This window comes from Hyalella azteca, unplaced genomic scaffold, assembly GCF_000764305.2.
Source record: "Hyalella azteca isolate HAZT.00-mixed unplaced genomic scaffold, Hazt_2.0.2 contig3532, whole genome shotgun sequence".
Taxonomy (NCBI): Eukaryota; Metazoa; Arthropoda; class Malacostraca; order Amphipoda; family Hyalellidae; genus Hyalella; species Hyalella azteca.
Genome location: NW_025933780.1, coordinates 58293 through 130381, shown reverse-complemented (window position 1 = coordinate 130381; position 72089 = coordinate 58293). Strand labels below are relative to the sequence as shown.

General features: G+C 35.7%; 4 protein-coding genes across 5 annotated transcripts; 2 read left to right on the top strand and 2 right to left on the bottom strand.

The window, feature by feature from the left end:
- Positions 1-15035: 15035 nt before the first annotated feature.
- Positions 15036-25790, top strand: LOC108682809 (transmembrane protein 145). The gene is made up of 13 exons (XM_018172049.2): positions 15036-15703; positions 16155-16307; positions 16773-16912; positions 17476-17539; positions 17961-18039; positions 18690-18761; positions 21586-21735; positions 22878-23050; positions 23360-23532; positions 24082-24202; positions 24551-24754; positions 25000-25409; positions 25641-25790. The coding sequence occupies exons 1-13, from the start codon at positions 15284-15286 to the stop codon at positions 25729-25731; spliced, it is 2250 nt and encodes a 749-aa protein (XP_018027538.2). The 5' UTR covers positions 15036-15283; the 3' UTR covers positions 25732-25790.
- A 256-nt stretch (positions 25791-26046) lies between these two features.
- Positions 26047-35986, bottom strand: LOC108682811. The gene is made up of 10 exons (XM_018172052.2): positions 35523-35986; positions 34972-35118; positions 34682-34860; positions 33595-34015; positions 33072-33310; positions 29887-29950; positions 29335-29481; positions 28818-28996; positions 28251-28674; positions 26047-28105 (listed from the first exon to the last, which is right to left on the bottom strand). The coding sequence occupies exons 1-10, from the start codon at positions 35811-35813 to the stop codon at positions 27869-27871; spliced, it is 2328 nt and encodes a 775-aa protein (XP_018027541.1). The 5' UTR covers positions 35814-35986; the 3' UTR covers positions 26047-27868.
- Positions 35987-40522: 4536 nt separating this feature from the next.
- LOC108682810 (V-type proton ATPase 116 kDa subunit a 1) lies at positions 40523-54941 on the top strand. 2 transcript variants are annotated; one of them, XM_018172051.2, is made up of 16 exons: positions 40523-40661; positions 42363-42511; positions 43223-43399; positions 44269-44397; positions 45762-45838; positions 46687-46813; positions 47567-47743; positions 48184-48396; positions 49351-49641; positions 49982-50230; positions 51137-51246; positions 51537-51744; positions 52298-52492; positions 52822-53109; positions 53692-53813; positions 54342-54941. In XM_018172051.2, the coding sequence occupies exons 2-16, from the start codon at positions 42392-42394 to the stop codon at positions 54433-54435; spliced, it is 2577 nt and encodes an 858-aa protein (XP_018027540.1). In that variant the 5' UTR covers positions 40523-40661; positions 42363-42391; the 3' UTR covers positions 54436-54941. The 2 variants fall into 2 exon arrangements, with proteins under 2 accessions (XP_018027540.1, XP_018027539.1); XM_018172050.2 differs by having other exon boundaries at positions 42360-42511.
- Positions 54942-58987: 4046 nt separating this feature from the next.
- Positions 58988-60997, bottom strand: LOC125177610. Its single transcript, XM_047879650.1, has 2 exons — positions 60538-60997; positions 58988-59951 (listed from the first exon to the last, which is right to left on the bottom strand). The coding sequence occupies exons 1-2, from the start codon at positions 60984-60986 to the stop codon at positions 59171-59173; spliced, it is 1230 nt and encodes a 409-aa protein (XP_047735606.1). The 5' UTR covers positions 60987-60997; the 3' UTR covers positions 58988-59170.
- Positions 60998-72089: the final 11092 nt, after the last annotated feature.

Genomic DNA, 72089 nt, shown 5'->3' with positions numbered 1-72089 from the left:
AAGTTTGAAAAACCAAAGCAAGAAAACCAGAGACAAGGAAAAAAAATTTGCTTGAAACCGAATGCTTGCAAGCGAACGTTGGTTCAACCGTCATGTCTCGTCCTGAGCTTGCTGGCTTTTATTCTATAGACGAATTCACTTAATCTCAACCGTCGATGAATTATTTTAATAATTATTGTTGTATAGATAAAGAATAAATCGTTCGATTGCAAGACAAAAACAATTCTATATTCTCGTTAAGAAGATCTTTAAATATTATTCTGTACTCATGGGGTAATATATTAAAAAAGTAGGAGAATATATTGAACAATTCAAAAGGTCAGAAAATCGATCCGATAAATTATTCATTTGTGTGGAGTCATCTTACAGTTTTCTGTTAATTTGAACCTGCAGCACCATATGATCAAACTGCACATGTTGTCTATATAATCACGGGTTTTGATTACGTAAAAATAACTAATATCTGACAAAAAGCTTCCCAAGTTTTAAATAACTCGAATCATACTCCCGATTTAATTTAGGAACCAAACCATAAATAATGAATGTGTAGAAGATGCAGTTTGATAATGCAGTTGTCTGAGCGTACGACAACAGAGGTCGAGCGTGTCGGCAGCGTGCACAGACTGCATTGCTTGCAAGAACTTCACCCCGCCCACTGCACCGCCGGCCAGACAACCTAACCCCTGTACCCCCATGCCTCCTTACAAGCAATGCAACCAAAGTGCAACCCATTCCTGCGTGGTGGTCGTAACTTGGGCTCAATATCCCTCACGCACAGCAAGCCATTCCTGCGTGGTGGTCGTAACTTGGGCTCAATATCCCTCACGCACAGCAAGCCATTCCTGCGTGGTGGTCTTAACTTGGGCTCAATATCCCTCACGCACAGCAAGCTATTGTTAGTGGTGGTTATAATCTATTACACTAGCGTTATTAAAAACTAAGAATAAGCTTTTCATCGCGCACAGCATAGTTTATGGGATTTCCTTGCAATCTAACATAGGTACTCGTATCTTCTAACCTTCAAGTACTTGCAAATACTGCAACGACTCGTCCTTGTGCTTGCAGATAATGACATTCAACGGCATCACAAACTACTTGTACATGATGTTCTTCCACCTGTGAATTTCTTGCCTATCTCAAATATAGATAATAATGGATAGATATTCTGATAGCAAACAACAAATCACTGGGAAATTAATGGATGATATTGTACAAATAGTGACATTTTTTGCTCCATGCACTGGTACGCCCTGTTGCCGGGCCAAACTGTGTCTGGATGACCCACAAAAAACAGAAAGATGATCAATATTTGAGCAAAGTCACAGTCATTTTTCTCAGTGTTAACGACATTATAGAAATCTCTTCAAATAACTGGATTAGAAAGATAATTTTTTTTATTCGTGAGATAATATTCGTTAAACGAATATTTCGTCTTCAGATCCAACTTAATCGTGCGTTACTTTCAACGACTAAATGTATGCGATAATAAATAAATCATTTCATCGAGATTTGATCTTTACAAACAAATTACAAACAGAACAAGAACGCTCGCTGCGTAAATAAGTTGCTTACGTATTTCTGACTTTGAATTTTCAGCCGGAGGTTTCGTTTCATTCAGATTGAATAATATTGAAAATTTTAAAACTTTTTTTTTAATATTAAAAAAGTTGTAAGTTTTTATTTTTAATGGTCTCAGCTCAGTGGCAAAAATTGGTCCAAGTTAGAGGAATCAAATAGCTCATTGTGGTATTAATAACCTATAAGCTCTAACCGCCACCACCGTTATGTGTGAGGTCATCACTTCACCACCATGAAGGCTGAGTAAGTCGTGTGATGAAGTTATGTGAATTATTTGTTTAGGATGACATTAAAACTTCACACGTGTTAACATCATTGATCAATTATTCCTTGCCTGATAACGCATAAATTATGGGCAAGGTATTTTGGAGCCTCGACTTGTCAGTCAGAAAAATAATTATTATAAATATTAATTAGAGCCTAAATTTTCGATAGATCTAATAAAGCATTTATTTTTTAGATTTAATAGCTTTGAGAGTTAATTTTCTGGTTAATTGACAGTTAAAGAATTTAGAAGTGGCCTTTATATTTGGACTATATATATAGTCAGAACGTACGTTTCAAAGCGGTGGCAAGTTTAGAGAATTATAGTTTTATACGCTAATAAAATTATAATTGTTGTGCATGGTTAAGTATAGAGCATTAATGTTGGGTTAATTAGAAACTTTTAAACTGGAAGTTTTAATGATTATTATTTTTGTATTTTAAAAGGCATGAATATTTTCAACATTATGATTGTTGATAATGTTTGAATTTCATATGCTGGTGCATCAAAACTTTTTATTGGATCGTAAATGAAGTATCTACATTGTATGTTATCGACTTAACCCTAGCTGAGAGTAAACCATGCAAAGAAATAGCATATTCTTATGTTTGAAGTTTCAGTATGTTACGTGTTTAGGTTCTGATTCAATATCGACTACTATAAAAGAATCTTGTTAATGGTTAACTTTAATTGAAGCTAAAAGCGTAATAAAGAACAGAAAATTCGCCGACGATTTTAAAAACAGCTAAATTCTAAATGGAAATTAAGAATGGAATTGATGAAGAGATGTGTAATTATAAGAGTGTTCACCGAGATTTTATAGTAAATAAATTACTTTAATATTTCCTGTGAAATTGATTTTAAAGTAGTATGCTTACGAAGTTACGAAAATCTGAATCAGAACTGGAGTCGCCAAGTTTGACGACATTTTACTGCAGTTAATACATAAATCAAATCGATTGAATAACATAAGATTTCCCTCGTATATTATCTATTAAAAATTAATCAATAAATTTCGTGTGCTCAACATCCCTCGATTAACTGTTTCATCTTAAAAGAAATTTCTGTTAGAAAAAATAACTTAGAAAAACATTCTAGTCAGAATTATTCACCGGGTTAAAACTGAATTAAAATTTCTCTGGTGTAACAGGAAGAACAACATTCAACACACGATTCAAACGAAATCAAAAATAAATCTCATCGAAAAAAATATAGCGTAAATGCTAGAAACTTTATACGTACATAACCGAAACTCCTATAAGGTGAAATTAGAAGACGTAGCAACATCCGTGGTAACTTCTGAAATATCGAGAACTCGAACCAAACTGAGTTTGTGAAATATTGAACATTAAATTCTGACATTCCAAATCCGCTTAAGAAAAATTATGGCATGTCTGATGACCATCGAACTTCGAAGTCTGTAAGTTAAGGTAACGTGTAAATTTCTCATGTTAAATTTACAAGCCAAGGTCACATCAATCATCTAATTATTGCTTGAGTTAACATAATTACCTCATATTATTGGTAGCTTTATCTTCTCAAATTACGGTTGTAATATTATTTTCTAAGGGCATCAATACCTTTATTTGTAGTAGAACCGAGATGACTTGCCACAATTCTCAGCCGCCGAATGCAGTTGACCTTGCATGTACGTGCATTGTACGTCAGGCAGCTTGTCTCTCTTCAAAGCTCAGACGTTCTGCATGCAATATCGTTCAACCGATACATTGCTAACCATAGCTCGACTGAATAAAAGGCAACTGATCACATAAACTCACATCAACACTCAGCAAGCCTGTGGATTTTTCTACTCTAGAAGTACACAGCTCTAGAGGGTATGCAATATTCTAGAACGCACTGCAAGTGAGAACCACAAGTCATGAAGAATGAGTGACCAAGCTCTTCACATGACCGCGCACGGAACACTAATCTCTTTGGCCAGACCTCATAGTCCTTATACCCTTGCTTCTTATTTCTCAGGACTTCTACCCAGGTTTTCTATCGCCAAAAATGTCCCTTTTATTTATCAGGAAAATATTCGTCTTCATATTTTTTACGTGGAGATCAAAGTTAGGGAGCAGCTGACGCGTGTGTCAGCTTCGCGATCGTCGACGCCGCTCAAGAAAACCTAACCGAGACGGCACGCGCGCGGCCACAATTTCCCAAGGCGCTAGTCACTCCCGGTACGAGGTTCTTAATTAACTGCTGTCAATGTCGCGAGTTAAACGATGACCGAAAATTCAAAAACAGTTTTGTTATTTGTGCGCATGTGTCAAGTTTGTTGATGACTGTAAACACATGATGGTGAAGAAAAAATTTCGCGTCTGAAGTGTGATAAGAATTTTTTGAGACAAAAATTTTCTGACATAGTATTGAACTAACGAAGCTTGCATTTGAATTGCTTCATTAAAATAGCTTTAATTATTACGCATGCTTTTGAGGAAAATGTTTTTAATGAAAGGGTCTACTGCTAAACTTGACCAATCAAACTGAATAAAATCAGTGCAAACGCCTTCACATATCAGAAATTGTAAGGATTTTAGATAATCTCGTTCGTAAGATTATCTCGTATGCATCCCTCGGATTAAGATTACGGTATCTTCTCGTTTAGATTATTATCTGTAAGATTATCTCGTTTGCAGCCCTAGGTATAAATGAGTTTTAATAAACAGTCCACGACGATGTGGTTATAACACAAATTTTCATTGGATGCTTCCTTATAATTTGACGAGCATTAACGAATAAGTTCCATTGATATTATAGTCATTATAGGTATTAAAAATCGCCCAGACGATAACTCGACGGAAAAGGACTTGACTCACATTTTATTGACTGGCTCCCGATTATAGCTCTAATTTGAAAGATTTAGACTTTTGTCGAAACTTAAAATTTCAAACACTGGTACGTACCATGAAAATTTGAATTATTTACCAGCCAATAGACATCATCCATCTTGTAATAGCGCATTAAATTCAAAAAAGAACTCCAATAAAATGCTTCATTTCATTTCACGGCTTTGTATGCATAGAATTCAAAACAGATTACCTTAAATTCTCATTGAAAACTTGACAGCAAATATATTATGAATCGAAACAATGATTCCAGGTACCATAATAATAAATTGTGACTGATATCGGGCAATAAGCTGAATATAAATTTACCACATGGTCTGTTTTACACTTCACAAGGGTAATTTTCAGTAACAACAACATAACATTGTACACTCAAAGAATTAATGAGACAAATTGACCAAATAGTGGCATTTTTCTTTACCTACACCATGCATATGAGCAGTTAGCGGACGTGGCTCTGCATAAACGCTTTTTTGTCGGGATGAACTGAGTCAAATGGCAAAAACAGCCTCAATATCTGGACATAGTCACACTGATTTTTCTGCATGTAGCAGTTGAAAACCAACAAGTTTAGATCCATATTTATTTGCCATCGAGTACATGCATTATATATCCCAATTTCAATTCTAACGCCGCAATACACGAGAAATCGATATAAATGAAAATTTTCCAAATTAGTCTTTTCTAACATAAAGAATAGGTATTCCCTAGCAATTTAGGTTTGAGGGGACTGCGCTAAAAAAAAATGAGTGCCAAATGCCATTTAATTTTGGCGACTTACCGCCATAAGCAGCAAGTGGCAAAATAAATTCCTCATTGTCTGTCTTGTAATTTAAACTCCCAATGATAACTAAACATAGAAAAATCTTAAACGCTACGTTCGAATTTATAGGTAACGTAACCAATTACCGCAGTTGTAAAATGATCACCTCGTTAATCTACGGACGGACAAACTGTCAAAGCTATTCATAGCTTATTGCATGGTATAAGCAAAATTATCGCATTATAGGGTAAATTACACTGATTGCTCCATTCAGTAACAGCTGTGTCTATATTTTCACGCAGTATCAGTTAAGGAATAATATAAAAACTAGGAACTTCACCAATATTAACTGTGGGATGAGAGACTGACGAAGAACAAAATTAGACAGAACGACAGAGTCTCGGTGGGATGACGGTAAAATGAACGCCGGAAAACACTGAAGGTAAAATTTATAGCAATTGAATGAAGAGGCCGTAAAAGTGATAGACAGACAGACGGCAGACAGATCGTGATATGTGACAGCAGTGACGGGCAATAATGTCAACGAAGTATATAGGGAATAAACAGTTGATTGGGTTTATTGGTAGTGGGTAACGGTTTATATGCAGGTTAGACAGGCAAGCAGGCAGACAGGCAAGCAGGCAGACAGGCAAGCAGGCAGACAGGCAAGCAGGCAGACAGGCAAGCANGTTCAATGAGTGGGGGGTGCAGTGGACGGGGTGGCAGTGGGCAGGGGTGGGGCAGTGGATGCAGATTATTCACCGAAATATCCCCAAACATAAGATACATGCTACAGGACAATATTTACGTCTTTTTACGTACTATTATGGAATAATTTTATTTACAAGGTAGCAATGGTTAGTCTTACTACTGCCATGGACAGTTTGACCCCTGACCTCTAGGACTGCCTCACTGACCTCTAGGTCTGCTTCACTGACCTCTAGGACTGCCTCACTGACTTCAGTATATTAATGTTATAAGATTTATCTACTACTGACTTGACAGCTGCAGGAAATGCCAGGAAATTATCAGGTCGAGTCTTGACTGAGACTAAATTACGATGAATGGCAGCGGTCATGTATGCTTTTGCCTCAAGCACACATTTCAAAAATTTAAATTGATACCAAATACGTGGTATCAAAGTAATTTGAATTTGGTAATTTAACTTTATACCAATTGGTGATTGATAATTTAATTTTATATTAATTACATATTGCAAAAGGTGGCAGAATGTCGGCAGTTTTTTAATATTTGTGATTTATTTTAACAGAATAATATAAAATATTGCATAAAATAATGTTATCACATACCTTAATATTCTGTCTAATAAAGTGGTGTTTTCAATAGAAGCGGTTTGACATAATTGTCGTGGTTAATTTGTTATCTAGAATGTATTCCAAATTCTCTTATATTCTTCCTTTTTTTGACTGCCACAACACATTTATTAATTAAAGGCAGAAGGCAGTGAGATCCTGACTACCATATAAGCATTAACAGATGGAATAAATAACAGCTAGTAAAAGGCAAGACACGTCGTCACTAATTCATGATTTTAAGAATGTCGAATACGTGGCTTTAGTAAAACTTCCAAGTTTGTCTTTTCAGAAAAATCCTGTTAATTTTTATTACTATAAAGTGATTGATAGAAGTGCGAATTCAATAAAAACAACGAGTGGAGTCAAAAACATGATGGTGACAATTAATGAGAAATTATTTAGGCACAAGTTTACTGATGAGTTCGGGGAATTAGTTGAGCGGAAACTGCGAAGATTTGAAGTGTAAAGACAGCGGGTCCAGAAGGTCAAAGTAATTCCATTCTTCTGAAAATAGGTTCAAAATTATGGAAAGAATTTACTAAAATCGATGGCCAAAAAATTAGTATTGGGACCAGATTCAATAAAATAAATAACAGGTATCTTTGCATTGAATTTCTAAGTAAGAGACCGTGCCGGAATTTTCAGAGATGTGCTGAATTTGCAAATGTTGTCCAACGTGAAGCATATACATTGATATTTCGGACTTTCCAGTTGACTATATATATATGCAATGGTGAATAGTTGAGCGACACATAAAATAAATAAAAACGTACTGTATTTCATCAGCAAATACAGGGTGCGCCAGAGAAACTTACTTATTTGAAAAAATTCCTGCGCGGCGAGTTTTGCGGGTAGAGGGTCAAGAAAGGGCGCATCTGAAGGGGAAAGTTCCCAAGTTTGTTTCTTAAATAAATTTGCTGTTGTGCAAGAATTACCTAAACGCGATTGTGTTGCTCGTCAAAATGCATGTGTAATGCTGGTTGACAACCGGCCTGAAGACGCGGCCGTTTTTTTCAGTGGCGAGGCTCAATTCCACATTTCCGGCTGCGTTAACAACCTAAACATGCGTTATTGGTGTGGTGTAAATCCACGTGAGTTTCACCAGAAGCCACTTAACTGTGAGCGAGTTACTGTCTGGTGTGCGTCCGACGTGCGTCGACGTGCGTTATTCCCATTACCGACGTCGCACACGTCGGTATAATGGGAATAATTGGTCCTTATTTTTTGAAGAAAACGAACGCGCAGTTACCGTTAATGGAGCTCGTTACAGCAACATGATCGAGGAATTTTTTTCCAAGTACCGAAGAAATGAACGTTAGGAACGTGTGGTTTCAGCAAGATGGAGCCACAACACACACAGCACGAGACTCAATGAATTTGTTGCGTTTGACAACCGGCCTGAAGACGCGGTCGTTTTTTTCAGTGGCGAGGCTCAATTCCACATTTCCGGCTGCGTTAACAAGCTAAACATGCGTTATTGGTGTGGTGTAAATCCACGTGAGTTTCACCAGAAGCCACTTAACTGTGAGCGAGTTACTGTCTGGTATGCGACGTCGGTAATGGGAATAATTGATCCTTATTTTTTTAAGAAAACGAACGCGCAGTTACCGTTAATGGAGTTCGTTACAGCAACATGATCGAGGAATTTTTTTCCAAGTACCGAAGAAATGAACGTTAGGAACGTGTGGTTTCAGCAAGATGGAGCCACAACACATACAGCACGAGACTTGATGAATTTGTTGCGACAACATTTCCCCGACCGCCTCATTTCTCTCAGAGGCGATCTCCAATGGCCATCACGCTCTCCAGATTTGACTCCTTGCGATTTCTTTTTATGGGGTTATTTGAAATCTCTGGTTTATCTCGATCGACCACGGACCATAGCACACCTCAATAACAACATTCGCGACGCCATTGCCAAAATACCGATTGATATGTTGCAAAGAGTGGATACGAATATAAAAAAATCGACTTCATCAGTGTATGCGCAATGGGGGTCGCCATTTATCCGATGTAATTTTCAAGACTGTATGAAAAAAAATTGGGAAATTGTATTTTCAAATAAAAATAAATTTAAAACAATCCTTGGAGTACTTTTGTTATTATTGACATTTCAAATAAGTAAGTTTCTCTGGCGCACCCTGTACAATAAGCTAGAAGGAAGGCCAATATACGCACCTTCATTTAGCAAGAACAAAACAGATGAGATGTAAGGAACTTATTAATACTAATAAAATTGAGAAACAATTGCTTTCTTGGGAAAAGTGTATATAGAAAGATAAAAGCATAGTGTCGTACGAAGTTGACGTGAAAGCTTCAAAATTGTTCTGGTTTAGTAAGCAAGATATTCATCAAAGATATATTCAGGTTCAAGTTGAAAGATCCCATCTTAAGACAGATTTCTCGAATTGATTGATGCGTTAAAATTTATATTTACCATCTTGCTAATAAGTGTTTACAATTATACAAGAATATGTTAACATTCATAAAAAATTTATATATATTGAAGATTAGAATAACTTACAATCGTTATTGATGTTTAAAAACGAATACAGCTCAAAGCATTATTGTGTTCACTGCCGAAAATATTGTTCAGAATCACCGGATCGCTGTCACGCCGTCGCAATTTCACGAAATTTAAGCAGTATAAACCATGATGTTATCACTGTAATCTCGTCCCATTTATTACATAACATGAGGAACTATATATAATCTCCCTGCATTCGAGCCATTCAATATTCGAGCATGGGATGTTTCGAGCCATAACATTGGATCCTTGCGTCCATAAAATTTACATATAAGGTTTCACGCTAGGCCAATCCCTAGCTGAGAGAATTATCTTGCCTTCGCACATGATTTTCCGCCCGAGTTTAGACACATTGCTTTAACAAAATATCGTATAGAACTTGGCGTTCATTAATTTCAAATTGGCGAAGCCATAATTTTAGATTTCGAATGTTAAAAACAGGAAACAACACGTACCGCTGACTCACCATAACTGAGTTCACTTCTTACTAAAACAGTTTGTATGCAAAGTTTCCTTAATTAGTCATCTTACTATAATCATAGTTTACCTTACAATGCTCAGTGATTGTTCACCTGATGAATTCACTTTCGATAAAACACTTAATTACTTTTCAGTAAACTCCTCCGAACTAAAATAAATGCTAAAAATAAATAACTAACTAAAATAAATAAATAAAAACAGGCCATTGGCCTAATTTCTTCAATGCCGACACTTCTATTCTATTCTATTCTAATCTATTCTATCGTGGATATAATATATTTATGCGAGCTGTAATTATCAAAAAATTGTTATGCGCCACTAATTATGAATCACTGTTTTAATTAGGGCTTTGGGTATGGCTCGCCAATATTTCATTTCCAACCATATCTCATGATATTTTGTCTTCTTTATATCAGATAATTTGCTGATCTTTTTTGGTGGTTATATATAGAGTGCAACCTAACTTTAATCGTAAAACGTGTTACCTGCGGCAACCAATAATTATTTGCAATGGATTTCAACGATTTCAAGCCGAATCGTCTAGCCTTGAGCGTCGTTATGTTCAATGAATTCCACCCAACTAAAACCTCGGTTTTTATCTTTTCCGCATATGAGCTTCCGTTCACCACCAAACATATTAAAACAGTCCCTCATTCGAGCCTGACGTGCGAAGTGCGAAAAAATTATGCATTGAAAGTAATAACAGCCGCCTCTGTTTCTTTATTGAGATATCAAGTTCACAAAGCTACAAAACTCGTATCTGAACGATAAACATCCTCAAATATGATGAACTATCATCTAGGCCCATAAAATTAAAACGTGAGCGCTTTTCACAGAAGATTTTGGCAATCGCATCCTTGGCCATGGTATGGAAATTTGAATAAATAGGGGCACAACCTAACAATATGAAGGGAGTAGAAAACAATCGGTATATGCTTGCTAGCAGAAAATATATATTAGAGAAGTATATTAATCCGTTTGCCCAATATTTTCCTTATCATACGAAGATTTGATCTTAAAGTTGGTAGGGTCCCGGGAGAGGAGACATGGAAAGGGAACGGAGAGAATAGACGGCGAAAGGAAACTAGGAAAGGGAACAGGTAGATGAGACGGGGAAAAAGAACGGAGAGAGGGATAAATTCTGACGCATACTTTCATATGAAATTGTCAATAGATGAAATTGAATTATTTTGCATCAGTTTAAACCAGCTCAAAATTGCGTCATTTTGTTAATTACAAAGCCGGTTTTACCGCTTAGTACATTTGGATTAAGCAGCATTATATTGAATGGCTCGAACATGTACCTTTCAATCGTTTTTTTTTCAACTAAAACTGAGCAACGTGAGTGCAGAAGTTGGTAGTAGTTAGCTGCCTAGATCTATCGGAACCTAACTACCGTCAATGACGGTAGTTAGGTCGCCACTTACATGCTATTGCACTTAACTCGCAGCTCGTCAATAAAAACCGTATATGCTGGTCAGAACTAAGATTCGTAGGATTCGATTACGACATGACAGCTATGATGTTTTCGATTGGGCTGTAAAGTTGTGGCTCAGTTTGTTTAAAAAATAGATCGCTTTCACTGCAAGCCGACTCAAGTGCTGTGGCGACGTTAGTATCATTGATGGTACTGTCATTTGGGGCGCTCAACAGAAATGCACTGTAAGAGAAGTTACTTGCGAACTTCGAGTTAGATGAAACACTTGGCTCCTTCATGCTGAGCGTAATTCAAGGCTGCTATTATTAAGTGAACTTTTAGAGGTTAATTTAGGGTGACGAATATCCGACAGATATTCCGAGAATTTATCATTGGAAGTACGTAATATCAGGCTAAAATCTGCAATAGCACGGATGACAATAATGTATATATTTTAGGCATTCTTTTGAACCATAATGAATGCAAATAACAAGCAATTCATTTTTAAAGTAAAGTGAAGCATCGCATTGAAGTTAAACGACAGATAGACACTTGGAAAATCAGTTTTAAACGTGAAAGGTAAAATCAAAATGTCCCACTGAACTTAATTTATAAATAAACTTATAGACTCATCGTAGTCTGCTACATTACCAATTTGGTTTCAATTCCAGAAACTTGACAAGAAATTGATGTTACTTAGTACTTACCAATTCCTTAAACGCGTTAGACATGAAAGCGGTTTCAATTCCATAACTTAGCTGCCACAACAATGTGACAAACTCAAACCTCAGAAGACCAAAAACACTAAAAAAGTTGAGTAAACGCAGTGACTTGAAATGAATTTAACACTTTAAACATTATAATTCGTCGTAATTGTAATTTCATGGGAAGAACTTGACAGCTTGCGGAACGGAAAGTGGCTGGGCACATCACGTAAAATTCTGTCACTGATTGAGGTTTCTCTCGATGCAATTAAGCATGTCTGTGTCTTCTTTTTCAACCCTAATTAAATTCTGGTCGTTGTAATAAAGGTTAGAGACACCGCTTTATTGCATGTTCAGTGGTTTGAACTTTAGCGTTGTCACATCAGAATGTATTATAATCATTCGCCTAAAAAAAAAATAACCGACTGAATAAAAAAGTATCACGATTAAAAATATTTAACATATTTATTGAGCAAATAGTAGAAGTGCTCCGGTTGACTTAGAAGCCTTCATGAAAATGAAATCTTTTAGTTCATATATACGTCAGATAAAATATTCTCGAGAAAATCATTTATAGCGAACATGGCGCCGTGATTGGATGAATACATGAAAATATTTTCGCCATTGTAGTGCCTCAAATCTACCACACAATACATACTCCAACTCGCGAGGCTCGGAAACATAGTCCATTTTTTCGAACATAGATCATGTAAAACCTCGGTAATTTTTCGTAAACTTTTTCTGGAGCTTAAGCGGTTCCTCAGGACTTTACATTTTTAATTCAGTCGTACGGAAAGGAATGGTGCCTTGAATTCACTTGGAAATTTTCGTTCTAAAAAACAGCCTCCCCGATGACATCGTTGGCGCTCCAAGTATGAAGGAGTTCAAGAACAGACTAGATAAAGCTATGGAAAAATATATGTTCAGATTTGAAATGCCTAGCACCATATCGAACCCGGTGGAAGTCGAATAGCTACTTCAAACTTTCGTCAGTCATGAAAAGATCCGGTCAAATGACAAGATTTTAGATCTTCTGTGAACAAGGCACGAAAAGGAAAAGAATCGGCGACAGGCCACATCAGGCCTACACTTCAGCGCCGACATCGCTATGTCATGTTATGTTAAAGATGGCATAGAGGATTTTTTTCAGACCTTTATATAAATTCGTTGCGTTTTCTTCATGTTTTTAGGTCTAGATTCACCGGGGTGATAATTGTTTGCACTCTTATAAATTTCAAAGGTATCGACCTGCCTATTTTAAATGTGTATGAAGAAACACGCAAAAAATGTATGTGACCGGAATATGGATGTACCTCATTGAAAATATCGTGAGAACTGTGGCGGAAAATGCTGAATAGATTTGGATGAATGCATCGAAAACTAAAAGAAGTAGAACCTAAGTACACAAGAAATCGTGACTCATAAAACTAAAAGAAGTAGAACCTAAGTTCACTAGAAATCGTGACTCATTGAAAGCTGTCAATTAATGGGGTGTATCATAATTATAGTACAAGCTTTGTACTAAAACTATTTGCTCTTAAAAGATTCGAACAATTAACGTAGTAACTGTCATTAAGTTAATTCAGCGTTAAATCACTTGAATTACATTTAAGTTTAAATAAAGAAGTGATATTAAATATCATAATTCATTAACATCAACGAAAAACGCATGATTCATAAATACTTGATTATACGCATGAGATGAAAACCCTTAGAAATTTGCGAAAAATTTCGTCGCATTTTGTTTTCTTTGACGGTAATTTTCGCTTCAAAAGTGCGACTCTGACGTCGTTTTCGGTCATGTTTGTTGACGACCTGGTCGTCATGGCAACGCCAGACAAAGCTTGTGCTCCGAATACACCGCACACGAAAATGATTCTTATATACGAAAAAAACTGTGCAGTGGAATTTTCTATAGTTATATCAAACAAAAGTCTCACTGTATTACATGATCAGACGATCAAATTTTTCATACAATTCCGAACAAGATTACGATAACTTTTCTGATTCTATGAACTTAGAAACTCGTCATTGGATTCAGAACTTTTACGTATTGACATAAACGTTGAATTTACTGACTTAAATTTCGAATGAAGGTAACTTTCCACAGACGAAGAGATTTTCCAAAAATTAAGAACAGACATTCAGCTCGAGGACATTCATGCTAATAAGTGAATAATTGAACACGAGACAGAGTACGTGGATCATGTCAGTACGATTGTGACACTCACGAGTGAGGTACGTGAGTGTCGTACGTCATCGGTGGTGTTGAATTGTTCATGTAGAACATAACCCAGAAATTATCAAATAAAAACCAAATTATCAAATAAAACCAAATAAGGAACTTGAGATAAGGAACTTATGATCTCACTATGAACTTTATAAAATTTAGAGAGAGAATTATTCCAAGGAATTTCTAAGAAAGGCCATCAATGAGTGAAGGTCAACTGCGTGATGAAACCTAAAAATGGTGTCACCTCTGAAATTGCAATATAATGCGTGATGAATCAAGTGTTAGTGTGCAGAGTGTAGGAAGTAACAGGCGTTACTGTGCAGAGTGTACAGAGTGTAGCAAGTAACAGGCATTACTGTGCAGAGTGTACAGAGTGTAGCAAGTAACAGGCGTTACTGTGCAGCATGTAGCAAGTTGAATGATCCATATTAACATAAGATGACATAACCTGATGGCTTTAAATTGTAATTCAGCAAGTAAGCTAAAGGAGTTACCGTGCACTGCAAAGCATGCCGCAGGTGCAAGTTTAATGGTAATTCAAAAGATGGTATAAAATTAATTAATCAAAAGATTAATCAAAATTGAGATTAAAAAGATTTAATCGTGTACAGGAGGTAGCAGCTGACGCTTGGACTTCGATGTTATTGCTGGAATGAAGTGGAATATTGCATTTAAAGAGGGTCAAAGAATTAATAGACTCATTTATTTAGTACAATTCTTGTGTCTTCACAAATCTCCTCTCGGTTTTCAGATTACCTGAGAATTTAACAACTAAATTTAATGAATTTAATTATTCAGGAGCTGAATTTTGGATCGTAAATGGTGTACTTTAGAATTTTAATTTCAATTTATTTTTCAAAGTTCATTTCAAATAATCATATCCCTGAACAAATTTAGAGAACGTCCTAGTTAGTATAAAACAACACTTCAAGTTAATCCGTTTACTTGAAACCAACTTTTATCTTGAAACTATTATGACCGTTAACAAATATTTTCCTCGGACCAGTTTGATAGGAATTCATAGAGGCTCATTCTTTTTTTAATAACAAAGAAAAGCACAAGGACGATTCAGGAATGCTTGAAGGTTTGCAAGTCACGCAACATCATCGACATGCATAACGTGCAGCTAGCAGCGCAATCGTCGTTGCATGGCAGTTATGGCCAATTACGAGCAAGCTTTTGCATTAACCTGTATTAGTCATAATCGAAAACATGCAGCGAAATGTGATCATGAATATCAAACTCATGAATATTGTTGTGAATCCAGCCTTCGCAAGAAATGGTTTCGTAAATCTGCCGCTTGGTTGAGAAAAAGAAATTTGTTGGGTATTTCCATCGAATCGCAGACGATCCAAGTGCTCTTTTCATCGGTTTTAAATCATCTCACCGTGTATTTGTGGACTTTATTACGAGCTGAAAGAACGACAAGAACAATTAATAGGTGCAAAACGATGCAAAGTGTGCGAACAATGACGAACCGTAATTTTTGTTTGATTATTTTGGCTCTGAGTCTTTGCGGGTCTGTCGTTGAGGCTAAATACGTTGAAGGATATTTGAAGACACCTAATGTGAGTATTAAACATGAATATACTCTATCCATAAGAAGATAAAGTTTAAAAAATTATATTGTTGACATCGCCCATCATCTATGAATAATGAATAAAGGTGATAGAGTTATGGATCTTGAACAATTTTTAACAAAAGATCCTGATCGAATTTTTCCCATATAATTCTATCTAGTAAGAGGCAGTGTAGGGTTCACCGTGACCAAATGTATTTACAATATTTGCTTCAAGTAGTTTTACATTACAGTTGAAAATTTTGATTATGCTGAATTTTAGCTATATATGAAAACAATAATATACGTAATTAATGCGGAAGGTGTCTGAGTTAATAACAGTTCTCAGTCGCTCTCAATTTGTTGAGCTATTCCAAAAAATTAAGTTTTGGTTAATAATTTAATATTAATGATTGTTGCTTGAATTTCGACTCGTTGTAATGCTTTCACGATCGCTTCAGAACTGGGCTTTCCTTACGCGGTTTTGCTTCCTGTCCAACGAAGGGAAGTTCACCTTCGATGTCGAATACGAAGTTGAACACAACACCCATCAGAAGCTGCTGCTCTACTACGATGAACCTCATCAGTGGCAAGCCGTCTACAAAACTGATAAAGTAATGCCATTAAAGTTCAAATTAATGGAGAATTGGTGCATTTAACATGATATAAATATACGTGACTTGAATGAGATTACCGGTCAAAGTTGATCACTGATACCGTTGTCAGATGACTGATTGAGTCGTGATAATTATCACTAAATTGTTATTCATAAGTATACTCTGCATTATTTCTATCATCCTCAAGCGAAAATTTATTATTTATTCTAGGAGTAAATTGTTACGAATAGCTTCTGCCGGGCCAAAGAGGAGGAAAATTTTGCTCCAACTTCCCAATGACTTGACGTGCTTATCACTTAACATCTTCTCAAACATGTACCACAGATATGTTTTATCATAAACCTTAATCTCTCCTAATTTTATAAAGTATCGCTGAATGAAGATTATATTTATTTTTACATTCAAAAACTTAGATAAGTAGGTGCATATATCTTACTCACAATTATAACTGTTAATGAGCAGACGTGTCATGAGAAGGAAAACGTCATGAAAGTCGCCAGAAATCAGTTCATCAACCTGACGCTCTTCGCTCGCATGTCGGAGTGTGAGCTTATCAGGACTTTGCCAGCCAACCAGAGCTCCATGCACTGCCAGGGCGACAGGTAACAATAGCATGCAGTCATTGTCAGGACTTTGCCAGCCAGCCTGAGCTCCATGCACTGCCAGGGTGACAGGTAACAATAGCATGCAGTCAAAATCCGTGTGATCACAAACAAGTCATGTGAGAAATGGTCCCGAAATTCTAGTTTCTTTTTGAAACTAAAATATCTGGTAATTAAGCAGCATTAACGGTCTTAAGTCGAGAGAGTATGAGATTTTCTAATATTTGCAAATTTATTTTTATTTTTTTTTTATTTTCGACTTAAACTTGTGTATTATTTGATTGTTGCTCTTCATCACATATATTTATTGATTTTATGCAACGACCAAGCAAAATGTGTTAATGATTCATATGAATATTCTGACGACTAAAAAATTACACAAAAACACATCTGCGCAGGAATTTCATTACAATTCACTAATTATATAACTAAATTACTAGGACTTTCATGTACTGGAAATAGAGAGACAATCCAGCCGCTGGAATTCGAATTAAAAAAATCTTAATGCTTCCCTAGATAAATGATAAACAAAAAGTAAAGAGAATGCGGTATATTTTGTGCAGGGTATTCACCAGCTCGAGAGAACGCTGGTGGTTCATCGGCCTGAGTAACTGTGAGGCAACGCAGGCGAGTATTAAATTACTTAGCATTATGCAATAATAACCTTTTCATATATTTAATTAAAATCTAAATAAATTTTGAATACTATTCATATCTTTTATGGAGTCACTGTTTTATGACATAAAATTGGTAATTCCTAAAATTTATATGAATGTTTATATAATTTAGAAATTACAATATTATCTTCTTGCCAGATAGCGGATAGCTTCTTCTTCTTTCCATCAAGCGCGGATTAATTTTTTATTCACTCCGGAATATCTTTTCCCAGCGAAAATTCTAATAATCAAGTTTCTAAATATTTTTTTTTGTATATAACTTCAACCTATTTACGTAAATGATATTAAATTATTGAGCCCATTTTATGTCATGACCTAGTGCATTGATTCTCAATATTCTAAAGCGAAAAAAATTCTTTTCAATTCTTCAGGGCCTTAACCTGAAATACAGATTTGTGCTCACCAATGGCTACAGTTACTGGTACAAGCACTTCTCTGCCGACGAATTTTGTACGTATTGTTCGCATGAGACACTTATAAGAATAGAAATATTCCAAATAAACAAATTAAACCTGATTACTAGTGTCGAAATAGGTAAATGTTGTTTGGTATTTAATTCACATTGGTATTGAAAGCTCAAAATATTCCTGTCCATTTTCATGAATGCAATTAAAAATTGTTAAATTATGCACGCAGCAATTTTAGATTTTTTCATGTCCTGTTTTAGTTGAGAAAAATATTATTAAGACTGCGAAATTAAATACCATTAGCTTCAATATGAATTTATTCATTATTATCTCAACATATTCAATTAAAATAGGTTTTGGAAGAAGAGAATCTCATGGTTGTATAATGAACAATTTAATTGTAACTACATGGTTTGAATGTGATAAACGTTCGAATTATTACTTTTTCATCACACAAACCCGTTGAATTGTTTTTTTTTTGGGGGGGAAAAGGAGGGTTATTTTAGCAATTCTTATGACTGAAATTTGTGCTTTCTTTCTAACAGTACTGAAAGCTGTTACTTCATGCAGTTATTGTTATTGAAAGCTGTTATTGAAATTTATATTGAAATGAATTTAAATTTATATTAAAATTATTTATTGAAAGCTGTTATTTCATGTTATTTAATGCATCCGTATTTATTTTTCATGCAGTTATCTTGCAAACAAATATGAGCGCAATCACCATCGAGATGGCCATCTTCTTCTTGAGTCTTATGAGCGCCTGTGAGTTATCCCTTCATGAAAAGCTAATTTATTGAATTATTATTAATTGAATTATTATATTATTTAATTTTAATTATCTATTAATTATTTTTATTTTTACATTGAATATTATTTATTGAATTATTATATTACTACTATAAAAACTAATTTATTGAATTATTGAACTAGTTTCAAGACCTTCACTAGAGTTCAAATTAAACTTTCGAATTGTACCTACATTGGAAGCTACAAATATTGATTGAATAATTTATTTATAAGATATTTTGGTCTCCGGAACTATTTAAGACCATAATGTTATTTAGAAATATTAAATTCCTGGATTTTGAACAATTGCTTCCATTTTGAACACACGTTTTTCAACTCTTTCTCAATTATTTTTGTATCAGTTTTCATTACATTATAGTGCCAAATTTCCTGCTTTCCACATAATTAGCGCTCAATAATGTCATAGTTCGAGCCAATTTTTCTCTCAATACATAAAATATTGCTAGCCACATTTGAATCGATCCGACGAATTTTGTACGTATTGTTCCAATGAGACATTCATACGCATTTAAATGCTTCAAATAAACAAATTAAACCTGATTACTAGTGTCGAAATATGTAAATGTGTGTTTTTTTAATTCACGTTGGTATTTAAAGCTAGAAATAATCCTGACAATTTTGACGAATACAATGCAAAATTTGTTAAATTATGCTTGCAGAAATTTTTGATTTATTCGTCTCCCAGTTTTATTTGAGGGAAATATTATTATTAAAACTATGAAATTAATACTGCTAGCTTCAATACGAATTTATTCAGAATTATGTCAAGAAATTTATTTAAAATAAGTTTTAGATGAAGAGAATCTCATAGATTTATAATGAACAATCTGATTGTGACACGACGGGTTGAATGTGATAAACGTTTCAATTATTGTTTGTTCAGCACACAAACCCATTGAATTTTTTGGTGGGGGAAAGGGAGGTGCGGTGGGAAGGTTATTTTTAGCGATTCTTATAACAGAAGTTTTTGTGCTTTCTTTCTTACAGAACATAATTTATTTTTCATGCAGATATCTTGCGAACAAACTTGAGCGCAATCACCATCGAGATGGCCATCTTCTTCCTGAGTCTTATGAGCGCTTGTGAGTTATTTCAGCAGTGAAAAACTAATTTATTAAATTATTTTTGAATAATTTCGAGACCGTCACCAGCGTTCAAATTAAGCTTTCAATTTGTACATACATCGGGATCTAGAAATGTTTATTTAATACTCATGATATATAATACATTTTGGTCTCATTGCTTCCACTTTGAGACCAAAATTGCTTCTATTTTGAACACTTGTTTTTTCAACTCTTTCTAAATTATTTAATATTAATTTATATTACATTGAACTGCCGAATTTCCTGCTTTCCACATAATTAGCGCTCAATACTGCAGTTGTATCTTATTTCGAGCCAACTTTTCTCTCTATACATAAAATATTGCTAGCCACATTTGAATCGAAGAGCTCTTATTTCTTTGTCAAAATTGACTTTGAATATTATGAATCCTTTAGTTTATTCGTTTTATTGAGATTTTTTACAAATATAATTTTATGATAAAATAGTGATGCACTTTTCACCTTCGTGTGGATCTTCCTGATCCACTTTTAAATGGCAAATGGGCGTATCATTGCTACGTACAGAAAGCATGTCACTATTTGGACATTATTACCCATGAATTGTTATTAGTGCAGTTCACATATCAGCTGTCCATAATGTAGCCACAGCTGAGGCTCGACCATGGCTTATTGCTGGTCAGCTGTGGCTTAGAATATCTGGGTAATATAACCCAAAGTTTCAATTACCAAGAAACTACTTAAATTATACAGGTATTTGTGTTTCAAGTCAAGTTCACGTTTTACGTAACTTATTAGTGTAATTAGGCAGAAGTTCTTCATTTATTCAGGTTTGATTGAAGACCAGAGCGTACTTTTTATTAAAAATTTTCTTATTTTTTTTCAATAAGCCGAACGAAATTTCTTGCTGCTGTTTGGAGATCAAAAAGCAGATTACCAAATGACATTTTGCTGGAGTATGACGTTTCGAATATATCAATATTCATTATCAAGCAGGTGAAGAGTTATTAAAACGATTAAAATTGAAATTTGGACATGACGCAACGCATAGGACACTTTGACTTCATTAATAAAGTGTCTCAGTCGCGCTCCTATATACGATCTATTTTTTTGGGCATGTTTAATGTTTATTTTTATATAAGACGACAAAAAAAAAAGAAAATAGTTACTGATCATTCCATATAATTTGAAATTATTTAAGTGAACGGTGATAGAGCCTTTAAACAAGCGTTTTTTGTGGTATCAGAAAGTAATTCAAATGTTGGATGTAGATTCCCGGGACTTTTGTGAGATATCTGTTTTAAATGTTTATTATATTGGCTGCGCTTTTTCACTTAATTGAAGATATACTAATAAATTTTACCTAAAGATGAAGCGTTATTTATGTAAAGATATCTTATTTACGACCAAGATATGTGCAATCACAGGACAAATAACGCCCTTTCCTAAATGCAGTTATGGCTTAATCATGATATGCATGGGTTAATTGAGCGGTTTGAGTCATTAGTATTTAGTTATTAAATTTAACATTCTATATTTATAGGTCTACTAAATTATACTAGGTTAACAATTAAAACATGATAATGATTTTCTGATATATTTAATTTTGAATGTTATTTGATTTAAATCTGCTTTGTACTCTACTTCAGTAGCCAGTTCGATATTTAGATAATAATTCTTATTTGCCCAAGAAACACAAATCATAACATTACATTTCAGCTGAACTGAAGCGGCGACAGATGTTACACTCGACGTACCGTCTCTACATCTACGCGGTGGTGCTGCACATCTGTGGACTGGTGCTGTTATCGGCGCACTATGGCCGATATGGCGTCGATGGCATAGGCTATCCGTACGTCAAAGTTTTCGGTAAGATATAAACTAGCGATGTATATAAATCACAGAAATTTACAATAAATTTAATGTAGCTGAATTTAACTGCCGGAAATCTGATATTTGTTTCTTGATTTGGAAAATTGAAGTGGGGTTAACTCATGAAGGCAGAGCGGCCATACACAACAAAGGCTATATTATTATTATTCTACTACGAAGTCGTTAGCGTTGATTCTGGTTCAAACGAACTTCGAGGGCTCATTACACATATGTTTAATTGCAAGCAACTATTAAATAGACACGTGAAAGAAACCTAATTCTATGGCATATATAACACCTATAAAATTTATGCAGCCAGTTTGCAGTTGAATCGTGCATTACTTCCACGATTCAGATGAAATTTTGTGCAAAATCATGGAAATTCTTAGCGTAAACCCGATTTCGAAATTGTTTAACTGCTTCACATAAAGTTCGTAGGCCCTTTGAGCAGTTGAAAAGTGAATAATTTTCTTGAGTTAGAGGAATGTTGCTAGCTAATCTATTAAGCACTGAATATGACACCCAGACGAGCAATCCGACGTCACCCTAAAATGCCTTGCTCTAATTGTTTTAAAAAAGTAACGTGTCGACTATTATTAGCCCCCGTCGACTATTAAATGAATAAAAGAAACCTTATCAGCAGAAACAATTTTACTCCATATGTTTTTTCGACATTGTCATTAAAATCTAGATCACACCGGTCTACATAATTACCTTACATATTTCACCTTCAAATGCGTTGAAAATAATTCATAATTTTGATCGTTCAAAGTTAAAAGGAAATAAACAGTTAAATTTCACTTTTCAAATCTAGTCTTTTCTCAATTAATCGAAATAATAACAAATCTATCCTAGCCGCAGCTTACTTTACACTGCCGCTCGGGCAATTAAATAACTAAGTTGTAGTAAAGTACATTTCCCGTTTCATTACCATTGACCTTCAAAATCCGAACATTGTTACCAATTTTGCTTTAGACTATCATTTGTATTAATTGTCTAATCATCCTTGTCGATATGTTAATTGCAATACAATCCATGGCAGGTCGCGTTTTTTCGAGCATAAGCACGATCATCACGGTGCTGTTTATTAATAGTCTAATCATCCTCGTCGATGTTAATTGCATTACAATCCATGGCAGGTCGTGTTTTTTCGAGCATAAGCACGATCATCACGGTGCTGTTCGTGCTGCTCATGGCCAAAGGCTACAACATCACCAGAGGCAGGCTCAGGTCGCGCACTACGGTCCGACTCACCGCCTTCATGAGCATATACACCGTCACTTATGCTATGCTGTTCGTATACGAGCAACAGGTATGCATGATTAATTAAAAACATTCTTTGTACATCAGTTTTGAAATAATTGTTCTTAGTGGAGTTTTGGGTTCGATATATACGAAATAAATTGTTAAATTTCCTGAAAGGAGCAAAAATCTTCCGAATTCTGGTGTTAGCTAAATTTGTATTTTTATTTTTCTGAAATGCTAAAGCTGTGCTTACATTTTAGGCTGTCATTTATTTATTTAATACGTGAAAAACGAAGTTATCTTTTCGGGTCGATTTAAGAAATTGTCTATAAAAATATTCAATGTATATTTGAAGCTGAAATTATTCTGTTTTCAGTTTTTCGACCCGGGCGAAGTGCTGTACCTGTACGAGAGTGCTGCAGGGTACGGTCTGGTCACGCTCAGGCTGCTGGGCTGGCTCATGCTGCTCTACAGTTGCTTCTTCACGCTCAAGCATTATCCTGACAAGGGAAGATTCTATACTCCATTCCTCATATTCTACACTCTTTGGTAAATGATAGTTGGAAATTTTATTTCAGATTACAACATATTGTATATCCATATGTTTAAATATTATGATATGACTACTTTATAATAATGATATTTTGTATAGTAATATATTATTTTTACATATTTAAATCAGAGGCTATCACCTCTGAAACCTCATATTAAACACAATTAAAAAAGGATTATGTGTTTGTTAAGTCTCGTTTTAAGCAGCAAGTTTATTCAAATCTTCATTCGACAAAAAATCGTTAGTTAAACTTCGTTGATCGACCACCCGATCACAATATGGTTCTATTAATACCACGAAGAACCTTTAGTGGATGGCGGTCGTTTGACGATGAATCTTCATATTAATCCTAGTTTACCTGACTCCTATATTTCAGACCTTGTCTCCGATGTTCTGCCTAACATTTATAAGTTCTTGATTAAATACTTCTGTCATTATTATCCCCAAAACGTAGCTATTTATCCACTATGTTACGATCAATTTTTAATACCAATTCATCCAGCACTGGTGATTTTATGTTCAAGAACTTATGATATTATGATTAGGTTCATCGCTGGTCCTGTGGTGATATTGATCAGCAATCTTGTCATCGACAAATGGGTGAGAGAAAAAGTTGTCAATGGAGTGGAACAAGCCATCGTCATCTGCGGCCACATCTTCTTTCTGGTGAGTTAATGCGGGGGAAATGATTCTTTACTTCATGATTTTGTGTCAATTCGAGAACGTCAGAACAAACTTTATTTTTACAGCGTAAATTGTCTCATACTGCCTCACTGATTATAATATTCAATGATGTCTTACCACTTCTCGCTAATTGAGTTAATTCAATCTTTCGAAAAGCAGTTCACAAAGCCAAATCACTCCACCAATATAATCAGCTTAAAATTACTCAATTTGTTTGGTGATATCACATTTGCACTTTCAGTAACATGTGTTTTTTTCTGTACTAACTATATATTTTGCTTTCGTACAGTGCTATCAAACATGCTTATCATTGTTATCGTTAATTTGCAGTTCATAACGCGTCCGAATGCTGCGAATTTCCCATACCACGTACGCACGACGCAAATCATGGCGATGGAGAAGACAGAGAACGGTAAGCTCGGTAACAACTCCCTGGACAAGTTCTCTACCCACGTGTACGCACCGGACGTTCCTGAAGGGCCTAAGAATTACACTTCTCCTGACCTCTTCATCGTCTCTGGCTCCGTTCATATGGTGAGTAAAGAAGTTTAGATTTGGGCGTCAATTAATAATCGTGCATATATATTAGGGTGATAAATTTTAGGTTATTCAGTCTACAAACAAATTCAGTCCACAAACAATTCAGTCCACAAACATTTTTTGCTTTTTTATATGAGAGTCATTACCGGAGATTTTAATATAATCTCTAACTTTACTGAAAAGCCTCGAGAAAATATTTTCTTCAATGTAAAGTGATGACCCATGCTTCTCCTCCACAGAGACCTGTTATGAATATGTCAACCTTAGGCAGAATCGACGAGCAACAAAATCACTGGAAGGAAACTCCTCCTTTCCCTATAGCATCGGAACGAAATTACTCCGCGGACAACAGTTCCTTGTCGAACAGCAGCAGAGCTTTGCTCTCCTCTGACCTCAAGAACTTCCCGTCAAGTAACGTCAAGTTTCAGGTCGAGACTCGTCGTAGTTCTGTTCCTACAACCAATTCCGTCCCTCCTGTGTGCGATTCAAGCTCTAACGGATCTGTAGCTCATCTAAGTGAACTGGAGGAGCGGTCGAAGCAGGACCAAAACAAGTCAAAACGCGGACGGCGTACGAGTGTTGCTGGAGGGGAGAAGGATGGAGGTTTCAAAGGACGCCTCAAGCCGCTTTCTGCTTTGCCTCCATTAAGGTAAAAATGCTATTGCGTTCAGAGTTTTCAGTAAATATTTTAGTGGTATCATTCTCCATAACACTAACTGTAAGGTTTTTAATTCTCTCATTGAAGACTGTAATATTATTCACTATTTCTTTCCATATTGTAATATGTGAAATCATTGAATTCAGAAAAGTGAGATGAAATACCAGTATATCCACTCGTTTTTTATATTTTTGCGGAACCATGAAAATAATTTATTTTCAGATCAAAGGCCGCTACCACGACCTCGTCCACCGTGTATAAAGTGATCAACCCTTCAGCGCCCCCGCTCTCAGAGGCGCCACCCGATGCCTGAAGCGCATTGCTAGATTATACTTTAAAAAAAAGGTAAGAGATCGCAAGTTCATCAGCCAATCATTGACGGCCTTTCGAGCAAAATCCACCAATCATAGACAAGAAAATAGAGCGTAAGTACTTACGTTCACTTAGCGAGTTTACTTAGCGCTAAGTGAACGTAGTACTTACGCTCTATTTTCTTGTCTATGATTGGTGGATTTTGCTCAAAGGGCCGTCAATGATTGGCTGATGAACTTACGATCTCTTAACTTCTGGGTTCTACGCCAATTACTAAAATATACGGCATTTTCTGCTGGTGTAAATAAGAGATCGCTGATCTGCAAAGTTATTCTATGAGGGCATACAATGATAATTTTTGTGTGGGTGATATACCAACATAGAATTTGTCGTTGGTTGTAATATTTTGTGTAATTATAATAGGATAGCCTTGTTAGAAACGGATACATAGATTTGAAAATTTGCCTTACTCTACGAAAGCAGTTCATTTTTTAATTTTTAGCGTAAACTGAAACTAAAAAGAAGAATTTAATCAAATGCATACATGTTTTTAGATTAGATTGAGAACTGAAGATAACTTAAAATGTCCATTATTAATAAGAGAAATAAAATCTGAATTTTCAATTGAAATATTAATTGAAAATAAAATTGACCTAGCCTGGCCTCAAATTGAAATAGAAATTGCACTGCTGAATTTTCTACCTACAGGACACCAGCAAATAGGAGAAGACTAACAAGCCCAGTAATTATGCTGTGATTATCAACGAAAACTCTAGGAATTTGTCGTAATCTAGTGTGTTAATAATAGCGTTTCTAGAATATATTATTTTTTGATCCACGAACAACGTTGTACTGAGATGACTATGTGCCTTTATCATAAATTATGAGATCGAATTGAAAAATGTATTGAAGAATTTTGCAACGAATTTTGACAGATTATAAATGCATTGCATTGACTTACCACTGAGAATAATTTTGGTAGTATGAAATATCAACACTCATAAGTTAATTAAATTGCGGCCTGATTTTTGTCAGAGAACTGTTAATAATGTAATTTCTGTACATTTTGTACATTAGTTTTGTAATTTTATATGCAAATAAGTTCGCTAATTAGTTTTCGGAGATGTCGAAGAGTGTTAGGAGTGTTCGTAGTTGAAGATTAGTAAATTAGTCGTTTGGAATCAGTTTTTTTGGTTAGCATTACTCAATTTCTAATTAACCTTAACATTAGAGAAATAGACATGACAAAAATGAAAATTTTCTATATAAACTGAAGTAGAATAAAATGGTAAGAATAGAGCTGTGAACAAAGATTATTCTTATTTTACCATTTGTCTTAAATTTTTAATTTATTTTGAAGTAGGGCTTCGCAAATTATGGAATTTGTGCGCCACTCGTGCTAAATTTCCTAGTGCATTAACCGACAAGGATAAGACATTTTAAAACCAAACGACAAGAAAGCATTTTTAAAACAATAAAAAAAGAATTATGTTCATATGCCAGAAGTCGTTAGCATATGATACCTACTAATGGCTTGATACTTATAGAGAATGATAGGTACAGCGGACACCGTGTTATAAGAGGCTAACCTATAGTTATTGTGATGGATGATGCACTCAGTTTACTTTTAAGTATGACAATAAACTACGTTACCGAATACGAGTTATATATGAAAATTAATCTAAATATTTCAAGATAGTTGTTTGATTGCTTCTAACGTTACTTATGTGTTATTTTTTGATGAGAAACACACGAAAGCTTGAATTCATGAGTGTCATTTTTTCAAATAAGTGAGTTTCCTTAAGTTTTTTCAAAATTTATCTCATTTAACTTTAATTAAAAAATTATGTTGCATTGAATTGAGAGTGCTCTAATTAGGCAGAATTTTACCCTAAAATTGTTTAAAAATTGAATTAAACATTAATAATTTTGAGGCTAACTAAATTTCACGATTCACTGTAATCCTTTGTTCATGAGGTTTTCCAGCGCAAAAGAATCATTCAATTTTTATTTTTTTTAATCCCAATTATTTCCAACGTGCAGGATTTTTTGCCTAATACATAGAAGTCTTCACGGTCGCTAGATTGGAGAAGATTCTGATAATTGAGAACTTTTAGTTGTTTTGCGCCAGTTTTCGGCTAAACTTTGAGTGGTTCGTACCCAAAGACCTCAAAGTCCTCATTGTAGGCGGTGTAGATCAGGTCCAATTCTTCACCGGAGAGCTGGTGCATGTATTCCTCAAAAGATCTGCACGCTGGATTGCTTGATTGGCCGTCATTTTCTTCGTGAGAACTCCTTCTGCTCGGACCAGTCTCTGGTCCATCGTATCCCACCAGCTTCCGGAGTAACGCGAAGTCCTTGTCGATTGTCTCTGACTTTAAATAAAAAAATTAAATGCTCTGGGTTACGCTCATTGTAATTATATAAAAAGATATTTCACTCACTCACAGTACATCAGTAAATAAATATAACTAGTGTTTCAATTATGAACAATATAGTCAAGAGAATGAAGTAGCTCACTTTCATAATGAGATGGAAGTTCCATGAGCATGGGTCGCATTTATCAATTTGCGGGACGTAGTCTGCGTTGATCAAACTCTTACAATCAGGGTTGTCACCACATTTCAGTATCTGGTAAGCAACCTCCATAACGAATTCGCGGAAACTTGGCATACTATCGTCGATTTTTTTATCAACGTCGTTTTGTGGCTGCTCCTCCAACTCTTCTCTTCCAGGAGCCGGGAATATTTTTAAATAAAATTTAAACTTCCATTGTTCACTTCTGGTTCCCAAATTGGCATGCACCAAGAAGCGGTAGTGTGGCAGCTGATTACGGACCATGTCGAACGCGCTTTGGTTTCGATGTCGCGTGAAGATATCGAACTTTTTATTGGACGCTTCATTCCTTTCCTCCAGAATCTCTCGGCAGTAGTACGACACTAACCTGGTGGATCAAGCATTTTTCGGATAACATATCATAAAAAATTCAATTTGGTAATTGGTTACAGTGATTAGTATAGTTCATAATAGGCAGCATGAACAGACAGAGTATAGGACTGGGGGTAACCATAATATATAAATAATCACCTTGTAAGTGGATGTTGCACTAGTGTTACGTCGAGGTAATCCACCGCCAATTTAACAGCTTTTCGGCTCTCCGTCTTGAATTTTTCCCACGAAGCTTCTCCAAGTTTGTCTTCGTCAGTAAACTCAGGTTCTAAACCGTTTATTTGTAGCAAAAACTTGAGCATCTCCTTCGATCCTGTCTGAAGAACAAAGCATAGGTGCATTGCAGGCAACATCGAGAATTAGAGCATTTCCAAGAAAGAGCCAATTTATGTAGGAACATAAGAAATATACTCAGGTCAAGTTTAATGGAATACTCAAGTGCATTATGCATCTTATTTTCAACTAATGTTCTTTTTATTTCTAGAATAAGGAAGTGTAATATCCATTTTTTAACATCCAAGTATAGCATCCAAATAAACAAAGCTAATTGCGTTCGAATTATGTTTTGTGCTCAGGAAAGTGAACATTTTTCTAACAAGTCCTCAAGTCCTCAAATATGTCAAATAAAAGCTCTCCTGATAAAGATTTCTAATACATTTTGGAGCTGGCAGTAGGCGAGCTCGTGCTCATTCGAAATCCTTATTTTAGAGTTGATCATCGGCATGCTTGCGACCTTGCGCGTCTCGCATGTCTGCTTGGCGTTCGCTAGCCGACGAGCTGCTTCGACAATATGTCTAGTTTCCTGGGGGGAAATGTAATTAAATTTAAACAATGTAAAGTGATTAAATTAATTGAAATTTTTACTGGCGTTTGCCGAATTGAAAAATAGAAAAGTAGCAACAAAAGAAGTGGAAATTGCTTGAAAGTTCCTGAGTACTCGAGTATTTTTTCCTGGGAAAATATAGGTTCAGAGTAGTACTCTATTTGTCATGATAGTAAACTTAAACAATCATGTTATTTAAGTTCAGAAACAATCATATTGAGCATGTTAAAGCTCGGGCTATTCAATAATATTCGCTCATAAACAGCAGTTTAGAACATGGAAATGATTCCTGCGATCGATTTTATAACGAAAAGTCTATGCAACTTTCAAGTTCTCTGAAAAAAAAATCATTAATCTGACAAAAAACTGATTTGAATTACTCACCTTGGTTTTTTCGAAAGCCTTGGGAAGAGAATGATTTTTCTGGATGATGTTTCTAAGTTCATCTCTGCAATTACAAAAGAAATTTACAATATCGTCAGGATCTTCGCCGAGTTCATCAATGTTACAAGGACCTCTCAGCATTCTTGTCTTGAGTCGAGAGTTATTTCCTCCATACTTGGGTCTCAACCACAGCCTTAAGATCAATGTAGAAATGCCAACCAGGATGAAGATTTTCGCAATGCGCTTGATAAAGAAAACTCGTGCCATATGCTTTCTGAATTGTGGACTCGATGTGGATGAGAAACTCATTTATAAGGAAAATTCCTCCACTAATTAAAATTTCTATTTAATACCTTTCAGTAATCGAAGGCTATAACATTTCAAATCAAGAGATGCGTCCATGTTTAAAAAATTGAACATATATGTATGGCAAACGGCTTGAGGGATAAAGCACTGTAGAAAAAAGTGTAAATGAATGTTATATGAAGTGCATAATTTGTATATTCTATACTTATTGTTCATGTTCTCTCATTTACATTTCACAGTTTTCCTGTCTGCCGAAGAGTAGAATTTGCTATAAATGTTCGGTCCTTTTGCGAAAACTCACTTTCCTCTCATAATCAATAAAATTTACACTGAACAACAGTATGTACATTAAAATTCATTAGTGCACAGCTATAAAAAAATTATCACGACAATATAAAGCTTTAAGTGAACGTGTACATAGGGCTGTTAATGTATCCATAGGGCTGTTTGCGAAATTTTTAGTCAAATAACTTCAAATGAATATTGACCAGCAGAGATTCCCTTATATCATCAATAGCATAAAAGTTATGAACAATTAACCTCGCACAAAAAAATACAAGACTGCGAGGTCCGTGACTACTGCTAGTTTGGATTCAGACTGCACAGTGAACCTCTAAAGTTTCATTAGATATAATATTAAAAATTTCCACGATTCACAGGTGTTCATTGCTCTGATAAGAGTGTCAGTTCGAGTCATTTTATGGCCCTATCTCTGGTCTTCAAACTGATAAAAATTCATTTTAAAATCATACATGAGTTCATCATTGAAATTGGTTTCTCGTTTCCGACGTTACACGTAAATTTTAATTAAAATACCATTAATTTCTAATGATTATTTGGAATGATTAGATGCTGAATATTGAATATTTATTGAGAACGGGACAATGAAGGGTCTAATCAAGAAATTATTGCATAATCAAATGAAGTAATTCACGCGATTCCTATAACACGTGGCAGATAAAATATGAGCTCATAACATCACAAGTCGTTCATTAATAAAAATTAACATCTTCAGAATGCACTAATAAAGTAACTTGTAAATAAAATGAATTGGTTTTGCAAACAGAACTGTTCAAAACTGTCAGAAATCTGTGAATGACCTCAAGTCGACTTATTTTAAATGGGCATTTTTTCGTATGTTGTGCTTGAAAATGGAAGTAAAAAGTGTTTTTATTTAAAATTATAACATTTTGCATAATAAAAATCATTACGGTGCGTGATATTGACAATTGACCGTCATTGAGTCAAATGAGCTATGAAATAATCTATCACATGAGAACCCGTATACGTGATTTTTCAGAAATACTTAATCATGAAAGTTTCATGCGTATTCGGTTGCAAATGTCCGTAGGAACAAAAATCTGGATTTTTACTTTTATTAGGAAAGAGATTCGGTTGAAATTAAAATGACTTGATGATTTTTAGAAGATGTAAGCAAAAATTTTGGAATTTCTCTATAAGATGAAAAATGGGAAATTTTTAAATATGAAATCAACAGAAATTGAATCATCTGAAAATAAAATGAAAACATGTTCACGAAACTGAATTAAAAATTTCGTTTCGAAATTTTGGTAGTTTTATGCATAGATGATAACATGATTATGTGTAGATCAGCAAATAAATTGAAAACTTTCTAGTAAAAATTTGTTGATAACATTCGCACACTTCATTGTTCGTTAGAAATTGTGATCCAATTTTATTTTTTCAAGCTTCTCATAAAGCTCGCCTTCAACATTTGAACTTTTAGGTCTTTGAGTTCAAATCGAACTAATCACCCAAAATTAAATTATTTCATATTTTGATTCCCCCATTTTCTCCGGATAACATTATCTATTTGATAACCGCATTACCTATACTGATCAATTATTATTTGAGTACCTTTTAGTAGATATAATTGATCTATAATAATAAAATTCCTATACTAAGTATAATCACGAGCGCCATTTTGCGATCAAAGAACAGACAAACAATGTAACGTGTGTAAACAAATTCTATTCTGAGAGAGATAAATAAATATTCAATTGAGATGAAATTATTATCAAAAGGTTAACAGATTCACATTCGGTGTTCTTAGTATGCCACTGTTATATAATTGGAACCTCTAACGAAATTGCAGAATAAGGGTTTGTACTCATCCGACTCCCCGAATTTCCATAGTTCGTGTTATCTTCACTGATCGAAGATCAGCTGCGCCACATGCACTCAGGAAAATCAACGGGTATATTGTCCCAACGATGACGCAATTTCTTACACACAGCACGGGCTGAGAGCGAACACCATTATGCCATGCTAATCTCAGTACTCACTGCAGTTAGTGACAGAGAGCGCATTTTCTCGTCGATGAAAACGTGAAGTTACGGGCAGACAGACGGACGGACGGACATGACGAGCACAATATGGCATTTTTTCCATATATGAGAAAATGCGCTTAAAAGTGATTAAAAATTTGGACAAAGCCAAATTCATTTTCCTGAGTGATGGTGAGTTTGTATACCTATAACAAACTATCGCTTATTTAAGGAGTGTAAGGTTGCCAAGGAATAGCGGCACATAAATGGTGTCAGTTTAAGTCAGTTTTACAGCGGGGAGTCAAACTGTCAGCGAGAATGTTGATCTGATTTGGTTTTGTCGCATGACCAGTTTCGAAGGCTTTAAAACTATAAGATGAAACCAAAAGAATAAAGTAAAATTAACCTAAATGGTTACAAATGACGAAGGGATATCTGATGTCACGTTAAGGTTGGTAAGAGGTTGGTTTAACAAAAAAAATAAAATTAAAAAACATTGTTTAGTTAAGAATTTGAATGTCCATGAAACAAAGAATTTCCTTGCGCGAGAAGAATTTTTCAATATGTCACATATAATTCTGATTTATTTACAAATTGAAAGGCTCGTAGCCAAAGACTTCAAAGTCCTCGTAGTAGGCGGTGTAGATCAGGTCGAGTTCTTCACTGTTGAGCTGCCGCATGTATTCATCATAAGATCTACACGCAGATATCTTCCTGTGAACAACTCGCTCTTCGTTGGTACTGCTGCTGCCTGAGTCATCTACGGCCTTAGGCTTGTTGTGGCCTAACAGCTTTCGGAGCAGAGGGAAATCTTCGTCGATCGTCTCTAACTGCGAAAAAAAAACTTTGTAGGATATTTAAATTGAAAAGACGACAATAACTGTGTACGGTTTTCGTGCACATTTCTCCTTTTAACGCTGCCATCCACTTGGCAAGTTCTATTTAAAAATTATTTATTTTATTATTATTAGTCTATTATTAGCCTATTTATGTTATACCTACAACATTTTTATTCCAGGGATGGTAACAAATTTGAATCAATGAATTCATAATTCAAATTTAAAGATTTACGTCAAAATTCTAAAAGAAATTAGTAACAGAATGGCACACTTACCTTCATTAGTAGATCAAAATTCCATGAGCATGGGTCGCATTTATCAATTTGTCGTCCATAGCTCGCATTAATTTCCTTCCTGCAGTCCTGATTGTCTCCGCATCGCAGAATTTGGTATGCGACCTCCATGACGAAGTCTCGGAATGTCGGAGTTTCACCTAAAGGTTCTGGGTCTTCGATCCTTGATTCCCGAGCCAGATACTCTTCCTTGCCGGGAGCTGGGATAATTTTCAGGAAAAACTGGAATCTCCACTGATCCGTTTTTGTCCCCTTCTTGGCATCGGACAAGAAGCGGTAGCTCGGGAGTTGTTCTCGCACCATGTCTTCCGCAGTTTGGTTCCGATGACTACGGAACTCGGTGAACTTTTTCAGAAAAGGCGGACGTTCTCCGAGAATCTTGTCGCAGTAACACGATACCAACCTTTAGGAGATAAGGCGAAGCTAAATTATTCAAACAAATAGTATAAAGTTTTACAGACACTTTGTAGAGCGTTTAGAGGCTCCGGCCTGTCTGGAGTGACATGTAAACAGCCTCTAAAACAGAAAAACCAAAAGTAATATATAATCGGGTGCTACAGTAAGCTTCACGCGTAAAGCAAATAAGTTTTTCGAAATTTCAATTGATGTTCATGCAGGTGTCACATATTAGACGTTGAAAATTCGAGGAACATGAGGATAGGAAAGCTCGAAATTTTCAAATTTCGTCAAGGCCAAGTACACCTGTCAATGGCAAGTACACCTGTCAAAGGAAACGATCACCTGGCACGGAGCTCACAAATTATTGATTTGCCTAAATCTTCCCTTGAAGCCGTGATGAATTACCTGTACATGTTCTAGGTGCAGCACAATAGCAAACAATTCCAAAGCAGAGTCATGAATTTTGCAGACACATAGAATATACGTGCAGAGATTAAACCGATTAAATATTGACAATAACGAACGGATTGAAATTTAAAATTACGAAGTCATTATACAGCATGCATGGTCGCTTGATTTATAGGGAATAATCAAGAATTAATCTCAATATAATATGAAGAGGTAATTATTAATCAATATAATTAATTTACTTTATTGGTTTCCTGCTTACCTGGTGAACGGGTGACGCACTTGCACGATGTCGAGGTATTTTTCCGCCATGTCGACGGCTTCCTGGCCTATCACTTTGAAATTATCCAATGATGTCTGATGCAAGTCGTCGTTACGGGGGTACAAGGTCTCCATGTTGTTGATCTCCATGAGGAATGTTAGCATCGTGCTTGATCCAGTCTGCCAACAAGAAAAAAGAATTTTGCATTGTTAATTGCACGGCAAATATAAAGGAAAATTTGGTGTTTAGATGGTTTTAGAAACGTTAAAAAAATATTTTAGTAAGCTGACCTTCTCAAGCTGGCAGTAGGCAAGTTCGTGTGGTTTTGAGACCCGGATCCAGGAGTCGATCATGGGCATGCTTGCAACCTTTCTATTGTTACACTTTTGCTTGACGTTCACCAACCGGCGAACTCTTTCCACCATCAGTCTTCCTTCCTGAAAAGTGATATTATTTTTTAATTATTCAAATTAGGAGAATGTAAAATGTGAAAGTTCTGGTTACCAACGTCACACAAAATACTCCTAAGAAAGGAGTTGGAGCTATAGTAAAGTTTGACATTAGCAGTATGGGATTTTGACTACAACGTTTTTTTGTAGAGAAATGCTTAGTGGGAACAAATAAGTTTGCTCAAGGGATGATCGAAAAGAAAGTTTTGATCTAGTATCCTAATATCACTTTTGTTTTTAGTTAAAAAAAGAGGGCTAACGTTGGCACTTCATATCTTTTATACTCATGGAAAGAAATTTGAACCTTGAGTGATCTACGTACTACAATTCATGACATTTTCTAAGACTAAGTAGCTCAGTATAGACAGTTTTTTCGTTTCTCATATACTAACGTCAGTTTCTTCAAAGGCACTGGGAACAGGCAGGTTTTTCTCCATGATGGTTCTGAGATCGTCCCTGCAGTTCCTATAGACAGCGACAAGTTTCTTAGGATCGTCTTCATAAGCTTCTAGATTGCAGGGCCCGCCAGCCATTCTCTTCTGCCGCATAATGACATCGCCGGACTCGATACCGTAGAATTCATCCTCAAACTGTGAATCACTCTGACGTCGCAGGACAAACATGACGATCGTGAGCGATATTGTAAATATTATTATGCGTCGTGGAGAAAGACGGAATATCATGATTTCACTTATATTGAAATGGAGTTTAAACTAAACACAAAATTATTCGAATAATAATTGCGCAGGTTTATACGCAGGTTGGAAGGAAAAATCACTGCACTAGCGATGTTATGCCTGCAGGACAAAAAAAAAAAACGAAACATTTATGTACAAGACATGATTAAACGCTGATCTCTGACTTGAACATAAACTTCACAACAATATAGACAATCTAATTTTAAAAAGCTAGGGAGGTTGAGTTTTATTCACATTTCATTTCATTTCTACGTCACCTCAAAAGAAAAAAAATAAGCGAAATTAAGTAGTTAAATCACTCTAAAGTTTGCCTATATATTCAAAGACATGACAATTATTAAACAACATTTGAAGCATAAATTTATATTTCAATTTTTCCAATAAACCCGTGAGCTCTGCATCACAAGCAGCCGAACACCACAACCTGTAACACGCGACTGCTTCATTTTACGGATGGATGTCGCTGTGGCATTTATTAAATTTTAACGCTGGCTGGAGAATTAGTTTCACACTAGGCCAGGTGTAAGTTTTATCTCTCACTCGTCACTTGGTTGATAAAACCTATCAGTCTGTACGATTGCGTCGTCTATGGAAATGAGTCGCACGTGTGGGCTTTGACGTTAACTGGAAATGTTGCAATTTAATATTCGGTTATGTTTTGGGATTTTTCAATTACTTTTAATCCTTTTATTTACTTTTTAAAGTAAATCGCCACTTAAAATCCTGAGGCAATGTGCGAATATGATCTTTATAGGAATCCTCGTTCATGTTGAAGCTAAACACTACGAATATTACTGTAAAATGTGATAAATTTTAAGTATTAGCAATTTGGAATTAGAAATGTCACAAAAGAAAAATCCCCAGGTCTCCTATATTCGAACATTATATACGGGAATGTTATTGCCACGGGGGACCAACCTATTCATCGAAAAACTAAACTATATTTTAAAGTCGATCGCAATTGATAGGGACAAATTTTCACAAAAGGTAGTTCGGAAAATTAAATTCGGAGCAAATTCAACGATTGAATTTCTGTAATCTCGTCCTTGATTTTTGGTCGTAAACCATGAAAAACAAAGTTTGAAATTTCTGTGCCAGAATTCAAGGCTATAGCCTGTGGGAGATCACAAAATTCAGAAGCCTTCAAAATTCATCAAATTAATTTATCCACAGAGCAGTTATAAAATTATACAATCAGTGATATAAAGCTTTTCTAGCATGGATTTGTTCCGTATAATTTATAGTACTCATCAAACCACAAAACATCAATTAATGAAAAATCCACGTACAAAAAATTTAGACGTAAAATAAATCCACGTACAGTGGGTTTGTTAACAAACATTATATAAAGCTTTTCTAGCATGGATTTGTTCCGTATAATTTATAGTACTTATCAAACCACAAAACATCAATTAATGAAAAATCCACGTACAAAAAATTTAGACGTAAAATAAATCCACGTACAGTGGGTTTGTTAACAAACATTGTCGGCAGGTTTTTAATTTTCTTCCTTCGACAAATGATCTTATTTCATTCAGACAAAGGATTTGGTCACATTATGCAAATAAAGACACTTTCTGCACGTAGTACCGATACGCACATGCAAAAAGTGCATTGCTATTCGGACAAATCTCACTGATTTTTCTGATTGTTCAGTCAATTAAGTTTCTAATCCAAAGCCACAGAAATTGTCAGTCGATTCGTGTGATAAATGCCTGCTGGCTCTAAAATCAATGCTCGTTGGTAATAAGCTATCATTTCTGTTCACTCTAATGATTTATATTATTCGTATATGCGACAAATTTATTTTACAAATCAAGACAACACAGGTATTGAATAGGCAGAAGCTCGATAACATATGGAAACTATCAGTGTATAATTCCAACACCGGGTTAATTTTTTTTGATAAAAAAGTGTTATAGGCTTTTTTTGACTGTATATGCATGCACAGACATTAATGCAAATAGGCACCGATTTAGTTTTGAAATTGTCTGCATGCATGATTATTGTGACAGCTGTGTTCGCAGATTCATGCATTGCTTATGAATTACATGTTCTCTTATTTATACTCGTAGTTGTGCAAGGTTAATAAAGTTATAAGATATATATATTATTATAGAAGATCACTTCTGAATATCAGTTCAACCATAAAATATTTTCCTCTCCACGAGAGGCAGGTTGAATGTAAAGCAAAATGTTGACCTAAATTACATCGTAGCAACATTAATTGTGAACTGAAGAACTCAGAAATGTTATTAGAAGATCAAATATCTATTCGGGATATGGATAGGAAATTATTTGCTCATCGAACAAAAATTTTATTTTATTTAAAGCATTAACAACATTTTTGCATAAGTGCCGTCACATCTTGTGCTTCCGGCCGCCTCGAAACTTTTAATGCGAATACTGCAGAAGCCCCCAGGCCCAACGGTCATCCTTGCGGTTGTCCTGTGGCTTTAAGTCCACCCAGCGTGGACACCAGGAAAAGAAGAAGAATTTTAATGAGAATATTTCGTGAATTTAAAATCGCAGAGCCAGCGCAGGTGTTCAGTGGCCGAGCTTTTCCATGTTGCAACGTTCCTCTCATCTCCCTCGACTCTTCTCGAACCTTCAGCACCAGTTTTAAATTGTTTTGCATTTGAATTATTTTCATGATTTATTTTCATTATTTACTAGTCAGATACTTGAATAAATAAATCAGCATTGTATTCGGCAACGAACTACAAGCAACGACATATTTGGTAACGGCAAATGTTTAGAGACATTGTTAACAACACTCTTAGCTAATTTAGTGTCTCTTAGCTAATTTATGCGGATTACATTCTGGCTGTCTTGGATTATTGAAATTATATCGAGTCGACCTAACCTGCACCCATTTTAGGTCAATACAGGAATTACACATTTCTGGCGTTGCAATTAAAGCTTTAAACTATTCTAACTACTCTAGAACTTGCGCTTTGGATGTTGCAGTCCATGATGTTGGAACCAAATAATGTTAAAAATGTTAATACCAGATAACGTTATAAATGTTAATAACCTCTACTCAAAATCGGAAAATGTTGAGTGAAAAATTTTTTCGCATAGAACAACTATTTCAAAAGCCCACATTACAAAACGATGGATACATGATAAGTGAAAATTAAGATATTTTCTTTGTACCCTCAAAACTGCGAATTTTTTTCCTACCAACGTTGTTAAATAATTTAATTATAAAAAAATAATAACAATATTGACATTAAACCAATGTATTTATAATTTATATCCCGATCAATGCTTGGAAACCTGGTACAGCTAATATGAAGTTGGAAATTTGAAATATATAACAAATGAAGGAGAGCTCGAAAAAAATTCTGGAATAATAACCACCTTCAGTATTGGTAACATTAGATTTATACGGAGTTATATTGTATCCATTTACGATTGTTGAATACAAGTCATTTTTACGGAAAAAAATGAATGTAAAACAACATTTACTATAAACTTTCAACTTGTATCCAAATTGAAGCCAGATAATTTCTCTGCAAAAAATTAATCATTTTTCGACGTTTCAACAAAATTTTGACACTTTCTTATGAAAAATCTGTAAGTACAATTAATTGTGAACTTGTAAATTTGGCTTTATCATGCACAAATCACTAGCGGTAATAAAGCATATTCTTATCAAGGTAGTAAATCATTCAGCATGTTCTACGTAGAAAATGTAAAAAATTAGTAGCAGTCCGATGCAACTGAATTGCGTAGGGACGAATACCTCACAGAGCATCCAGTTCTATTGCACCACAGGTAATGACGATGAAATAGCGTTTAATCCAAGTCTATTATTTGAAATAACTGGTAATTTATCTTTGATACAACGTCACATGTCCGGAGGGCCACAAACTGTTGTGATTACAATTTTCTATGCATATTGGAACGTAAGCTAATTAATCCAATAAACTTCTTCGACTGATCAGACGCTCATACGAGTATCTATATAGTATATGTAGATACAGACGTGATGAAGCAGTCGTTTGTCGCTGTCGTGCGCCCGAACCAAGAGTTTGGAAACACCGTGTGGTCACCAAAACTTGAAAAGGACATACATTTTGTAGAGAGTGTTCAAAGTCGTGCAAAAACTGAAAAAGGATAATACCAGGTTTGCTGGGCAAGTCTTACGAAGAAAGATTATGCAGCTTCCAAGCCTCTGTTATCGACGTCTGCGTGGTGACCTCATCGAAGTACACCGGATCGACCTACGGCCATATAAACGCTAAAACCGCTATAGATAACAATCAAGGTTCACTCTATACAATAATAATTTTAAAAGTCGATCCTAAATTTTAGTTAAATGGTAAAAACTGCTTTTTCTCTTTTTATTATAGCATAAACGACAGATATATGCTGGCTAATTTTTTATAATTTTTATTTTCTACATATCTCTACTATGCTTCAACAGCTTGAAAAAATACCACAAACAAATTTCCATTTTATAAATTAGCAAGGTTCATTGCGGTTCTGAATGAATCAATTGTTAAAAATTGTATAGGTAAGCATGATGCCACATGCGAAAATTTTCATAACAAGTGTTGTAGCAAATTTAAATCAATCAGCTGAGATCAGGTGATTTTTGAGAAATGTCTGTTCATTGGGTTGATTTAGACCACTAGCGAGCTGCGTTAGAAACTCTCAGCACTGAGCTTACTCAACGATTGGCTGATCAGAAAGTAAACATGCTTGTGTTCATACGACGAGGTCACTTGAACTGACACGAGACCAGTCTGGATTAAGACAGTGATTGTTTTTACTGTGCCCGCTCGTTTGCCTGACATTGTAGTGATTGTACTTCGTTTTTCAGTAAGTTCCGTGACTTCCGTCTTCATTGATGACATTTTTTTGTTGAATATTCTTGTGATACTTGACTGCTATTCGAAAAATTCTAAACAAATAGTATGTTATTTTGTATGATTTAGTATTTAAGACGTCAAATATTGAAGTATATTTATTCACAGGTGGTCAGCTTGAAAGACTCTTTTCTAAGATATAAGTTCAAGGCCAAATAATTTTTTTATGATTCTGAGCTAAAACTGTCAATTTAGTTTCAAATATCATTTAGTATGTAACTCAGTTTTATGAGATGTGAGAAACAGAATTTTTTTATAAATGGCAACATGACCTTCTGAAGTTGAACAAATTTTTGTGGAATATAGGGCTATCTTAGTATCTATGTTTTGAGCCAGTACCAGAGCTTTATTATTAATATATTTGAGTGTGCAAATTCCCAAAAGAATAATGATCTCTCATCTATTCAATCATTTGTTGATAAAATTGCATAATTGGGGTGCAAAATTTAAAATTTATCCCTTAGGTTAGGGGCTGCAAAATTTTCAAAATAATTTGAAAAATTTTAATCTTGACTGCTTACTGTTTTGGGTGCAATCTGGAATATCAGACAAAATTTTCCTAAAATTGTAAGTAGAAACTATCAGTTCTAAAATTATTTTAAATAATTGCAGGTAAAAATGGGTTTTTAGGTTTGTAGAAAAACTTTTTAAAAGCCATAAAAATGTCCAGAATACACAGAAAGCACCATTTTTTGTTGCATTCACCAGTGACTTCTGCCCAACAAACTTTCTCATATGATATAGCTATAGGGCCTAGGGGTACCTAAGATTGCATTCTGTCCAGTGTCCACATCAGGAAGATATGACATTTAGCTGTAACTTGTAATAGAATTTTTAGTGCTAATCAGGCCTTATCAGTTATCATCACACTTTGATCTATATAGCTATTATAACTTGTTTACATTTAGCTGTAACTTGTAATAGAATTTTTCAGTGCTAATCAGGCCTTATCAGTTATCATCACACTTTGATCTATATAGCTATTATAACTTGTTAAATCATATGTACATTGGGAAGAATTTTAAGATGTACTACCTATTCGAAATAGTGGCATGTAAGAGACCTGGTTTTTATAATGATTGTTAACAAATTTTTCTGTGTAGCTTTCTAACTATCATAAGTAAACTAATTTTCATGACAATATTGACAAATTTGCCTATATTTAGGGCACTATTATCTGTCATTTTGTGTCCATTTAGTTAAGATTTAATTCTCCAGTTTAGTTTAATGCTCGTTCATTGTAATTGTGAAATTATTGGTTATTAATTTTATAGTATTAAACAAATTAAATCACATGTTTGCTAACAAGGTTCTTACAGTTCTAAGTACCTTTGCAGTAAATTTTAGTTTATTGATTAATAGTGCAAAGCTATGCTGTGTAACTTGCATTGATCGAAATCCACATAAATTAAATATGAAGAATTTTAATGGCTTAATATCAACATGTACCTGTATATTACAAATATATTGTCTTTCAAACTGTTGTTAGTTTAAAAGTTAAACAATAAAATTCAAAGTGCCGTAAGGGAGTCCTATAGCCTAATGGTGCCATATGGAGCCCAATTTCTCTGTGATTTTAATCACTGATGAGTGAAATGCTGCATTTCACAATGATATTGATATTTTTTGTCTAATTAGTATTTGTGTGCAGCAGGAGTGCAGGTTTAGGACTATTAAGCTGCAATGGCGGCTTCAATCTTCCGTAGTGAAGAGATGAGTCTCTGCCAACTCTTCCTGTCCAGTGAAGCTTCCTACAACTGTGTTGCCGAGCTTGGTGAGCTTGGCCAAGTGCAATTCAGAGATGTGAGTTCCCAGTTATGGCATCACAAATAGATCTATGTTAGGAATTTCACAGAGAAACTTAATAATTTCTTCACATTCATTATTATGTTAGTAAATCAAGATGTTAAAAGGTATGAATCTCTAAAATTATGGACAAATAAAAAATAAATTTTTATAGAATTTTTGAAAATTTGAACTGCAAATTTAAACTGTAAAGGTGATCTGTAGTAACAATTGATTAACTTTCTGAATTCAGAGTGCGAAAAAATTGAGGTTAAAATCAAATGAATCAGCTGTGTTAAATATTTTTTTCTTTAAATAGTATATGATGATTTGTTTATTGCATGAAGATAAAAGAAATGTTTGCATTATTGCTGAGAACAATTAATTTTGTGATAATATCTCTGAAACAAAGGCCAAGAAGTATCTGAAATAGTGTGCATTGCCTTGAACATAGGTGTTATGAGCTGCATTGGCAGGTAGCAGAACAATTACCTATAACTTTTCAGCAATTTTTCCATATATTTATATTTAATATAGATAGATGTTTTCAATTACAATTTCTATGATAAGGATTTCACACTTCTTTATAGTATACATAAATACTAACTTTTTCAAAAAAAAGATGATTTTGAGGTCAGTATCTCAAGATACATTAAAGTTTATAATTAATGTAAAGTTCCTCAAGTTTTCAAAATATATGCAATGATTGTATGAATAAATTTTTTCCAGCTAAATCATGAAGTTAATCAGTTCCAACGAAAGTTTGTGAATGAAGTGCGGCGTTGCGATGAAATGGAACGTATTCTTCATTACCTGGAAGTGCAGATCAAGAATGCTGATATTCCTATTGCTGATGATGGGGATAATCCTGAAGCTCCTCAGCCTAAGGAAATGGTCAATCTGGAGGTCAGTGTGTCATGGTTACAAAATGCTTGCATATAGAAGTTTTCTTGTGATTTTCTATGCTAAAATTGTTACTGGATTCCCATTTTATCTTAGTACGTAAGTGCTGAAATATTTAACAAAATATTTATGTACAATTTTATGAGAAAATGTTTAGGCATATATGCTTTCACAATCACTGAAACCCATTGCCTAGCTAGTAACAAGTGTTTAGATGACAAATGGTCAAAACTTGAAATTCTGATATTTTTTGTTCATGCACTAGGTATTATTTACAGTAGAATGTTCAAACACCATACTTAAAATAGCCTTCACCATTCATTTTTATGTTTTCTGACAGTGTAAAATTTTTATAATGGTTTACTTATAATAACAACTTGGACCATTGACTGATTGACTTGGACCATTTTTAGTGCTTACCTTTTTGTGATACAAATGTCCAAACTGTTAATACCTATATAACATATATCTCTTTATCGTATTTGTAGGTTATCACATTCTCATGTTATTTCAAGAGCCATCAATACAATTTTTCTAAGGCTAGAACTTTTTGAGTGTAGGGTTGTTTTTTTCTTGAATGTCATAACAGTCCAAGTTACCCCATCAATGGTCCAAGTCACTTCATTTTACAGTCCATTTTATTGCAACACTTAATTTCAATTATGCAGTTTATTCCTTCTAAATATACATAGGTATATATTATAACTTAAGTCCCTGATCATTGATGCTATCTTCCTTGATCTGGATTCTGAGCTTCTGGTCCTGAAAATACGATCCTTCCATAAAAAAATTTCTGCAATAGAAGAGAGTTGTTAAGGTAACATGTGCTTATAGTAATGTGCTTCAACAGCTTCTTACATGTTATCTTGTAGGCCACCTTTGAAAAGCTGGAAAACGAGCTACGTGAAGTGAACTCCAATGCAGAGGCTTTGGACCGCAACTTCTTGGAGCTCACCGAGCTCAAGCATGTCTTGGAGAGTGCCAAGATCTTCCTTACTCATGTAAGTTAACTTGCTTGTAGTGCTATATTATTCCAGTAAAATAACTACCATATATCTCAAGGGGTACTGTAATCACATTCTTTCTGATCAATTAGTATCACTCTAGAAAAATGATTCAAATGGAAGAAAATATCAGTTTATTTATGTATGTGTTAGTCAATACATCACTTTGTGTGTTCAGGGAGAAGTCGTGTATTGGTCAAGTTGTGATCTTTTTTCTTTTGTGGTATCACAGAAATTACCTTGGTTGTAGCCTTGCTACAATATTTCAAATATCCTTTACAGTTGCTTCTTTAACACACTTTTAGTATTTTCCAAGATATTCTGTGTGATTTTCAAAATTCTATTATATATGATACAAGTTTACTTCATGTATTGTTGATAAACTATTTCATAATATGTTGAACAAAAATAATTTGTTCTCTGTATTCTTGCTGCTTTTAGTGAAGGTTGTACGGTAAGTGAAATTTTTCAGGCAGAAAAGGATATTATGTTGCTAAAAATTTTGACATGTGTGCAAAAAGAATATTCATTGCATGTACCTATAAAAAGTTAGAATGATATTGTTAGGGGCACTATTCAATAGAATATATGGATATTCGTCAAATTTTAGCCTTGAGATATAGACAGAAATGTTCTTTGTTATGGTGTTGAATGAGCTATGTATGGACAGTTGAATTTTTGACGTAGCTTTAGTGGAAATGTTTAAATTTACATCAAAAGCAATGGAAATGGATTAAAGTACGTAGTAGACATTTAATTTTCAAACAATTTATTGTTTTGTTGGCTACTGTATTTGAATTACAGTACTGCTACTGCATTTTTAATTTAATTGCAACTCTAAGATAAGCGATGACTTAATAGTGATATTTTGACAGTGTTCTCCCAGATCATAGTTAGGATTAGTAAATGATTGTTAAAATTAATTTCAAACAACCCTCATCTCGCACTGTAGCACGTACACCAAGAAAAATGAGTCAGAATTTGTCCAAATAGCGATGCACTTTATGCCATTATAAACACATCCTGTTTCTATTTGGGCTGGTAAATTCGAATATCAATATTTTGTGCAGAAAATATCAATAATTGGAATTTATAATCCATTAATATTTCCTAGTGTTAAGATTGAACTGCTAGTCATGCATTCTTCCGCCTTTTTAAGCATTTCTTTAACCGTGATAGAGCGATTAAATCAAGCTAAACTGTTCATTTTATCAATTTATAGTTATTTCTCAGGTATTTAAATTGTAATATATATAAAGATTAAAGATTTTAAATGAACGTTAAGTAGAATTGGTATTCATGAGTCATTGAAGAATGAATTGACCAGTAATTCATTGACAACAAATTCTGACTTGTGCCAGGAGAGTGACCCGACTGCCAGCCTGTCGCAGAGCCTCATCGCTACTGACGAGGGCAAGAACGAGCCTCAGCAACTCGGGTGAGTGCCATTTATCTTCAATTTAAATCAATTTGAATTGCACTTGAATTTTATGTACCTAGTAAAAATTTTTGCTCAAGCAAATTTTCGAGATAATATGTAATAAAATCTAATTGATGATTTCAGAGAACCTTTGAGAAATCAGTTTTATTTTTCTCTCCTGAAGATAATTAGAAAAAAACTTGCCTCTTGTTTATATTCAGTTTAACAATTAATTTCATTTTTAACAAGTTATTTGTTTTGATTTCTGAAATGTTAGCTTGCAGTTGCAAACTCTTAGATTTGCAAAAGTTGTGGGGTGTATAATGAAGACAGGCTTATTTCTCTATGGAAATCTTCATCTGTGACTATTCTTTTGCAGTTGTCAAGGTGATTAAATCAACACGAGTGGTTTAATTTTTCGTGAAGCTTCTTAGCCGGAGATATTGCTTGAACCAAGATGTTACAATAACCTCCTACATTATTATATTGTAATGTCTGATGTCTCAATTTCATAAGACCGACTTTATGGCTTGAAATTAAATTTTAATACAATCAAACTTAAATGTTTGCATAGTTTTGTGTTAAATTTGTTATTGCTCATTAATTTGCTTTTAAAAGATCGAGTCGGTTGAGTGGGCAGGCCTGTTTAGTGAGATATCACTGAGTTTACCTGAATTGTTCTGTTTTATTACCCTGTTTCAACCTTACTATACCCTGTTCTAACCTGATTTTACCTTGTTCCAACCTGATTTTACTTTGTTCTAACCTTACTATACCCTGTTTCAACCTGATTTTACCTTGTTCTAACCTAACTATGCTCTTGTTCAATCCCGATTTTCTTGTTTTACCCTGTTTTTACCCTACAGTTTCTTGGCTGGTGTGATACCCCGCGAGAAGCTGGCTATGTTCGAGCGCATGCTGTGGCGCGTCACGCGCGGTAACGCCTTGTTCAAGAACCATGATATTGAGACCGAACTCAAGGATCCTATCACCGTGAGATCTACACAATATTATAAGCATTAAATAATCGATATTTCTGAACTCCCGTTGAAAATGGTCCTTTCCAAATCTGTTTATTTCTATATTGCACATAAATATAATTTTTGTAGCGCCAATTTTATTTATAAAAAAATTATCATAACCTTAAATGGTTCTGATAATGAAATAGGCCCTAATATAATTAGTCATCATGATATCTTTTTATTTTATCTCTGAATAAAATGTCTTGATTGCAAATTTACAAAATTTATTGTTTGGTTCAGGACACACAATCACAATCACTAACACTTATTTTAAATGCTTAGCTTGAGTGCTCATTGATCGAATTAGCGCCATTCAATTATATCTACCTTAGCCATGCCAAGTGTCAGAAGATGTAAAATATGTGTTAGTGGTCGTGCTCCATTTCTGCATACCTTGCTTCAAGCTATAATAATACCTATTCTTTGCGAGTCTATATTTCGAAATTCATTTTATACATCATTACTTAGTCTTTCATTAATTCACAACACTATAGATGATCATGTAGCTGGAAGTTTGGTTTTATGAGTTTTTACAATTTCATATATGCAGGTTTAGCTAAGTTACTTATATTCTCTATGCGACTTTATAAAAAATTATAACGCACACGTTTTGATTGCCACAATTGGTATGCAGCCTGCACAAGAATTCTAAAGCCTACGTTTTGATTACAAAATTTTCATGTAGTGTGTACAATAATTTTTAATTGATAAGTTTTGATTGCAGGGCCACATGGTGCGTAAGTGCGTGTACCTGATCTTCTTCCAAGGGGAGAAGCTCAAGATGAAAGTAAAGAAGATCTGCGAGGGCTGCCGCAGCACGCTGTACCCCTGCCCTGACACTGCCGCTGAGAGGGAAGAAATGCTCGCCGGCGTCAAGACCAGACTAGCCGACCTCAACACTGTACGATGGTGTTATTACCTTCACTTGTGTCATTACCTTCACTTGTGTCATTACCTTCACTTTTCATTACCTTCTCTAGTTCTTCAACATAATTACCATGTCAAGTTCTCTTACTTCATTACCTTCTTAAGTTCACATCATTACCTTATCAAGCTGTTGAGGCCTCAGATTTTGTAAAAGTGTTTTTTTTTTGTAACAATGAAACACTTACGGGATCCTATTCATCCTGACATAAATTGAACTGTATAAATTGTTATCCTGTAAATGAAATTTACAGGATTTACACGCTAAAATGAAATTTGAACTTGAATTTACCAAAGAATAATGCATTAAGTGTGTGATATCACGCCATTGAAATTCATTCCGTTATTAATTTTTCATTATTAAGAAATCATTGTAACTGTGACGTAGGATGTTACCTATTTCCTGACTGGTTGCAGGTTTTGTCACAAACGAGTGACCACAGGCAGCGAGTGTTGGTGGCGTCTGCAAAACATTTGCGTTCGTGGCTGATCAAAGTGCGCAAGATCAAGGCAATCTACCACGCACTCAACATGTTCAATGTGGACGTGACGAACAAGTGTCTCATTGGGGAGGGCTGGGTGCCTAATGACGATCTGGTCAGGGTTAAGGAAGCTCTCAGGGCCGGCACGGTGAGTACTCGAGTGCACTACTTCAGGATGAGAGCATCAATTACATTTGATGATGAATTGATGAGCACACTAACTGATAAGCGCACTCATTAATGAGCACACTAATTGATGAGCACACTAATTGATGAGCGCACTGATTGATGAGCACACCAATTGATGAGCACACTAATTGATGAGCACACTTAATTGATGAGCACACTAATTTATGAGCACACTAATTGATGAGCACACTGATTGATAAGCACACTGATTGATGGGCACACTAATTGATGAGCACATCAATTTCCATTCATGAGCTATGGGCCTCTGTTTCGGTCCCGCTCCCTGGACGTTTATCGTTTATTTTGACATCGATGTGCAAGTAGTATGTTTGTGTGCATCTATTTTAGTTTCTATAATGAAATATTTTAGCTTTATTAATTCCTCCTTCTTATGTTTTTGTAAGAGTTGACTATCTCAATTAATACTACTGAGTTTGATAATTTTGAGATTTCATTTCCTATAACTCTGAATGAACAAGAAATTAGGAAAGAATTGATAAATCTGGAATAATTTTTCGAGATCTATTCCTTACTTATGCTTTTTTAATATTTACGTGAAAACGAGAATGTATCACTAAAAACCTTATTTTTTGTGTGCTTTGTGCAACTTCCACTTCTACAATGAAAATATGAAAATAATTCAAACTAGAAGTTGCCTCCAGGGTTTGCCAAGTCCAATTTAGTAAATCATCAGCAAAAATTAACTACTGTTATGTCCATATTTAAAATTAAAAATTAATTTCAAATTTTCCGTTACTGAACAAATGCTTTCCTTCCAAGCTTTTTAAAAACATCCATTGTAAATCTCTTTGATTTTAGATCATAGAATAAGTAAAATTACTCTCTCTCAAAAATATTGTGAGCAATTTTGTATCTGTTATGTACGTTTATAAACAGTTTTTTTTTTTTGCAGGAGAAAAGCGGCACCAGCGTGGAGCCCATCCTGAACGTAATGGACACGACCATGGCGCCTCCAACCTACCATCGCACCAACAAGTTCACCTCCGGCTTCCAGACTCTGATTGAGGCTTACGGTGTCGCCACTTACCGTGAAGTTAATCCCGGTCTCTACACTTGCGCGACTTTTCCTTTCCTGTTCGCGGTCATGTTTGGGGATCTGGGACATGGCATCATTATGTTCCTTTCTGCGCTCTACATGGTGCTTAATGAGAAGAAACTTGCGCCTATTGTCAGGAATAGTGAGGTGAGCTTTCAGCAGTAACTATTACTTATTGATATTGCAATTCTTGTTGTCGATTATTTTAGGTTAAATTCATTGTTGTTATTAATTAGTCCAACATGTAAAATACGAGATCAAATTTAAGAGACTAAAATCACAGAGGCAAAAGAGACTTGGGCTTTATGGGAGTTTCACTGGATTTTAGTGAAACTCTCGTACAATTTTAACAATTTGTCCGCTTAATTCCTTATAAATTTCTAATATTTTAAGTAGCTTTTTGCCCCGATTTCTGCTTCTCTATCTAAAAAATGTAAATAAATTCACACACTTTACAGTTTTTATAACATTTTCTGCTCTTGTCCAGATCGCCCGTATGATCTTCGGTGGGCGCTACATCATCTTCATGATGGGATCGTTCTCGATGTACACGGGCTTCATCTACAACGACTTCTTCTCGAAGTCCGTAAACGTGTTCGGCTCTTCGTGGCACATCGGCGAGAACGCGACCCTGGGCGTCACGACCTACGGGGAGCACGAGTACATGCTGTCCCCTGACAACACTGAGGACTATGTGGGGTACCCCTACGCCATGGGCCTGGACCCGCTCTGGCAGGTGACTGTGTGGGCCTTGACCCGCTCTGGCAGGTGACTGTGTAGGCCTGGACCCGCTCTGACAGGTGACTGTGTGGGCCTGGACCCGCTCTGGCAGGTGACTGTGTGGGTCTGGACTCGCTCTGGCAGGTGACTGTGTGGGTCTAGATCTGCTCTGTCAGGTGACTGTGTGGGCCTAGATCCACTTTGGCAGGTGACTGTGTGGGCCTGGATCTGCTCTGGCAGGTGACTGTGAGGGCCTGGATCTGCTCTGGCAGGTGACTGTGTGGGCCTGGACCCGCTCTGGCAGGTGACTGTGTGGGCCTGGATCTGCTCTGGCAGGTGACTGTGTGGGTCTGGATCCGCTCTGTCAGGTGACTGTGTGGGTCTGGACCCGCTCTGACAGGTGACTGTGTGGGTCTGGACCCGCTCTGGCAGGTGACTGTGTGGGTCTATATCTGCTCTGGNAACATGGTCCTCAATAAAGAGGATCCGGTGAGTCAGGTCGTTTTGGTGCTGTCAGTTTATGCTGTCAACGAACAAGTTTGGTGATATCTCTGGCAGGTGACTGTGTGGGCCTGGACCCACTCTGCTGATTGCTATGTACCGTAGGTTTTAACTCACTCTGGTTTTTAATTTATAATCAATTTTTTAAAGTGTTTTCTTGATAACTTCGAGCTGATTCAGAGTCAGTTTCTTGTTCAGATCATAATTTCTCTTCGTCCTCTGAAGTTTCTACAATTGATTTCTCATCTAATGTTATGTCCTGCAACTTGGTTAAAAGATTTCACTTTTATTCTCTAGTATCTCTATTGTCTTCGTATTCTGCATTCTTTGTTTTTATTCCTTTGAATTCGACACGAAATTAATAAATTGACTTCTAAGGCTCGCGTGTTAAAGCTTGAGTTAACTTTGTTGAGGTTTTCAGATCTCGATCAACAAGATCAACTTCCAGAACAGCTACAAGATGAAAATCTCGATCATCATTGGCGTAATCCACATGATGTTTGGTGTCTGCCTCTCCATCATTAATCATTCGTGAGTGTTTCTAATCTGTGCCCTGGGGGTCTCTAACCTATTTGGCTTGGAAATTTATTCGCATTATATAGGCTTGAGTCTGACTACACAAACTGTCATATTTCTTGTGTACATTTTATATCCATTTTGTATGGCCAAAACTTTTAACAATATCTCATCGAAGTTATGGTTTGTTATCATCATTGCACTAGTGACTAGTTTAACAATTGTTAGCATCAGTATCATTGAATGCCGCTGACTTTCCTCCCTCAGGTTCAATTGAGTTTGATAACGTTTGATATTTTTTGCAGATACTTCCGGCGCTACGTGAACATCTACTGCGAGTTCATCCCGCAAGTGGTGTTCCTGATGTCACTGTTCGGGTACCTGTGCTTCCTGGTGTTCTTCAAGTGGTTCATGTACGGCGACGGCCCCAACTTCGATGAAGTTCACGGCTCTGCCTGTGCGCCCTCCGTGCTCATCACATTCATTAACATGGTCCTCAATAAAGAGGATCCGGTGAGTCAGGTCGTTTTGGTGCTGTCAGTTTATGCTGTCAACGAACAAGTTTGGTGATATCTCTGGCAGGTGACTGTGATATCTCAACAACAACAACAACAACAACAACATATCAGTTTTGTTCCCTGCTGTGAGGTTATGAATAAAGTTTAATAAACAGCGCCTGAGTTTGGTTGAAGATAGACTTCAAAATGGCAGATAAATAGTGTATCGACTTTGGTTTGTTCTGAAATAACAATTTTTATTCAGTATTTGTAAAACTGAGCCTTCAAGCCTAGTGTCGACAAATCGTTTTGTAGGTAGGCATGTTTAAGACTACCTAGTGATGTTTCCTATTGATAGTGGCCTTGATAGTAATTTCAATCCTTTTTCCTTTCCGCGTAATATATTCCACTTCTGTACCTGAAGCTTGTGTGGCTGAGGAATTTTTTCATATTGTGGAGTGAAATGGCGTTCAATGTGGAATTTTTCTACGATCGGTTCTCCCTTTGTTTTCAACATTCCCAACCAAGCTACGTGTCGACCAAGTTTATAAAAAAAAATTCTTTCGCAGCCGGCGGACCCGAAATGCGTGTCAGTGTACATGTTCTCGGGTCAGAAGTTGTTCCAGCAAGTGCTTGTGATTCTCGCCATCATCTCGGTGCCTATATTGCTGATCCCCAAGCCTTTCATCCTGAAGCACCAACACAAGAAGAAGATGAGCCGCCGTCCTCTCACGGAGGTCGTTGTGGATCACGATGAACAAGCGGTCAGTGACTAAGTACACGCACGCTTATATTCCTGTAGCATCCTGTTCCTTCAATTAGTGTTTCATTCATTCGCGTTTCCGATATTCAAGTAACAGTCACGCTGATGAATTGCTTAGAATAATGTACCATATACGCTGCTTTATCCCTTGTATGAATGTACCATTTCGCTTCACAGTTAAATTAACGTACAGTTTTCACTTCTGTATCATTTGAATTAATCTATAATTAAAACTTTTGTTTCTCGTTAATTAATGGGCGCTGCTTAGCGTCGACATTAATGCACCACCCACGCTGCTGTATCCCTGTGGCTGATGTGCACCTCCTGCAGGCGACTGGCGGCAGCACGACGTCGCTGGTGAGCAACAGCAAAGCCACGTCGGCGTCTCCTAAGGGGGGCGCGGCGCCCGCATCTGGGGGCGGCGGGCACGGTCACGGACACGGCGATGAGTTTGACTTCGGCGAGATCTTCATCCATCAGGGCATCCACACCATCGAGTACGTGCTGGGCTCCGTGTCGCACACGGCCTCATACCTTCGTCTCTGGGCGCTGTCCCTGGCCCACAACCAGCTCTCCGAGGTCCTCTGGAACATGGTGCTCAAGATCGGGCTCGTCAGTGTGAGTGCAGTCTAGCGCATTCGTGACTATGTCGATAATGGTGAAATATTATCGATATTGTTTAGAATGAAAGTTATTGTAATATTAGATATTGGACGGTTATATGTGTGATAAGACATACCGGTATATATAAAATTTCAGTGATGTAGCACAGATATCTCGTATCACTAATGGCTACTAGTGTTTCGTATTAATCAATGTTAGAGTGTATTACCAGAATGTAATATTTTTAAATGCGCGCTCCCGCCAAACGTCCTATATAAATTTTGATTCAAAGAAGTAATTTCCAACTAACCTTCGCCACTGCCGTGATGTGGTGCATTTTTAAAAAAATGAATGTATTTCCAAATCTTGCATATTCGTGGTGACGTATGTTTTTTCATTTTTTTTTCCGAACACGTAGTGAACATACCCTTTTTATCGCATTTTCTCATTTATGGAAAAAATGCACTATTGTGCTCGCCATGTCCGTCCGTCCGTCTGTCCGTGACCTCAAGTTTTCGTCGACGAGAAAATGCGCTCTCTGTCACTCACTGCAGTGAGTACTGAGTTATATTTTTTAACATCAATGTCGTGGTGCAGGACTCGACCGCAGGCAGCGTGATGGTGTTCGCTCTGTTCGCTGCGTGGGCCTTCCTGACAGTGTCCATCCTGGTCCTCATGGAGGGACTCTCCGCCTTCCTGCACACTCTCAGGCTTCACTGGTACATCATCGCTTTCTTTTATATTTTTGTATTACTCATTGATGTTTTTTATTCTATTTCTTATTGCTTTGTTCCATTCTATTAATTATTGCCTTGTTTCATTCATTAATTATTGCCTTGTTCTATTCTGTACCTTTTCCATGTGTTGTTTTCTCTTATTTATTTAACATGAGTTGGAAAAGCAACATGTTATTTAGTTGGTTAATTTTATAGGAGAAATATATCGAGAAGTTACTAAATGTAGATTGCAAAAGTATTAATTTTAGATTTTCCGAGATGAGAATTATTATTTTAGCTGTATTTTTCTGTTTTTCTTTTCTTGACAAAGCCGAAACAATGTTCTATATAAATTATTTGATTGCAAATATCCATAGTTATTTCTTAAGGTGAACAAGAAAGGCTCTAGAGGAGTTAGCATATCACTTGCTGACTATTTACTTGTACAGTGAGGGGCGAGGTTCATTTAGCATTTCGAATTTCCTTATTATATTTTTTAAGACTTACTTACCTGGATTTATCTTTGCGCAGGGTGGAATTCTGTTCGAAGTTCTATGCAGCAGAGGGATACATTTTTGAGCCCTTCACTTTCAAGAGCATTCTCAACCCCGACCCCAATGAGTAACTCCCGACAATGCTTCAACGGTTAAACCTCTTAATTACCTCCACATCAAACCATCCCAGTTTACAAACCCAAACCCAATTGTTTTAACTTTTACCCTTCAACTCTTTTGCCAGTATGGACTAAATCCGTTGCCCACATCTATAATAACCCAAAATTTCATTTGTTAGATACCGCCGTTGATTACACTGCATTTGACCAGACAAACATGCACATTCATGTCCCTGAAAGTTATAAACAAAGCCTAGAATTTACACCTAACCATAAATGCCGTTTCCAAAATCAGAAGCATTTTCTGAAAGAATTCCTTAGCTTACATACTGAGCCATCCCGAGTGATAGCACAACGTTGACCTAGAAATCGGGGTATTGAATTTTGAAATGTGTCTTGAATTTTGTTTCGTTGCATGCCTCAATTCTGATATTTTTGTTGCAAACTTCGCTCGTAAATGATTTATTTTTCAAAATGATAGTTATCGGCTCTTGCCTCTTTGTATGTTCATTTTTGCTCTTTCGTTTTAGCTCATTATATTAGTCTTTGAACTTATGCGTTTTTAACAGTTTATATTTTTTATAATAGTATTCAAGACAGGCCCTTACTACGTTTATACAACCTCGTGTTATATTTTATTTGTTGTAGGCATGATTCCTGACATTTACTGTTTCTGTTCACATGTTCTCCCTGTCACTTCGTCTGTTTGAGATGCTAACGCTGCTTCTTTGCTACAGCTGCCTGGTCTCTTGAGACCTCCCGCCCTTCGTTGGTGATGAATGTACAGTAAATTTTCAATATTCGAGACATTTCGCCCCTCTTTGTCGATGAATGTACAAAAAATTTTCAATATTCGAGACGTTCCGCCTTACTGGTGAAGTTAATTTTGGACCTCCTGTTCTAAACGGCTTGAAAACTAAAGAGCTGGCAAACCATCCTACTATTAATATTACTTATACGTTTGCAACCAGGTGATCGGGTGCAATAAATAATTTTATATTATTAATCAGGCCAGTAGAAAAAGAAATTAACTTTTGCGAAATTTATTAACTTATTTATTTATTTATTTTTAAGTATCGAAAATCAAATTTTATATCTGTTTTGTCAGATCATTTGGACATGTGCGATATGAGAGAAAGTATGGCTAACCTCCACTTTTTACTGATATAATAATAACAAAATTAATTAAAAATTCTGCTTCCGTGTGAATTTATAAATATTCGAAGGTTGCCTGTTGATTCCATATGCCGCCGTGTACGAAAAATCCTATCTAATCCAACATTAATCCTCCCTTACATTCCTGTGTGTTTACCGTACCTGGGAAATCTTCGTTGTATCAAGTGGAATAGAAATGTTTGTATTGTATCGTGTAATAAATTTCAATGGGATTTTGAGTTTTCATTCTCCCTGATATCAATTTCGAACTAAATTTAAATTTGAGCCAAGAAATCAGAGTGTAATAATGAGATGAAATTCTGATTTTACTTCGGAAAAAATTATTCGGTATTTATATCTTAAAGCTTCTAGGACAAGAGTTGTCTAACTGTCGTCGGAGCGTTCGACCTTATTAGGCATTTTAAAGGGGGGCGTCTACCCTCCAGAAAAACTTCCACATTTACTAACGGATCTTTCTGAAACTTCACACATACATGTAAAACCGAAATACAAGCAGATTTTGTTCCTATGATTTTTTCGAAAAAATTTTTTTTCACGCCGGCGGGATTTCACGCCCTGTGTGAAAGGGGCCTAAGATGAGACTAAAAACCGGAAAAGCTAATCCGAAAACTTTAGGATAGACGCCCTCCTTAATGAACAGTGTCGAATAAAAAAAAATTACAAAAGTAAGACTTCTTACCACACAAGCGTTAAGAATTTTCGGAAAATTATATACTTGTTCACGTATTGGTCAGGTCTGCTTGTGCGCTGTCAATTTACTAGTTAGTTTTTTACGCACGTTTTTCATCCTGCAGTTCGCTCAACTGCGAAGTGCAAACCATGGCTGCGTCGTGACGAGTCTGCGTACCCATAGCAACGTCCTCTGAATTATAGGGTAAGTAAACAACGGCTCGATTCACAGGATTTTATTACGAAATAATGCATAATCTTCAACGTAACAGTCATCTATTCATACCTTCATGCGCATTGCTAGGCACTGTCAAATTATTGGAGCTTTATCTGTTGGCTGCAATGTTCGCCCGCAGCTGCTACGTTTGGACTCCGAACTTCAATATTTTTAGCGTACAGTTTACACACTTAAAACTGCTTGGTAAGAGACTGGAGTTTATAAACTAAATGAGGAGCGACGGCGATAACAACTCAACTGTATAGAGATGCTTAATCGTGTACACTGTCCGTCTCATAATGCATAGTATCTTCATGATGCTGGTGAACTTTAGTAGCATGCTGATTTTAGTGGAATGCCTAGTAACAATTTATTTCAGGTTATTTAAACGGTCAGCAAGTTTTTTTTCAGAGTTTTTTCTTCTTGGGACCATGGCTTGCACATTGAGAACAAATGTATAATTTAGCATTTATAGCAGCATATCACTTGATTATTTCATGTGCTTAAGGTCCACCGAAATCTCAAGTCGTACACAATTATATTTTTATTATCTTGATTAATATGCATTGTGAATACGATCTCTATAAATTCGTATATAATTCAACAAGCAGTTTCTTAACAAACACAAAAAAACGTACATAAATTGTCACACTTTCATCATGATAAATATAGTAAAATATATTTTATTCTGTTATTTGAAAAATATTTCAAGTTTGTAAAATTTTCCTCGTATTTATAAACGTTGAATAAAGAAATAAATTAGTCTTCTATTCCTGCGAACTCGTTCTGTTCCACCGCCCATTTCCGAATCGTGCACATGTTACGAATATATCAACAACCCACAGTCAACATATAATAATATATATAATTTATATAGCTGTTTCAGCGTTTATTAGGCCTTATGCCTGTCGCCGATTCTTAATTTCACAGAACATCCATAGCTTGTTGCGGTCTCGAACTCGCAACTCACTGCTTCAAATTTTCTTTGCACAACTGCCCGGCCTCCTCGCCGATTCTGACCAAAAACTGGCGCACAGGCTGGGATCGAACCCGCACCTCTCTGCTTCAATCCTGATACTCTGAACTTTAACCACTGTGCCACTGAATTTGCTGATTACTCTTATCAAGAACTTTCCAAGAAAAACGAAAATTCGTTGTCTTTAACTAATCTTACTTTGCAATTCTTCTACCAGAATAATGATACATCAGCATCATCGTTCGGGTCTACCGTGAAAAGAGGTATTCGTCAAAGATTGAACGTATAAATTCGTTGCCTTTATGTAATTCATTGACGTTTATATGAAAACTATCCGTTATTATAACGACTAAAACTATCGCTATTCATCTACGAGATCACAAGCACATTTAACCGAAGTCGCCATTTAAAAAGTAATTGTTTAGCCTCTTAAAAGAAATCACTTCACATTTTATCGAATTCGATGATACCGGTTATGCATGATGGCTATATTGACTTAAACCAGTGGTTCCCGACCTCTTTGTGACTGCGCAGCATTTCCAGCTCGTCCCATACAATCAACGCATACTACCAGGTAATTACAATAAAATGACATATCAGCCGCTAATATGCACAATCATTAGCATTTAATTTTTCTCAATTCCTTACAAATTAGTTCGTTGAGTAAGTTCATTGTTGGGCTGCTGGGAGCAGGCGGGTGGTATATGACAACTGTAGCAAATCGTTGCCAGATTATCTTGTGTTAAACCCTAAACATTTTTATGGAGTAAAAAACAATGAAAATCGTTCATGACCCAATTGCACTCACAAAAAGTGTTCAGGTACCACCTGAAAGACCTGACATACTATAGGTCACACGCGTTCTACCGTTGTCACACCTGTGCATTCAGTTTGACTCGTGTTAGATGGAGAGGGTTTGACAACTCTTCCTCTCAGGTGTTGAGATTCGTGTTTCTACTTTTATGCTAAGAATATAATTCTTTTTACAAGACATCGATGTGGTGTACTTACGCATACTTAGAGTAGAAGAAATCTTGAGCAACTTATTTGAGAATTGCTTCTAGGCGTTTTGTGTATCCACCGACGCTCCGCCGCCGTTTTTTATGAACCAAATTTGACATAGAGTTAATTGGTTAAAAAAATTGAAGCACTACGTAGGATATCTACGTATCCCATTACATCCTCTATCAGCCCAAGGTACAGCTAAGGAACATTCGCATATATATAAAGTCAACGCTTCAAAATATTTTATCACAGATAATACATGGAAAGTGTAAGCATAAGCCAACAGAGTCATAGCTCCGAAAGATCGGTTATACTTTTGCATAATTGATCCAATCAATTTAAATGTTATTTTATGACAAATTTGTTTGTGTTGAACTCGAAAGTCATGGACTGATTCTTTTTACCTAGAAATTGAAATGTTCCTCCTGAATTAACACATATTTAGACAATTTATATTAAGTACGTTTTATCAAATATATTGAAGTATTTTTTTTTCTGTAAACGAAAATTAACCTACTACATTCAATATAATTTCATCGACTGGTAATTTCAAGGAAATAAAATTCAAACATCATCTTAAAAACTTAACGATTATTAAGGGATGCAGTTCCTCTGACAGCAACTATACATACTATTTTCTTGGTTGGCACTTATAAACGTACGCCCGAATCTTCTGTACATTCACTCATATCATAAATGATCGATCACTTTCCCTGCTTAAAATGTCCAGCAATAATTAATACATAAATTATGGACAATATGAGGAGAACTACGAGGATCATTGTAGTTATTCGTGAATATCGGCAAATTTCGAGGCATTTTTTTAAGCCAAGACATGACGCCTCTGGGAATAGTGAAGTGTAGGATGGGGGAGGTCCGTGGCCTCGGCCTCTGTTATGCCCTCGTCGGTGTAGGTTAAGATGATGGACTGGTACAGGATAAGGGTCGACTCGGCTTGCTCGATGACCACCGTACCGGAAAATTGTCCAAATTGGAAATTCGAGTCCAAAGGTTCTGTGGGCGGGAGACTCTCGGAGTTTGTATTGTTCTTGGTAGCGTTTGGAACTGCAAACGTAACATGGGAGGCCTGAGTAACCGCAGCCTGGTAGGCAATCTGGTCCAGCAGGTGGCAGGTGCGACAGGTCGTGACTGCTGCTACGTTTCAAGTTGGACCAATTGTACAGACCGCTCCTTGCTCGGCACACGTTCGTACTTCGAGGTCTGCTGTTGAGGGTACTTGCCGGTCTATGAGCGCTGTGGCGCCGCACGCTTAAGGGTCTGTTACCGTACAAGATACTCATAGGACGCACGCCGTTGTCAGGATCGATGTGTGGACCTTCCTCGGCCCGTAATACCGCGAGTTCATCGAGCGCCGACGCCATGCTGTCGACTACCGTAGGCAATTCTTCCCTGAGCGTCGACGTTGACGCCTGACCGTAACCGGGATGTGGGGTGGTTGACCTCACCAGAATTGTACCTGGAACTCTGAAGAAAAGAAATAGAAACGAAATAAAAACAATGCTCAGTATCAAAACAATGCAGCTCCAGTGGCTCAATTGAGGCAAAACTTATTATACTGTCAGATTGAGCAACTGTGTATCAGTGCACCATGCTTTTGCAGGACACTGGGGCCATATAAGCGCTCTTTTGTTAAGATCATGTCGAATCATACTATAAATTGCAATCATGTTCACCTATATTCAAGGAACGAAGAGCAAATGTTTCAGTTTTTGTGGACAAAAAAAGTTAACAGTGTGGACAACTTCTGTTAACACTCTGATTCAATGAATTCTACTTCATTTTGCTTAAAATAAATTAAGTAATTTTGTAATAAATGAAGGAAAATATTGCGTAAGTAAATGAAGTTTGAGTCCGTTGCAGGAATTTTTGCGTAAAATAATTCCGACACTGTTTCGTAAGGGCAACGCAAATGACCATGACAAGGTTAAGATTCTTGAAAGAAAGCCAGTTACTTCGTACGCTTTTTCAAAAAATTTCTGTGAATGCATAATCCCTTTAGCCATATTCAATCCTTGATTATTATCGACTTGAACTTATTCATCATGCTCACCTGGCGGTTGATGTAGATGGACGAGACGACTCTCTTGCTAAGGCGGATGGTATGCGGCTGTCGGGCTCGATGATTGGATCCAAACGTGATATCCTACGAGTTTCCAAGTATGACCGACCCGGCCTAGAAGAAGATGGCGTGTGTGGTGTTCGAATACTTAGCAGATCTGCGTCAGTTTCCTGTTGCAAGGATTGTTCTGTGTCTAAGATGGACTGCCGGTCAGTGGAGAACAGAGTGCTGTTGTTCTCTGATGCAGAACGGACTGATATCACACTGGCTGCCGGATGAGCTGTGGATTGGGGTTGCTGGATTCTACTTTCCACTTCTAGAGAGCCGTCGAGGGGTAATGTGTTCGTCTGTCGTGTTGTCACTCTCTGTCTTGAGTTGAGCTTAGGAGGCAGAGGTTCAGCTACTTCTATTGGCTCGATACAAGGAGTGGAGTTTTTCATTGCTGAAGAATTATCCTCTCCAGCATGTCTACTTCCATCACTGATTTCTAACGCGTCAGTTCCGTCTTCAATTGTATAGTCTTGTCGACTGGTGAGTTCATTGATTTCAAGTAGCAAATTAGTGGGCTCCATTTCTAGACCGGTTATTCCGATAGATTGGTCTAAAGCACCAACATTCGTTTCTGCAGACATTGATTGATTTTTAACGTAGAGTTCACGCTCTTCCGTCGATACATTTAATATTACTCCATTATCGTTTGAATTTGAACCTACAACTTGTAAGTTATTTGTTCCATCGTGTAATGAAATTTCAGGTCCAGGATCAACAACAAAACTAGCATTCTCGGGTGCACCAGAAGCGACCAAATCTCTGAGTTCGTGCACAACAACGACATCTTCGTCTTCTTCGACCATTTCCAGGTCTTCAGGTATTTCATCACCTACGTTGGTTTCCATTGAAAGGTTGTCTAGGTCCATGTTGCGATGACTATTCCAAGTACTGCAGTCTGCTGAGGACCTCCGTCGCTCTCCCAAATGGCTGGCAGGGCTTTTGACTAATAGCAGGTCTATCATTGGAATTGGGTCTAAAGCCGTCAATGCATCGGCAACGTCAACTAAATGTTCTTGACTCCGACTAGACCTTCTAGATCCGGTATTTGAAGAACAGGGCGATTTCGAACATTTGCGACTGCTCCTCCCCGATCGCAAGCCATTCATAGAAGCCACCCGAGTTTCACTATTTAGTCTTTCAACACTCAAGGGTTCATGCAATTCAGGAATAACTAATGCTGGGTTTTGGTCATCACGCGATGCCCCTTTCAAGTCAACATTTGAACTGATGTCCGAAATGGATGTCACCTTGCGACTTACGCTTTCGACTCTCAGCTCACACCGAGCAGGATTATCATTGATGTCAAGTGTTCCATGCGAATTAAAACTTCTGGCGCTTGCAAGGGCACTACGATTTTCATTACGATCATTTAGACTCGTGTTTTGGATCGGAACTTCATTTTCAGTGCATTGGATGGCGTCATTTCCAACGAAAACATCGTTCTGTTGCATTTCAGCTGTGCTCCTCTCCGGGAGTCTATAATTCGCAGCCTCGGTATCCTCGTCTGATGGATCTGTCACTAGATTGACGATTGCATCATTCCCATTTTCTTCTTCCTCAGTTCCCCCAAGTCTGATTGACTCGTTATCAAAGAAAGAAAAGGAATCATCATCTTGCTGCTCAGAGGATGTATCTCCACTAGAGCTTCCTGGTGGGAAGTTTCCACTAATATTTTGATTATTTTTTTCATGGTCAGTGTCGTCCATGCTAAAGATGTGAAGCTTTTTTCAACCTGCGTGGGTGCTTACACATAGCTGAGTATTTATAGAGGCATCTTTCCTTTCTATATGTCTGGTTGATTGCGATGGGACTGATGGGCGTGTTTCAGCCAAGATGAGTCTTCATTGTTGATTCAAACGAATAGCGAAACAAACTGTATGAATCGGTTGAATACACGTATCAGTGAATAAAATATAACATAATTTATGTAGAATAAATTTTCCGAAAACTCGAGAACTTATATTCATAGTAACTCATGGATTCAGTATAAATTCTAAAATGAAAACAATTCTTTTTAATTACATATTATTTCGAGCTTGTAGTTTCCACTCAAAGTTCACCGAGTAATTTAAATTTTATTGCTCACAATTTTCTCAAATTTCACGAAATATTTCTTGATAATACACGAATTTCCTATTTTCTAATGGAGTCATTGCGGAAAAAATATTGGTTTATGCTTGAATTAGGATTGTTATACATATAAGACATAAATTCGACTTATTCACACTCTGGTTCCTAAGCTTAGTAACACATTCGTTCCCGGACGGGTCAAGGTGAAAGATCACAGGAAATGACCAGTTTGCACGAAAAATCACGCTGTCTTCTAGCTCTCTTGATATCCTTACCTCTTTACCTAGATACCACCATCCTTTGTTGTGAAACGTATGCAGTGTATGACCTATATATTCCTGCCTAATCAATGTATTGGAGTTTGCGGAGATCTATAGTCTTATCCTGAAGACCTACTATATACTGCACAAAGAATGTACTGCGAAAAGAATATGCGTACATTATCCATTGGGATATGAGCTTTTGAGAAGCAAAGTAATCAATCAATTACATAAGCAAATGGGCCACGCAGAGTGATGAATTTGAAATGTGATAGTAGGTGAACATCGAATGAATTCTATAGAATATTCCGGCCAATGGTTATTATTGTTATGTTGTGAATTTTTCCCATTTAGTGTTATTATTTACGTGAAATGCATTACTTTAAATTATCTACAAAAATACCTAATTTTTCGCAAACATCAAATATTTTTGTCAATACGTTTTGTAATTTATAATCTAGTGCAGGAAAGTTACTGTAATATCAGGAGCATTTACCGTAGAGTTTCGAATCGAAATCGAAGCTATAGAGGGGCTGCTTAAAAACGAGGAGAGTATTTTGGTAGCGGCATGCATTTTCCACTGAGAATATTGAGCTGGGCTAAAAATTGGTAGAAAAATTAACAATTATTAATTTTAAATATAAATTTTATTAAAATCAACAATTATGGCCAGAAGTTGAAAAAGAAATTACGCCAAATTCGGAAGTAAAAAGTACTTGCCGCTACCACTATTGGCTAATACTTTCTCCGTGTATGAGCAACTTGAGTCTCAAAAGACACATGTGCGGTAGCACGTATTCCGCTTCATTCTTGTGTTGAGATTAATACACGATCTTTCCTTTATAATCATTATATGCTATTGCTTAACTCTAGATCAATAAGAACGTACGATTTGCGTGACTCAATCGTCGCGACTTGGTGGCAGTGTTACACGCGAGTCTGATAACGGTTTCTCATTGCCCAAACTATGGATGACTCATGCAAAAAGAGGCTCCGATCTAAACTTTATTCGCGGAAAATCTTTTAATGCACCATCTTCGTTGATTACATTTTCCAAGAAGTTTGAGGTGCTTGCTCGCGAATCCTAAAAAAATGATGCGGTAGTTATTTTACATTACAATTTGATTTTATTGTCGCATTTTGAATTTATTGATATTAACATTTGTCTACGTATAGAAAAAAATTTACTCGCACATCTTGCGAAAAAAATTTATGCGATTAGGAGAAATGAACGCTTGCCAACATTCCAAGGAATGTGGTGACATTCATCTTCAAAGAAGTTGGCATTCGCCTACAAATGAGAATATACAAGTTTTATGTGCACGGATGTTCACACATTGATAATCATTGGATCCCTAATTTATCTTAATTCAGTATAAATTTTTGATGCATTGAATTAATATTTTTCGATCTTTATCATTTATTTAGAATTTCGCTACTTAGGTATTGACCTAAACATAACTAGCAGCTGTAATGTCGAGGATGCAATTAAAAAAAACTCATCATACATGCCTGATTTATGAGATTATTTCTAAGTCAGAAGTTGTAAAGCGGGAACGAAATAGATAAAGATACTGAGTCCTCAGCTTTCTGATATTTTTTCATATATTTTCTGTTTATAGCAAACAAAGGTTGCTGCCAACCTCATATTTCTCGATAACACGAGTTGTATCGAGCTGCGGACTACGTCATTGGCATGACTCGTTCACCTTCACAATCGGAGCGTCAAACGTCAGATGACATTCAAGATCTTCTTAATTATTAAAAAATTACTTTCGAGATATTTACATCCGACTACAGAGGCTTGATGCATAGGACAGATGGCTGGATATAAATATGATCTGTTCCGATCTTGTGGTAAGAAAACTGCACAATTACGTAAAGACATCAATATTAAGTGAATGGCTGATTTTAACTTGGATCACGTTCAAGACATTCGGTCGTAATATCAGTTTAAATAGTCTTGATTAAGCCCGTGGTGTTAGATCCATTTAGATTATTTTTTTAATTAGAGATTATATGCACTTTATAAGATGAAGGCAATAAAATGCCAGGAATTTTAATTTATACTCAAATGAAGTAAGCATTTTGAGAAGGAAAACATCTACTATGAACAAAATTGCCAACGAATTTCTCAATAATTTAGACATGGCTTAGATTTTGGACATGAATTTTGGACTTGAAATGGGGCTATGCAGTTCATCATACGATCTGAAGAAGTCAATATGATGAATGCCACTGGCTGGTAAAGGTGCTGCTCTGGGCTCAGTTTTTATGACATTCAACTGCGAGAAAAATCTCTATCTGGAAAGGTGCCATGGCTGGAAATGTGTCTAAAGGCGCCACTAGTGACATGATAGTTTATCAGAAGAGCATTGTTCGTTCCCTGTTCCCGGAATATTTTACTTAATAAATTTGTAAAATTGTGCTCACATCATGGCGTTCCAACTACGAGGACAATTTTAAAGAGATTTTTTAATATTAGCAAAACCTAAAATTTTCCATCAAAACAATTGTAACGAGATGTTCGAGAAATTTTCATACTCTACGATATCTATCGCATACTTATTTTTATTGGAATTTCCCAAAAAATTCTCTGCTGGTAGTATGTAAATTAAACCATTTATTACACAAATTGTTAAAATTATTTTTTCCATTGGATGTTGATTACATTTTGCATAACTGATTTATATTTCGTGACGTGCCTTCCCACTGAAATTAATTTGATATCATTGTCATCAATTGGAGAAGCTAAAAAATTAGGTAAATGTATTGATGAAAATTTCTTTCGATTTTATTAGGCCGCAGTGCATCCATTTGCTTGAGTTACCGTGACGCGTGAAGGTTGCCAGGCAGCAGTCGCAAACAAGTAAGCCGGAGCTCTGAGGTGCAAGGTGATATTGATGTTCTTACTCCGTCATCTGATATCTTTACGAAGCGATTATTGTAATTTATACTCTGCCTTATACTTTTTTAACCAAGCTTATTGACATCTTAACGAAATTTTATAATATTGTCATCTTCATTCTTGGCACTTATACCATGCTATTACCATGATTATTAACATTTCACCGCAATTAAACAATGTTTTTATCTAAATTCTTACACTTTAAAGAATTTTTTATCGTTCATACTCAGATTATTGGCACTTAAATAGATAAATGACACATTGTAAATTTGAGAATAATTTACCCAAGTTTACTCATATTTTACAGCATTCGATGAAGTTCGTAAACAGTCATACTTCTGTGGACGCCTTTGGAGTCTAGCAATTCAACATTGGTATCCCTGTTAAAATCGTTACTCGTAAATAACTATACATGTCACTTGAACTTTTTTTGCCACTATAATTAACTCGAAATGAACTAAAATTTTTGCTTCCAAGCATGCGTGTCAATTTTCGTTCGCAACTAAATCAAACTTCGCTTTAGAACAACACAAAAATTCAGTTAAATATGAATATATACATTAAAATTTTCAGTTGATACATATGGTGCTTAATTTAATTCGTTTTTTTTTTGTTAATTCTAATCCCATTTTCGGATTCTATTCCTTCTCAAAGATCGAAGTTTAGGATTCATTTTTCGGTTTAATAGTCTAGCTTGTTATCAACGAGCGAATACTGTGAGTTATATTGAGCTGTTAATTATTTTCGCGAGATTATATCGATGCCTTACGTACAATATGGGAGTCAAGCCCATAGACTCAAGCTCAAAATGTTTATAATATTATAGATTCTTACTAAAAGTACATATCTTGGTATTGTAATAAAAATGTTTGATTATATGTTGTGCAGAGAGCTTTATTTATATATATTTGTATTTCAAAGCTTTTTAAATAGCAAACTAAAACCATTATAACATTTTTGATGTTGTTGAACTATTGTTTTATCGAATGATAACATACTTCGGACATTTATTTGTGGAATGCTCATTTCATCCTACTATTATCTAATCGAGCAACTGACGAAATGCTAATGTTACAAATTATCAAAAACAATGGGCGAAAGAAGCATTGAGCAACTGAGCATTCCTTTAGGCATTGATCACTGATGACAATTTATTATAATAGTGACAAAAATCGGGTGAAGATACAAGACCTTTAACATATTCTATACTGAAATATTGACGTATGGAATAAAAACAAAACATTGTCAGTGACACAGAAACTTTCATTGTTGTTGTTCTATGTGTAAGCCACAAATGCGCATCGATCTTTATTGTTTCAGGCCCAGTGCCCAGCACTACCCGTTAAATGTCACGGGAGGAGCTCCGTTCACCCACATCCTCACTCAACAACGGCCAGGTTGACACTGATGGAATTCCAAGGTAATGGCGCGGGGGGCGACTTAGGCGAGCAAGTGGGTGCGATCAGAAAAATTAATGTATCATATTGTCCGAATAATGACACAGATCTTGCACATAGCACTGATACGCCCTTTTGAATAGCAAAACTTGGTCAGGACGACCCCGAAAAGGCGAAAAAAATATAACTCAGGACTCACTGCAGTGAGTGACAGAGAGCGCATTCTCTCGTCGCCGAAAACGTGAAGTCACGGACGGACAGACAAACAGACGGACAGACAGACGGACGGACGGATATGACGAGCATAATAGCGCCTTTTTCCCTAAATGAGAAACTGCGCTAAAAATGATCGCTGTATGGACAAATCTCCCTCATTTTCCTGTGTGTGAGCTTGACTGACTTCTTTGTGTGCCGAGAGTTGCGTTCTAAAATGATCCTGTTTTGTCTATTTTCAGGACTTAGATTCATTAATAATTTTTATTACACATAGAGGTTGTTGTATGCACTCAATCGTGATCGATGTTCCAGCTACTCGCCTGAGTTATTATAAATCATGAAAACACTCAACATGGAAAATTATTATTTTTAGGTTAAAGATAAATTAAGTAAAACTTTTTCAATCAAAAATGGCCAATTTTCAGAAAATTTAATTGTTATTTTTTCTAACTTGTGTTTAGATCTTGAATTATATTTAGATCTTTATCAATTAAATGACATTTATTCAAAGAGAAAGTTGATAAGCCGAGCAATGAAAATTTCAGTAAATTGTGACATTTTCTTCTCAAGCAAAGCTTTTGTGTGCAATTTATATCCAAAAAAGGATAATAAAAATAGAAATTTCTATAGAATAAAGCTCTTATTTCATCATTAATTAATAAGCCATATATTCTTCTGCCGTATAATGTTTGTAGCTAACTGAGCAGCGATGGTTTTAACGCGTGCTGCATAATTTTTGACGAAGACCTCAATTATATATTTCAAATTATTAAATATTTATATTAAATTTTCAAGCAAATATTTAAGTAGTTTATTTATAGGAATCGAATCCTTAGTTTTGACACTGACAGAATCATCGTTAGGTTTTTTATAATTGAAATAAACTAACGATGAAACGCGCCCGGTGCGTTTCAAATCATTAATGTTAATCATTAACATAGCGTTTCGAATCATTAACATTAACGTTTACAAGAAAATGATTGCGAATATTGATTGACTAAGCACCTTGAGAATATTCACATCTTCATGAAATTCTGAATAACTTTCAATCAAAAAAAAACTGAAGTGAACATTATGAACAATTTTTTAATGATATTCTGAATATATTTAATTTGCATAAGATGTGTTATAAATAGAATAGAATAGTATAAAATTATAACACATAAGATGTGTTATAATTTTCGCTCAAAACATAAATATACAAAATTACTTGTAATTAATTACACATCTGAGTGATTGTATAAGTGAAAGTTTGATCACTGTACATAATATTTGAACTTAACTGGACATGACAACGTTCTCCTAACCACCACTTCATCCCATTGAATATCATTTTCACGATCGTATAGGTTCGTTAACTGACTTCGTCGAGAAGATGGTCGACTTCATTGCTATATTCATTTGGGAGCTCACAATGACAGTTACGGAAGAGAAAAAAATTTTTTTCCTGTAAATCTAAAGCGTAAAGAGCATAAAAAATGACTCAACGAGAATAGGTAGCTTTAAATTTTGCAGTGCCAATCACTCGAACGTGTAGCAGCTCGATTATCCAGATGCTAATGATGGCACAATATCATATATAATCAATCAACTAAACTCGTAATCTATTCGGGGTCGGTTACAGAGAAGGTAAAACGATATTAACTAGAAAAAATATAACTCAGTACTCACTGCAGTGAGTGACAGAGAGCGCATTTTCTCGTCGACGAAAACTTGAGGTCACGGACGGGCGGACGGACAGACGGACATGGCGAGCACAATAGTGCATTTTTTCCATAAATGAGAAAATGCGCTAAAAACGCCATTTAAGCGACATCTCGTGAATAAATTTGCACAATTAATGGATGTGGTCAAAAACCACGACTGCTTCTACGCTCATCAAAAATGCGTCGTCATCGAAAAAATGTACAAGTATGTAAAAATGTGTATTTTAATTTCAGAAATTCTAGTCATGATTTTATCAACGCGTGTATCTATTCAACGAATATTATCATCTAAAACTTATCCATAAGTTCTGCTTAAATTTAAGGTGCCAATTAGAAGTAATTTGTGTAGCGCACAGAAGCTGCTTAAGCCACGATAGTAGATCATTCGGTGATATGTGCCACATTGCTTAGTCCTTTATTACGAGGTAATTTACATGATTTTTAAAAGCGGAATTTTATAAAAAATGCTTGATTTCAAATGTTCAATTGCTTGTATGAATTTTTTGTATTATATTGCTTCCAAATGTTAAAAATTTTTACCCGTACAAATGCGTACAATGACTGCAAAACTCGTGCATTATTTTTGTAAATTTTTAATTTTGCAAAATTTAAATTTATTTGTTTTGCAAATTTACTAAAAAAATCGCTGCTATATCGCTGATATAGAACAAACTATTGAAATTTAATTTGTATAATAAATTATCATGGGATTATTAATTTTTTCTCGATCTTGTACAAAGTACATTACTCGCACAGCTGCTACACAGCACTATACAATATACATTTCTACATGTATAGTAGCCACATTTCTACAGTACAAACATCTCGAGCTGCGTCTGCGATCCTTGGATGAATGTTTCATGTTTTGAATGTTGAACAAACTAAATACTGAATTGCAGTTGACTGAATTCAGACAACTGCAACTGTCTTATGAAAGTTCAGTCTTATCGGAATTTCATGGAGTTCTTTAATCAGAATTGAAAATAAAATACTTTAAATAAGTGTATATTGATGGTATTGAAAATTTCCCGAATCGACGCTATTTTAACACGTCGATTGCGGATAAGACTGACAAGAATTTTTCAGTCTGGGCATTGCTCTCATATTGGCAAATTTTTTAGCAACATGCATGGCTAACTAACTTAATAAGAAGTCTTTTAGATCCGAGAATCCCGTTGTCTCTAAGTAATCCAGTGTATAATATTCAAAATTAAATAATGCCACTCAGCCACTCAAGTTGTGACCAAATCTAGTAAATATTTGACGTGGAAATTTTATTTGAATATGAGATTGAAATGGATTGCTTAAACCTAAAGTATTATCTGTGAGTAAATCTGCATGTTAGGATTAAATATAATTTTTAATTTTCTAAACTTATCCTCTCCGCGCATGGTTTTGCTTTACTATTCTTCCAATATTAATAAAATTTCAGGCCCAGTCACGATAAAAATCGCGAATACGCGACCGAACTGCCACGTGATATTTTGAACGGTTTATAAAACAAGTTTTACAACCGTATAATAAATTGAATATCTCAATTCCATTTAAATAAACGCAATGGGGAGAATTAATTCAAAATTTAGTTGTAGTTTCCTTATTTTAAAGTAATCTTATAACGGTTTATTAATTCTAGGCAGCAGGCCGTTCTATGTTGTTTATCGTGTCAAGGATCGCAAATTCAAGCCGTTCTATGTTGTTTATCGTGTCAAAGATCGTAAATTCAAGCCGTTCTATGTTGTTTATCGTGTCAAGGATCGCAGATTCAAGCCGTTCTATGTTGTTTATCGTGTCAAGGATCGCAGATTCAGCTCACATAAGGCAAGGGTATCAGCAGGGTGTCAGGCTATGTACATCCATTCACTATCTTACCGTCGTCGATAATCCACAAAATCATCAAAAATAAAATAGAAAGAAATGTCGCAAAAGCTAAAACTATTATAAACTGTGAGATTGCGAAAATCCTTGTCATCTCTCTATATTTAAAAAAGTTCGTCGAGATCAATTATAAATAAATTAAGATATTAAGCCTGAGAAGCTATGGTTTACAAAAAACTGGCAGGATTAAAAAATTATTCATATCATTCTGCTATGTGATGCCATCTGAGTTAAGAAATGTATTCTGCGAGAGATTTTTTTTACTAAAACCAATCACGTGAATTATACAAAATAATGAGAAAAAATAAGTTAACAAATGATTTTTCCACACAAAAAATAGTGAGAAAATGTTCTGATTAGCAGAAAACATCAGAAAACATACATAGCAGTAAAAAACACCAATGATGCCTCATAAATTTCTATCACATTAAAATCTGGGCGCAAAAATTTGGTTGTTAAAGCTAACAGCATTAAATATTTGACTTGATACATAATATATAGATAACGACACTATTATCTATTGCTACAACTCCAACATTACTTATAAGCTACACATGACTTATTTCTAACTTGAACACACGGCCATCAATATTACTGCTAAACAGTCATAAAGCCACAACATATAAACCCTTTATCGGCCAAGCGAATGAATCGTCTCTCTTATTATAGTGCTGTTCGTATGGAAATAATTATTTGTAAGATTCTGTACCACATGGTGGACAAATATAATAAAAGAGATCGCAATTCAAAAAATAACATCAAGATTTATCATTTAAATATATACCTAAAGAGAACATTTGGAATTGATTAGAGCATATAATATGATGAAGGAACAGACAAATGATTTACATTCATATCGATCGTCATAAAATCACACAGTTTTCTTAAAAACACTTAATGTTAATTTAGATGATCCTTGAAACTTTCGCAGCAAACATGATGAACTACCTACAATTTTAGGTAAAAGTTTATAGAAGAAGAACAACAAGAATTAACTCAAATCTTTCGGGGTGAACTATCATTATTTTGTCAACAATGTAACTAGATATAAATTTTTTGG

Excerpts from the sequence above, each read along its gene's own strand:
- LOC108682809 (XM_018172049.2), top strand. The coding sequence starts at position 15,284 with ATGGCAGTTATGGCCAATTACGAGCAAGCTTTTGCATTAACCTGTATT. Across the intron at positions 17,540-17,960 it reads GTAACTGTGAGGCAACGCAG|GGCCTTAACCTGAAATACAG; the intron begins GCGAGTATTAAA and ends TCAATTCTTCAG. Across the intron at positions 24,203-24,550 it reads GCGGCCACATCTTCTTTCTG|TTCATAACGCGTCCGAATGC; the intron begins GTGAGTTAATGC and ends GTTAATTTGCAG.
- LOC108682811 (XM_018172052.2), bottom strand. The coding sequence starts at position 35,813 with ATGATATTCCGTCTTTCTCCACGACGCATAATAATATTTACAATATCG. Across the intron at positions 34,016-34,681 it reads GTGCGTCACCCGTTCACCAG|GTTGGTATCGTGTTACTGCG; the intron begins GTAAGCAGGAAA and ends TATCTCCTAAAG. Across the intron at positions 28,997-29,334 it reads CCTACTGCCAGCTCCAAAAT|ACAGGATCGAAGGAGATGCT; the intron begins GTATTAGAAATC and ends TTTGTTCTTCAG.
- LOC108682810 (XM_018172051.2), top strand. The coding sequence starts at position 42,392 with ATGGCGGCTTCAATCTTCCGTAGTGAAGAGATGAGTCTCTGCCAACTC. Across the intron at positions 43,400-44,268 it reads AGGAAATGGTCAATCTGGAG|GCCACCTTTGAAAAGCTGGA; the intron begins GTCAGTGTGTCA and ends GTTATCTTGTAG. Across the intron at positions 44,398-45,761 it reads CCAAGATCTTCCTTACTCAT|GAGAGTGACCCGACTGCCAG; the intron begins GTAAGTTAACTT and ends GACTTGTGCCAG.
- LOC125177610 (XM_047879650.1), bottom strand. The coding sequence starts at position 60,986 with ATGAAAAACTCCACTCCTTGTATCGAGCCAATAGAAGTAGCTGAACCT. Across the intron at positions 59,952-60,537 it reads CCATCTACATCAACCGCCAG|AGTTCCAGGTACAATTCTGG; the intron begins GTGAGCATGATG and ends TCTTTTCTTCAG.